This window comes from Aplidium turbinatum, chromosome 5, assembly GCF_918807975.1.
Source record: "Aplidium turbinatum chromosome 5, kaAplTurb1.1, whole genome shotgun sequence".
Classification (NCBI taxonomy): Eukaryota; Metazoa; Chordata; class Ascidiacea; order Aplousobranchia; family Polyclinidae; genus Aplidium; species Aplidium turbinatum.
Window position 1 is genome coordinate 11,823,757 of NC_137476.1, and position 57,440 is coordinate 11,881,196.

The 57,440-nt window shown below is 38.8% G+C and overlaps 2 protein-coding genes and 1 long non-coding RNA gene across 3 annotated transcripts; 2 read left to right on the forward strand and 1 right to left on the reverse strand.

The window, feature by feature from the left end:
- The first annotated feature begins 292 nt into the window (after window positions 1-292).
- Window positions 293-2,185, forward strand: LOC145769974 (uncharacterized). The gene is made up of 4 exons (XR_014289120.1): window positions 293-441; window positions 617-797; window positions 1,158-1,310; window positions 2,052-2,185. It is a non-coding gene; the product is annotated as an uncharacterized LOC145769974 (long non-coding RNA).
- Window positions 2,186-6,453: 4,268 nt separating this feature from the next.
- Window positions 6,454-27,807, forward strand: LOC145770572 (uncharacterized). The gene is made up of 16 exons (XM_082582257.1): window positions 6,454-6,649; window positions 8,903-8,961; window positions 9,122-9,247; window positions 13,420-13,656; window positions 14,195-14,359; window positions 14,445-14,549; window positions 16,746-17,008; window positions 17,602-17,776; window positions 18,639-18,682; window positions 19,989-20,215; window positions 20,819-20,889; window positions 21,280-21,410; window positions 22,210-22,384; window positions 25,934-26,098; window positions 26,537-26,623; window positions 27,101-27,807. Exons 1-16 carry the CDS (start codon window positions 6,535-6,537, stop codon window positions 27,182-27,184), a joined length of 2,229 nt encoding a protein of 742 aa, XP_082438383.1. The 5' UTR covers window positions 6,454-6,534; the 3' UTR covers window positions 27,185-27,807.
- An 11,966-nt stretch (window positions 27,808-39,773) lies between these two features.
- On the reverse strand, window positions 39,774-57,146 carry LOC145770050 (nuclear receptor subfamily 1 group I member 3-like). Its single transcript, XM_082581638.1, has 12 exons — window positions 56,808-57,146; window positions 55,517-55,669; window positions 55,179-55,251; window positions 54,711-54,878; window positions 50,464-50,594; window positions 47,892-48,070; window positions 46,779-46,867; window positions 46,385-46,537; window positions 45,971-46,119; window positions 44,726-44,842; window positions 43,811-43,992; window positions 39,774-43,716 (listed from the first exon to the last, which is right to left on the reverse strand). Exons 1-12 carry the CDS (start codon window positions 57,025-57,027, stop codon window positions 43,651-43,653), a joined length of 1,680 nt encoding a protein of 559 aa, XP_082437764.1. The 5' UTR covers window positions 57,028-57,146; the 3' UTR covers window positions 39,774-43,650.
- Window positions 57,147-57,440: the final 294 nt, after the last annotated feature.

Genomic DNA, 57,440 nt, shown 5'->3' on the forward strand with positions numbered 1-57,440 from the left:
TAACAATTATATTAGGCCTACTACATGTTTGTTATAAAGTACCGTACATAAGTAGCGAATAGCATCCTTGAGAAATTGTTTTCCATAAGTTTACAATATGTATGCTGCCTGCTGGTATAGTGATTCCCAGCTACATGCGCTTTTAGAACGTCCCATGTATAATTCACCAAGTGCATTAACAAAAAATGTTCCTTCATATATACATTGTTGTTTTCTTTTTCAGTTACTGGCTTGGGATGCACCCAAATTCGTACCCTGAACAATTCCTACCCCCAATTCGTACACTGAAAAGATCGAGAGAAAATATTTTAAAAAAGCCGAAGTCATGCCAAACAGAAATGGTTACTTGTGATGCTGTAACACAATATGACGTGTTAGATTTCCGTGCTTGTTCCTCAAAAGGATGCCAAGCTGCCTTGAAGCCAATGAGTGCGGCGAAAGGTAAGAAACTTTGACTCTATAATATGACATATTATGAAATAACAGTAGTGTACATTTTAATAGCTTTGGAAAGAGAAGTGATGCCAAATAATACTGTAAAAGTTGCTTTGCTTGGTTTGGAATATGTTTATTGCAATAACTCAGGCTAATGCCCTGGTATTAACACAATCTGTAGGTGTGACCTGCAACTTGCAAGAAAGAAAATGAATTCCACCAGATTACCTTACTTCGACTCCCAAAAAAGCAAGAATGGCTTTGCAAGACATATCTTTTGAAGATAATGAAATGCACTATCCAAATTTCTCAATAAATGCAATTTCGGAGGTTTCTACCAATGAACGTAGTGAAAAGCTGGGGTGAGTTTGTAAAATTCCAAAACAAAACTTCGTTCCTAAACTTTTCATCAAATTGTCCTATAATTTAACTGATGATCCACTGGGATGCACGGTGTGACAAAACATTTTAAATAAAGTAAACAATATCACACCAAATCAGAAGAATCGGTTCATTTAAATACAGAGCTTTCGCTACACAAGTGTAGCTTCATCAGTATAAACTTATTCAAATAGAAGTTTTTAAACAATGATATATCTGTTATAGATATTTTATGAATGCTTCCTGATGTATGGAAACACACACATACTGTAAACGGAAGTGTTCAATCTTTTCTTTAAAATAGTGTCATTGATAAGAATTTTTGATATGTCATTGAGCAGAACACTGTACTTCAACAATTGGAAGGTGATGGTATTGACCTCATGTTAGCAGGAGATGGAAGGGTAGATTCTCCTGGACATTGTGGGAAGCACAGCACATACACGATCATGGACACAAGATTGAATAAAATAGTGGATTTGCAACTTCTTCAGGTATGGACTTCAACCAGTACATTTTATACTTTAGCTAGCAAATCCAGCTTCTTGTACATGTCTCATTGAAAGCCAGTGTGTCATATAACAAATTTACGTTTATTTTATGTGTGTTTGTACGTTATAGTTTCTCTGCTCGGCGCGCTTTCCATTGATTGTTTTCTCTGCAAGCCCATTTTCATAAGAGCTTTTCTTGCTGTGTTCAGTAAAAGGGACTTTTGTTACTTTAAGTTCTGATCGTGTGAGACTGATTTAATTGGTTCGTTTTATATTGTTGGCTTGTGTTTTGCAGATGTACTTCGTCTCTTACTTCATTTAAACCTAATAAATGGTCGTTTCAGTGTGAACATACCCAGATAACAAATCAGTCCTTTTTACATTGATTCAACGTCTGCAGACGTTGAATCAATGTAAAAAAGCGACTGATTTGCTATTATGTGTACTTTTCTCAAAACTGCTCGTAAACAGGCCAACTTCGCCCAGAAAGCAACAACGTAATGATGATTTATTGATGCTAAGCTATTTCACTGAAAACAATTTCACTGAAACAATACAAGTTGTATTTGGCTGTACAGAGTACCATGTACATGCTTCCCATTGCCAAGTCAAGAAAAAATTTGCGGCCAGGGCCGTCTCCCATCGAATCGGCACATACAACACTCGCGGCCATTTAAAAAGTTGTTTTGAATTTGAAGGAGTTACCGTAACAAGAGTAAATGTAACCAAAAATTGTTTTTACAGACGTTATAGGCACATTGCCTATAGACAGTTTGTTCGCTGGATCTGAGGTTACCTTGGACGTTCAATCCGTGTGCCTCTGCCGTCATGCGTCGTTTCTGCAATTAGGTCGAAATTTTCAAATCAAGATAGCGGCGAATATGTTGGATTTAAATATCCTGATTTGAAATAAAAAGTCAGAATTCAAAGTCTGCTTTGAAAAAAGCTTTTCCGTGTGCACAAAGAGAGTGAATTTTGTACATGTACAGACAGTACAGTAAGCTATACTAGAGGTCTTAAGAATCTTCTTGACCTAGTTCTTTACAAACTAATATGGTACTTGTCGAAAGGTAGTTACTTTCAGTGTTCATTTTATCAACTACTAAGCCGCTTACAATCGACATAAATACATGTAGTTCATTGTATTTGTTGGAAACGACACTACGAACACTTGCTTACAATGCATCTTGCGCAAACATAAGATCGGCTAGTACTCTCATGACGTCACACGTGATTATCGCACGGTTCAGTGAGCACGCGTCGCTCTGAAACTAAGGGCTAACTAAAACGGCCCTACAAAGGAAACGCAATGAAATTAAGGGAAAATTTCAACGACAACTACTTATTATACATGTCTACAGCACTTACAAACAAAAAAATCGAAAAGTATGGTTTGGGGTTTACTGCCCCTTTAAAGTGGCTACCACATTGAGAAGTAGGCTAGCCAACGTTTCCACAAAGCACAAACTTCAAGAAAAAGTAGCTTACTTCTCTGCAAAGCTTTTTCAATTTCCTTTAAAACTGTAAAATTTTCATTAAAGTTTAAAACTTTAAGCTAAACTTTTTAATTAGAAAACTTTATTCTCCGACTTTCTGCTTATACTGTATATCATATTGTAGTTTTTGAAACAACTGATTTGAAAGCGCGCAATTAGTTTTGGTTCACTAGGGTGCAGCGCTGAACGAATGCGCCTCCGGTAACCATTACAGAAGTCTAAAAGTACATGGTGTGGTTTTATATCATGCTCTAAAATCTAGATATAAAAAATGTGCATTGCTCTAAATGGCTTTACAAAGGGATGCAACCTAATTCGTACCATAAACAATTCATACCGTCAGTTCGTACCTTGAAAAGATCGGGAGAAAAAAATAAAAAAAGCTGAAGTCGCTGATCGCAGTTTCCTCAAACATTTTAAAATTTTCCGCCAACAAACAAAAACTCTTAGGATCATTACCAGAAATTTTAAAATGTTTGCAGAAACTCCGATCAACCCTAACCCCTAACTCTTTTAAAATTTTTGCGGAAACTCCGATCAACCCTAACTCTTTTAAAATGTTTGCGGAAACTGCAATCAGCGACTTCGGCAAACTCTTAGGATCATTACCGGAAATTTTAAAATGTTTGCGAAAACTGCGGAAAAACGGAAACTGCGATCAACGACTTCGGCTTTGTTCTATTTTTTCTCTCGATTTTTTGAGTTTGTTTGTTTGCGGAAACACCCTAACCCTTTTAAAATGTTTGTGGAAACTCCGATCAACCGTCCCTCACCCTTTTAAAATGTTTGGGAAACTGCGATCAGCAACTTTGGCAAACTCTAGGATCATTACCGTACCGGAAATTTCAAAATCTTTGCGGAAAAACGGAAACTGCGAACAGCAATGTTCTATTTTTTTCTCGATCTTTTCAGTTGGTTTGTTTGCGGATACCGCTAATCGATACCCTAACCCAGTGGTCTCCAACCTTTTTAAGAAGCGACCCCAAATTACATGAAAATGATTTTCAACATTTACATGCGACCCCATTTTGTTTTTCCCAAAATCGTAAGAAAAATTTGACTTTGCACTGTCTGTAACGACACTCTGGACTGAAAAGGTGCTTTTCAATCCAGAGTGTCGTTACAGTTGTAGTGCAATGTCAAATTTATCTTACAATTTTTCATTTACATATATTGCAAATTGAATCCCTGATGAGGACACACCTACGTGTCGAAAACGTGAGTTATGATGTTATATATTTTGTTTTGTGTTTAATACATTATGTTAAACCCGCTAAACTTTAAGACAGATTACACACTTTGGTTTGCCATTAAATTCAGTGAAACCAAGTTTTAAAAAAGCCTCGTCATATGATATTTTTCTGGTATTTTTTTGCTGCCATTTTTGCATAATATTTAGCTATACTTACTAGCTACAAATTACCATTACTAGCTGCAAAGCAAACCATAAACAGCCGATGAAGTGTTGCACACTACACTTGCAAAAATAACTATTCGCTCGTTCTGGAGTCACCTTGAATAATAAAAAGTTAGTCTAAACTAGCATCGCAAATGCTTTTGCTCTGTCCTACTTGTCGCAACTATTCCGTTTTTTATTATTGCACCACAATGGTTTATTTGTGACACGAGGTAGCAAGATGTACTCCAAAACACAGGCAAAGGTTGCGAACTAGAACAAAAAAGTATCAGTCTTTTTTTCGGTAATGAATTGAAACGGTAACAAATTGAATAGCCTATGGTGAGTTGTGGCGACCCCAGGAAAAGTTAAGGCGACCCCACTTGGGGTCGCGACCCACAGGTTGGAGACCACTGCCCTAACCCTTTTAAAATGTTTACGGAAACTGCAATCAGCGACTTCGGCTTTTTTTAATTTTTTCTCTCGATCTTTTCAAGGTACGAACTGACGGTACGAATTGTTCATGGTACGAATTAGGTTGCACCCTTTACAAAGCGAGTTGTTTAGCACAGCCATATACACTACAGGCAGAAACAACTACAGTGTTACATATCCTACATTTATTTCTTCAATACAAAAGGCTAACCAGAAATGCAATTTGGTGAAATGTGTGAAAGACTTTTGTCATGACCCGACTGGGTATCAACCCCAAATCTACTTACATATTATCGTGCCATTTGATTTTTAATGTCAGCATTGAGCATTTCTGCTATAACCAAACCAGATTTGCTTGCCTTTTACTGAAAATCATATACAACATGAGGTAGTGATGCAAGCCGCGCCGCGTACGCGGCCGCTTTTGACTTTTTCGCCGCGTGCCGCGCCGCGCCGCGTGGAAGGTTGAAATGACAAAGCCGCGCCGCGCCGCTTGCCGCGTAAACTTTCAAGAAATTAATTTTTCGTAAACGTAAACTTTCAAGAAATTAAACTTTCGTAAACGTAAACTTTCAACTTTTCAAGAATCAGCTATGAAACTTCAAATTTAAATTGGAAACACGGATCAGTTATTTTTCCCTTCGGAAACCCTAAGATGGAAAGCTATGCAAATGCAAATTGCAAATGGCTTGCAGTTGACAGGGTTTTAGGGCTTGCTTGTCAGGGAAGCTGTACGAATGTTTTTGGTTAGTAGCCTAGCTGATAAGCTCAGTTACCAGGCTATAGGCCTAGCGCAACTACCGCATTATTTACTATATCAGTTAGCCCAGTGAGTTCAGGCTATAAGTTTTACTCTTGTGTGTGTAGTTCATATAGCCACTGGCATTATAATTGCATTATTGCTTACAAAAAGTGTTCAAAAGTCCTGATACTGGATCCAGGAACATTCTATTTGTCTTAGTTTGTATTATGTCTTAGAACTTAGATGCATTGCTGATAAGAGAATATGATCTGGTTAGCCTGGCCAATTAGTGCACAACTGTATTGGTACTAGGTTACCAGTTATATGCCATGGATGCTTTTTCCTACAATTGACTTTCTAAACAATAACTCGTTAAAATATTTTTTTTTAATTTTGTAATTTGCGGTGTGCGGTGCGGTGCAGTGTCAAAGTTCCAGATAAATTGCGGTGTGCGGTGCGGTGCGCGGATAGATGAGTCAGTTGCGGTGCGGTGTGCGGATAAAAATTTTGGGTTCGCTGCATCTCTAACATGAGGTTTAATATTGAAACAACGTTTTTGTGAAGTATGCAAAGAAAAATGTTTCAGATAAACATAAACAATTAAACATGGTAATTGTGCTGTGTAATTTTCCAGTTATTATTTTGTGTGAGCTAGTTAATTACGGTACTTTCTCAAATGTTTAGATTTGACCATATTTTTGCTGTGATACTGTATGATTCTTTAGTATATATTTGTTTTGTTATAGGCTTGAAAAGGGCTGTTTGACTAGCTGAAGACGTTTGCTTATTATTTTTATAATGTTAACTGTCGTGTTGTTGCTGAGTTACGTCTGTTTATGATATAAACATGACTTTTCTAAAGCAAGCAAAACTAACTGTCAGAAGGATTTTCCTAATTGCAGAAGCTGATTTGTTACATTTTCAGGTCAAACACTTAAGTTTTTTACTTTCTCTGCTATAATGTTGATCATTTCTTTAATAATACCATGTATTTTTCTAGATAATAGAAGATATTTACGTTTTGATTCATTTTCAAAATTTACTATCACAATTCAAATGTACCGGTATTCTGAAGAATTCAAGAAAAAAATTGTTAAAGAATGCCAAGGTAAGGTTTTTAAAGACTTCAGCAAAGAAAAGAACATTTCCTTAGCATCTATGAAAAGGTGGAGGAAGAAATATGGCAAACATAAATCTAAACCACCCACTGACGATAAAGCAGTACAATGCTGCTTGAGTTTGTCATCTTCAGAAGAAGATGATGTAGAAAAACGTAAGTATGATAATGATATGATCATTATACATTATATATACAAGGTTAATATCAAAAAATCAGCTTTTTTAGATGCTGATGTTTATTGTAATTACAAACTATATAAATATTTTACAGGAGATTATTTTTGTGATGTTTATTTTTGATTAATTACTTTGACTAGCCTATACTTATTGATCATGTCATTTTCTGTGCTTAATCATCAGGATTGAGGTCAGAACTCATGAGATAACAGCCAAACTCAGACATTCTCTTATCCTTTAGCACACATCACTTTGTTTTTTGGTTATTGGATGCATACAGTCAGACCTTTTGTAATAAAAGTTTGATATTATGACCTGAGTGTGTAATGTGGACCAAAACAATAAAGGTTCAGATGAACAAAATTATCAGTTTATTTTATTTAAGAAATTTGTACATAAATACAAGCTTGCCAGCTTTTGCAGTGCCCAGTCGATTTCAAACTTCAAATTGAATCAGACTGAAAGTAGAAAAAACATGCTCAACATTTGCAGTGGTAGCTTTCATCCCCAAAACCCCCAAAGCCACCTTTAATATGTCATTGCTGGTTCTGTCAGACTGAGATTTCCACCAGAATGGGATTTCCACCAAAAGTTACCATTTTGAGCACATGTTTAAAAGGCCCAGTTTTAGCACAATAGTTAAGGACTTCTGACAAAAGGTTACAATTAATGTCCCATTGTCCCTAGCAAATTACATTGCTGCATCAAGTCTCATTCAAAGATAGCCTTTGTGTCCAACTGTCCACAATCCACATGCTTAAAAAATTTCACTGATTTTTATTGCTTGATTTAATTCATGATTTAAATCAAACTACCCTGTTATTACATGATTCACATCAGTGTTCACATCACATCCCCGGAAAAGATATTATGCTTGGTTTGGTCAGCGGAGAAAGAGGAAAGGGTTATCCCAAAATGAGATGACTCAATGCAGTGACGAATGACAACAGGCATAGAAGAGCTAAAGAAGGTTGTGAGGAATCAAGAGCTGTGGATGAAGAAGATCTATAGAGTAATCAAGAGCCAAAATCGACTGAATGGATGATGATAATTATATGATTGGTTGATAATGATAATAATTATAATTGATATATATGATTATATTATTACCGTATATGATTGTTTTTCAGTGTTTTGCCTGATAATTGTAGGGCCACCTAGTATGAAACCTTAGGTAGCACATGACTTAGCCAGTTTAGATTTTCTATGATATGATTTTAATGATGTACAGTATATGTATGCTACATGTTTTTTTTCGGTTTTTAAACCGGTGAAATCTGATAATACTTATGAGTTATGACTAATACATGTTTATGGACCATGAAGCCATAATTTCTCCTAATGGAGCTAAATTTTCTTCTATAAAAAGTGGTTTGCAATCAAGTTGTTTACCAAGAAGCTTTCATTACAAAAAATAAAACAAACTGGTGTTTTGAAAATTTGTCATACGCAATTTTAATTTTTGTCTATTTCCTCTTTTTCTGACATTCTCGCAATTTCGTTTTAAATGCATGATGTTGATGAGCTTAACAAGACACTTCATGAAAAAGAAAGGACAAAAACAAATTTGGACAGAAGAAAACTTTATTTGATTTGAAAAGCATTTTAGATTTTTGTTTGTTTCAAACCATTTTAATATGTGTTGGGTATATATTATATAACCAACTTAAATTTAGCATCACAACACTATTTTTATTGTTTTTAAAGCTTAAAAAATTTCTGACTTAATCATTTTCTCACCCAAAAGCATTCACTCAGTGCTTTTTTTTATCACAAACATCTATGTTGTTTTTAACTGTAAGGAACGTTTTTGTTATATGTGATTTATAGGACTAGACTTGGACATAGGTTTGTATTTTATAGTAGCCTACTGTAACAAAAATTAATTAGTATATACCTAATTCAATTATCTTGTTTTATTAAGCAGCAAGCAAGCCAAGCATGTCTTGCTGATAAACATTTAACACAAGTGCAATAAGACAGGAAATTCAACACTAGACCATTAATTCAGAGACAAATTGGTTACCCACTATGCAATTGTTCACTTTGCCTTACTTTATTATCAGCATTAACACAATCAGTTGTTATCTTTGTTTGTGAATCAAAGATCTAATGTTCGTTTCCTTTCCTGATATGTCCGTAAGTCAAATGCCTTACAGTAATTCTTCACCAGCTAATCCCCTGTTCCCTTGTTGCGCGTTTAATCACTAAACACTAGCTGCGTTTTCAGAAGATGACAAAGAATGGTCAAAAGAAAACCTTCATGAGTTGATATCTCGTATGCTTGCTGTAAGTTCTTCTGTTTAGTTGCTGCAAACCATGATCTGTACAGTTGTACACTGCATTTTACTTGTGAAACGATAATTTAGAAATTATTTCAAGTGTTTATTATTCATTTGTTTTAAAGCTGTCAAGAGCTTCTGGTAATTTAAAAAATTATTGTTTTTAGCAAATTGGATCATCAGACCATCTGCAATACAAAAGTGGCTTGAAAAAAATGCCATGGGATGAAGTTGCTTTTCATTATTTTACCGCAAAAGATTGCAAGCACAAGTGGCTCTCATTGTCAAAAAAAGTAACTGCACCTGCAGAATATATACATAGTTTCTGATTATTGGTTATTCTGGTTTTCAATGAGGCCGGTGCTTTGGTTTTGCCACCGCGTAGGCTATATTTCAGGCCTCGAAATTCACGGCGGACATGTCCGCCGTCACAGTATGTGATGTCCGCCGGAAGTACCATCTAGATCGGTCATATTTGTCCGCTGAGAAATAACACAGGAACTAGCGATACAAATCGTCATTGCATAGCACGAACAATTGTTGCGACTTGCGAGAATATAATTTCCGGCGCATCTAGAAAATGTGAATACTGTATCGTATCCCTTAGTTTCCATTCAAGCTGGAAAACTTTCGATTTTTACGTTGCTTCAACGATTGATGACACTGAATCAGCGTAACAAAGGTGAATTCTTCGCCAAGAATCGATGGGAGTAGGCCTACCGGTACTTCTACACTAATCACGCGCAACTTAGTTCTTACGTCACAACGTCTGGCTTTGTTCTCCGAGTAATATTGATAAGGCAAGGGTGGTTACAAAATTTGTTAATCCTTGGTATTACATTAAAAAAGAAAAGGCCCAGGGAAAATTCACTTTCGCTCACATGACACGCAAAAATAAACCTAAAGAAAAAAGCTTATTGAAACTTTCCACAGCAAAAAATAGTAGCGTTAGTGTAGAAGTTTTCTGACTTGTGCCCAGAGCATTGTGACGCAAGAAGCCACACGACCACGTTCGGTGGAAGTTAATCAGTTATGCGGCGTATTAAGCAGCTACACGGCGCTTTGACTCTTCAAGCGCACTTCGTTGGTCTGATGAAAGCCTTTCAGAGGGAATTTACACTGAAATTTTAAAAAGCCTAAACCGAAGCTATAGTTCTGAAACGGTGAAGAATTATCAAGATAAAGGGATTAAGCATGACGATCGACTCTAAAACTGGTGTGTCCGCCGAGATAGCTGCTCAGACCGGACACGTTTGTCCGCCGTCAACAAAAACGAATTTCGAGGCCTGTATTTCGTTTGTGTTGTTTGACTAAGCAATGTATGTGAGAGGGTATACTTCGTTTTCCTTTACTAGCCTATTCAAAGGGCATTAATACTCTTTGGAATTTGTGTAGCAGCGTGTATTTTAAACCGGTACACGACAACTGGGCGAAGCAAAGTGGGCGATGCCACCTTGGGCGAGACCAGGTGGGCGACGAGTCAAGTGGGCGACGGCCAAGGTGGGCGACGAGACAAGTGGGCGACGGCCAAAGTGGGCGACGTGCCAAGTGGACGACGGCCAAAGTGGGCGACGGCAGCGAAAGTTTAGCCGGTCGGAACGGTGGTGACATATATAATTTATGTAGTTGCTTTGTGGCGTCACGGTTTATCGTGAAGCTTAAGAGAATAAAGTCATATTTTCTGTTTTAGATCATAAAATATGACTTTTTATTTTTACTTTAAAATGCAATGATTGAACCCTAGTAACTTCCTAAATGCAGTTCAAACAGCTCCTGTAGACATTGAAATTTGATAATTTGTGGAAGAGAGGGGATGGGAGTTTCACGAAGCATGCTGTAATAGCGCTTGCTGTTTGATGTTAATTTGCATTGTGACATCATCTTGACACATTATTTTGCAACACACAAACTAGTCTCTGATGAGTTTTTTGTTAGTTGTTCGAGTGTGTTATTGTTCAAAATACTCCCTAACCGTTATCGAAAGATGTAACTAAAAGTCTTTAAAGTCATATTTTTAAGTGGTGAAGAAAGTTGTCAAACCGATAACAGTGAAACAACGACGTTGCTACGGGGTCAATTTAAGAAGTTATAAAGTCATATTTTCTGTTTTAGTTCATAAAATATGACTTCTCATTTTAAATTTAAAATACAATGATTGAACCCTAGTAACTTCGTAAATGTAGTTCAAACAGCTCCTGTAGACATTGAACTTTGATAATTTGAGGGAGGCAATGAGAGTTCTCACGCTGAAGCTGAGTTTCACGAAGCATTGGAAGCAACATTTTCATTATTTTTTGTAGCCTAGTAATAGCGCTTGCTGTTTGATGTTAATTTGCATTGTGACATCATCTTGACACATTATTTTGCAACACACAAACCAGTCTCTGAATATTATAAACACTTGCGTTAGGTCACTAGGTCAGCCAGTGCTGAGATCTTAACTACTAAGTAGCTGGTTACGTGCATTAGAAATTTGAATTTTGGCAGTGATTTTCAAACGAAGCCGAAGTTTTTAGTTAGTTGTTCGAGTGTGTTATTGTTCAAAATAGGCCTACATGTAAAAACTTACATAAGATTCATTAACTACGGAGATTAGCATAAATTTGATGCTCTAAAACTAAAGTCATATTTTTCAATTTTTAGGTCATAAAAAATTGCCCTAGTGAATAGTAATGACTTATTAACTTAACAATGACTGTTGACTTAACAAAGCAGACCAACAAACAATTTTTTAAAAGTTGTTTAGATTTTTCATTGCATTATTTTATATTGATTCAACGTCTTTGTTTGCAGTACAACGTTTAAACATAAGATTATGGTCTGGGATTGCAGACATTTGTCTTTGTTTTGATCGCATGCGTCTGTCCCACAATCATTTGATTGGTGACCTATGTATATGTAGGCCACGACATTCTGAAGAAGGTGCTCACAAATTGAAATACTTCGTATAATACATGCAAGGCAAGTCGTAGTTGTCATCAGCTAGACCGCATCAGCAGTTTACGGAACACATTGTGACTGACAGTTCTTACTAGGGCCATTTTTTATGACCTAAAAATTGAAAAATATGACTTTATCTTTAGAGCATCAAATTTATGCTAATCTCCGTAGTTAATGAATCGTATGTAAGTTTTTACATGTAGGCCTATTTTAAACAATAACACACTCGAACAACTAACAAAAAACTTCGGTTTCGCTTGAAAATCACTGCCAAAATTCAAATGTCTAATGCACGTAACCAGCTACTTAGTAGTTAAGATCTCAGCACTGGCTGACCTAGTGACCTAACGCAAGTGTTTATAATATTCAGAGACTGGTTTGTGTGTTGCAAAATAATGTGTCAAGATGATGTCACAATGCAAATTAACATCGTGAAACTCCCATCCCCTCTCTTCCACAAATTATCAAATTTCAATGTCTACAGGAGCTGTTTGAACTGCATTTTAAAGTAAAAATAAAAAGTCATATTTTATGATCTAAAACAGAAAATATGACTTTATTCTCTTAAGCTTCACGATAAACCGTGACGCCACAAAGCAACTACATAAATTATACATGTCACCACCGTTCCGACCGGCTAAACTTTCGCTGCCGTCGCCCACTTTGGCCGTCGTCCACTTGACACGTCGCCCACTTTGGCCGTCGCCCACTTGTCTCGTCGCCCACCTTGGCCGTCGCCCACTTGACTCGTCGCCCACCTGGTCTCGCCCAAGGTGGCATCGCCCACTTTGTCTCGCCCAGTTGTCGTGTACCGTTTTATCTACGTTTCTCTCTTTGCAACTTTCTACCGAATGCTGTTGTGGTGCTATGACGTCAGCCCGGATGACTTGAGTCTCTTCTTAGTCCTTAGTTATTTCTTGTGTGATGTTGAGGTGGCGCTGTTTAGATGTATCTGTTTTAATCAATAACTTATATAGCAATATTAAACGCATGTCACAAGTTACGCAACAAAGTTACATATATTAACAGAAGTGGAATAGATACCAAAAGTTGCTTAAAATAATTTGCATAGTCTGACAGGTTACTGGTGCATTCTAAAGTTTTCTAAGTTCTAAGTTTAACACTTGCTTCCTGCGATTAACCCCATAGCTCGCTATTTCATGAAGATCGCAATGGGGAAGTTACGTATTCTTACGACAGGCAGAAACAGAATGTAGTTTTTCTAAAAAAAATTAACAAAAATGCGTTGGCAAATATAAAAGAGATTACATTATACTACACTAGCACTGAGCGATACCTCTGCACAGCGCATCCTCAACATCACACGCAAGAAATAACTGAGACTCTTGTCATTCGGTTGAAGTTATTGCTCCCTTACATCTTTCGGGTAAGAAGTCATCTGTACCGCGTCATAAAGACCTGTTTCAACTTGGTCACTAAATAATTGTACTTGTAGTTGGTTTTATTATGTAATGTAAGAGACTTTGATTGGTTTTCAAATAAAACTGAAGAATCTGTTACGTAGGTTCGAAGGTTCAGAACTCTGACTGACCTGGTTCTAGACGTGCAATATGATTTGCTTGAACAATGCGAGGAAGAAGCAAGAAAGAACAACGGCCTGCCGAAGCAGCCCCTCCCCCCACCTGTTCAGTATTTTCTTGAAAAGCAACTTGCTTTTTCCGCTTTGCATCCTAACCTGACCAGGCCGCGTGTGTTTACTCAACTGCAAAAAAAGTACGAGGCATTGCCACAAGAAAAAAAGGTTAAATATTTTTTATTGATGACAATGCTGCACAGTTCAGATGTAGATTGCTAACATTTATACTTGTTGTAACGACTTGTAAACTTGTAAAGAGATATATTGTTTATTTCATTATACAGTTCTGTTCAAGTTGCCTGTGTTTTCTTTAAATTCATGATTTTATGATTCCTGGTTGCTTATGTCTATGACGTTGATGTCGTGTGTCTTGTCGAAATGAAAGCAGCTAATCTTATTTTACATTGATCGTAGATTTTAACCATTTACGCTCTTAGCGCTCGGTTTCATTGCTATCTTCAACATCGTTATCTTCACAACAAAACAAAAAAAACATCGTAAAGTTTTGGCATAATTCTTATCTCACGACACCCAGATTTTTACTTTCATTATGATGGTAGGAGCAACTCTAGTGTGGGAACAAAACAGTTAACCCGTGTATTAAAGGCAGCATAGCAGAAGAAAGTAGTTCTACTTTGCTATCAGTACAAGCCTCAGTGCTCATCATCTAAGCCGGAAGTCTGTTTATTCTTGTGACTTTCAGGAGAAATACATCCAAGCATGGAAGAAAGAAACTGAAGAATTTAATGATGCAATGAAAAAAATTGAAGATGAAAACTCACCTTCCATGGAAGCGGAAGCTGTCTCTGCAACTTCTCTGCCTCCTCCTCAAGATCAAACAAAGTCAAACACCTCCTCACAGCCACAGGTCTCTTAGATTTTCAAACAAGTATTTTGGGGTTAAAAGTGAAAAACTTATTTAATTCTAATTTGCAGTTTTTTATATGTCACAGGTTGACCCTGAAGAGCGTCAGAACTCTCTGAAAAAGCGTCGCAACCGTTACACAAAGAGACGGGTTGTTTCTAAAAAACTCCCAAAAGTTCAAGAGCAATCTAAAGTAATTGTTCAATAGTGTTATCGGTCTGTTCAATAGTGTTTAGATGTGTGTTTTTTTTTTAATTTTTTTGCAGACCGGCTTTTGCCTGGTCATTAAGAGTCGGAAAATTATGAGAAGACTATCTTCAATATTAAACTTCCGGTTGTAATTGTGCACGAGCAAACTTGTCATCGTTTAATGTAGGGTTTGTAAAGTGGACATGTTAACTTAAAATGTACGAGGGTTCTTCAATGTATTGTATATATAGAAGTAAAAGCTTTATTTTTTGGTCTAATCTCCATAAACTGCCACACATTTCTGTCGTCTGCTACTATTTGGAGAAATCCAAATTCGAAGACAGCCTTTTTCGGAGATTTCTAAAATCTCACAACCGCATCTGTTTATTCAAAGAAATTAGCTTGTAATGGAGGTTAACCAAATAAAGTCTCTGCAAGAGATGTCTGCCCGTCAGACGCTGCCCCGAAAAGAGACTGCCGTTGGGGACTTTTACGCTTGTCTATTAGCCCCAGGAGTTGCTAGAAATGGACCTAGCTTTTAGCCTGCGTTCACCTCCACACCATGTTGAGGCATCTCTATAGAGATGGGGGAAGAAAATCAGCTCCTTATAGTACATATACACTCCGATTTTGCAGAGGTATTTTTATACCCGCAAGATATCAGCTAATTTACATCTATTTTACTGAAACAATAACATTTTCGTTTGCATGGGAATGGGATAGTAAACACAAAAACCACCTGCCTAAATGATTCCTAAAACTTCTGTAAATAAACAGAAGCCGTCGTTAGATTTACAAAGTCACCGAATCTGTTTTCTCCGAAAAAGGCTGTCTCCGAATTGGGATTTATCTGAAACGGTCCATTCCGATATTTCTGCCATCGTGGTATGAATTCTTTATATATGACCCTTAAGACCGTTCACAGTATTTTTTATTGCCTCATCGTTGGTAAACTTTGTTCCTCTGGTAAACCAGGGTTGAGAAAAACCCGGGTTTTTTTTGTTTTTTTTTAAAAAAAGATGCAAAAAAAGGTAGATTCATGCTTATTTCACCTCAAAACTACTTTTTACGAATGAAGTGCCTTTCACTCACAGTACATGCTTGCATAACTCAATAAAATAATGCACTAGGGTTGTTGTTGCTTGAATGTTGCAACATCCATTAATTTCAAGATCAAGTTGGATGGTGTATCATCCACTGATTTCTATACCAAGTTGATGCTACCGTGGTAGAAATCACATTATTGCATCATTTGCTTTAGATCTGAAGGCAAGGAGCATTTATGCCATCATGTTTAAATATTTTTTATCATTTATATATTATATACAGTAATGGATGAGCAATTGAGCGATTGTGTGGCTAATGGTCATTTAGGCAAATGCTCTGAAACAGCCATGCGTTAGAATCCAGAATCTGTAATTGGTAAATAGCCTCCTAAATTGCATTTCACATCATATATACAGACTACAGTAGAGTAGTACTTTCACCAGTTTAACTATAAGGCCTTCTTGCATAAATGAGTTATAGTGTAGTATACACAGTGGCATTACTTGATTTTTGTGTACTGTACAATATCCACTGCGTTTTCAGTTTATCCTTGGAAATTTACTTCACAATCACATCCTTAAGTCCTAATTTGAAGTTTGTTTTAAGTGCCTTGTAGTGTTTTTGTTCATTTTTTTAATTTTCTGATAAAAACTGGACAAATATGATGCTCTGGGTTTTTTTATGGTTTTTTTTTGGTTTTTTTAAGTGTTTTTTTTTTTTAAAACCCACCCGAGTTTTTTTGGGTCGGGTAAAATACCGACAACCCTGTGGTAAACTCTCTGTCGAGCTCAGACAGGTGGAAATCGGCAGTAGCAAGGTCTAGGGTCAGCCATTTTGTAGAATTGAAAAACCGAAACAATAAGCTGTCTTAACGCAAGCTACATGAATAAGCAGTTACAAGCACAATAAGCTTTCATCTCCAATAAAAAAAGTATGGAAAAATTTATCTTATATTTTGAATGGCCCTCGTATTTGTTAATTAAACATTTTAAATTTAATTCGTTTAGTATTTTTAACACATTCATGTTTTTAGATATATTAAATCTTATACTAATATTGTTCAGTATCCTACTGTAGTTTTAATAGTTGACGCAATCGACAACAGTGTTGCTAGGTATGTGTTATTCATATTAATGTGGACTTATTTCTAAAGGCGCCTTTGGCCAAGAGCACAAAAGAGGTTTTAAAAAAGACAACATTGGCCAAGAGGAAAAAAGAGGTTTTGAAAAAGACGGATTTGGCCAAGAGCACAAAAGAGGTTTTGAAAAAGACGGATTTGGCCAAGAGCAAAAACGAGGTTTTGAAAAAGACGGATTTGGCCAAGAACAAAAACGAGGTTTTGAAAAAGACGGCTTTTGTTGAAACTAATCCGAAATCGAATGGTTACGATGCCGGAAAGTTGAATAAGATTCCAATGTACGTATCTTGTTCAGTGTTCACTTGTCCCACCTCTAATACTAATGTATCCCACTTACTAGTTACTATCAATCCATCACCGACAGAATACATCTCACTGGCAACAAATGCGTGCCACAAACCATTCACAACAATCCTTTATTGCTACATAGTCTTGAGGTAATGACAGGTTATGGTATGCGTTGTTAAAATGGCACTGTATAGTTTTTTGTCCTATCCAGGCTTGTGTCTGCTGGTTGAAGATTTGGATTAAGTGGATGGGAAGGCAAGGAAGCCAACCTGTGTCCACCTTTAAGTGTACCGCCGAAGACACAGCTGTATGCTCTTGAGCGGTGTAGTAACAGCGACCTGTAGATTACCAACACGCGTACCGTACCGGGGCTCTTACCACTTCACCATGCAACCGACAATTGTATAGTTGCCACACAGCCTTGTAATTCCTAATGGCTAAGTGACGCAGCTTTCTATATTTGTTTTGAACTAAACACATAAAGTAAATCTTGCAAGATCATATAAAGCAGCTGCTTTTTGTCGTAGATTGGTATAACATCGTCTTCTAATCTATTTTGTATAATGTTCTTACTAACGTGCAGCAATGGCTACAATTTGTTCTGCATGGAAACAATGTCAACACTTACCGAAATGTCGAACCAGGCCCGCCATGTTGAGTGCGCTCGGTTATGGAAGCTTGCAACCGACCAGCAGAAGCAAAATTATCATCGGCGTTATCTTGCTTTGAAGGAAGAACATGAACGAAATAATAGGAAGGTTTGTTAAGGCATTTCAGTTTTGTGTCAATTGTCACTCAATGTCAGTGTCATCTATAAAACTTTTCTGAGCGCCAACGATCAAACCGATCCAAGCTGACGATGGAGTTCATTTAATTAGCATGTCACCACCATTATGTTGTACCTTCCTCGTATTGAGGGATGGATGCCATGCGCCATTGTTCACGATAATGAGCTTTTCGTACTGCACTTTCATAATTAAATTTTGTCCATTTATAGATGATTATTGTCCAAATTATTCTTGGTTTGCCTTTGTTTTATCGTTTACCTTTCCTTCTAATAATGATTCTAATAAGGAATTTTGTTTTTCAAATGTTTTCTTTTCACTATTTGTAAAAGAATTTTGCTTGATTTACATTTAAGTAATACTTCATCGTTAGTGATCTTTTGTTTCCATGAAGTTTTTAACATTCTCTTGTACATGTCCAGAGCTTAAAGGCGTCGATCCGTTTCTCCATTTTTTGTGACCCTGTTCAAGTTTCGGAATTGTGTAAAAGGATCGATCAGATAAAGCATTTTAATATCCTTTGACGAATTGCTGAATTTAAATTTTCACTTTTCCAAATGCAGTTCTTGCAACTTCTATCCGCCCAACTGGCATGTAGCAACAGATAATAATTAAGTCAACCAATTCAGTATCAGATGTCAACGTCAAATTCTATTTATCGAAATGCATTTCGTTCTTTTTACAACAACCTTGGTGATGACTGATGGATCATGTTGAATTTGCGATGATACAACGTCAAATGCAATCGACAAGACGTAAAAACTTATTTTTTTTTCTTCCAACGATTCAATTTCACTGACACACACAGAGTTTAATTTCACATTTCTTTCTGTAGGTTTCATCTCTAAAACAACGATCTAAAAGCACCGATTCAAACGGGTAAGTGTGTCGATGAGCATTTTATAGCACTGAACATGTCTACCTTGTAAAGCGATGAGATCAACAAAAACATGCGATGGATGGAACGCTGTGCAGAACACACACACATTACTGTATTATCATGGTGTGCTTTGTCTGTCGGAGGAGGATACCTTTTAATAGTAATTATTGCAATAATAATCACTACAAGCACTTTCAATAATAATTACAAGCAAGAATTATTTTTCCACCGTCACTTCAAAACACAAGGTTTTGGACATCAACAATATTATCGCTAACTCTAATGTGATACTTAACTAGTATTGATGTATTTATATTATTTTAATGTTTTTTTAAACTTTTGTTTCTATCCATAGGTTCAAATCATCATGAAATTCTCCGCCGATGTGACGCTTATATAATATGAGCTATAAAAATAATCATGTTATATGTCAATAGAAACTATCAGTTATACAGGGTGGACCAAAAGTAGGCTTACAGTTATAGAAAGTAGGGTTTGGGTCTAAAAGTAAATTTATTGTTTTCATGTGGGTACTTTTAAATTTCAAGAATGCTCGTTATATCTTACACAGAAACTGTTTAATCTCTTAAGTGCTCAAAATGTCCTCCACCAGCATTGTAACATTCTTCACATCTGTCCAAAACACTCTGACACACAGTGCGGCACAAATTGCGATCTTCATCAATGTCGTTGAATGCGTCATCAATGTAATCTTTTAATTCATTTATTGTTTTGGGGTTCTTCTCATACACCTTGTTCTTTACAACACCCCAAAAAAAATCCCTTGGTGTCAGGTCAGGTGAGCGTGGTGGCCATTCAATGCTACCTCTTCTTCCAAGCCAACGCTGTGGAAAGACTTTGTTAAAATAATCTCTTATCCTTAAGGCATAATGTGGAGGACAGGAGGTGCCCCATCTTGCTGAAAGAAGTGTTCATAAAAGTTACGTTTGGAATGGAGTTGTGGCACTACCACCTCACGAAGCATTTCCAAATAATTTTCTCCATTCACTCTTCCATTAAAAAAAAGGTCCTACAACACCTTCGCTAGATAATGCGCCCCAAACTGTAACACCAGGCTGGTTAAGTTGGGTCTTTATGGTTAAATTAGGGTTTTCATCAGCCCAATACACACAGTTGGGCCTGTTCACATGACCAGATAATTTGAAGCAAGCTTCATCTGACCAGATGATTTTGTCCAAACAAGTAACATGAAGTGTACCGCAGGTCAATTTACAGCATACAGTTTAATAACTGTAAGCCTACTTTTGGCCACCCTGTATAATAATCATTTTAACTTTTTCCTAGTTCCAATAAAAGTTTAACCGCATTGTCATTGGAGCCAGCGACGAAGCAAAATAATGATGACGAAAGCAGCGAGGTTGACTCAAGTGATGAGGGCTCGGATGCAAGTGATGGGAGCTCGGATGCAAGTGATGAGAGCTCGGATGCAAGTGATGACGACTCGGATGGAAGTGATGAGGACTCGGATTCAAGTGAATCGAGCAGCTATTCCTCTCATCGAGAAGACAAAGGTTATTTGAAATTATCTGAATTCCTTTACATGTGAAAAGATTACGTATTTCGTCGTATGGAAGACGATATCGAAAATGTAGGTTTGTGAGACGCTAATTGTGCTTAGTGTGAGCTTAGGGTTTATTTTCATTTTATTAAATCTTTTGTTTTTCCGTTTGTTGGCTGTTTAAAGATAAATTCACCTTAACCAAGTATTTTTGAATCTGAATTTGGAATAAAAGTTATTTTCGGCTGTACTAAATTTCCTCATTTGATAGAAGTTTCCCCAGAGCCCCAGTTAACTAGTGAGTCAAGCACTATAGGCTATACAGTACACACTATAAACCAAGTATAATAGTAAACTAAAAGAAAACACATTGGAAATATCATGTACGAATACGATACCATCGATTCCAAGGTTCTGGACTAAGGTTCAACTTGACCACAGTTTTCGTTGTTTCTGCGCAGAAGGTTTTAAGTTATTTTCGATATTTCTAGGCATTTAATGTTTGTTTCATGTCTGTTTAACTTTCTATTTTTCAAAGCACGTTAAATAATGTGATTATAATGTGGAATGAAGTACCTCCATCGCATAAGTCTTATGCTTTATGTTTGGCAATCAGACGAAGGAGATGCCGTTGCGGAGGAGGACAATAATAAGGATGGCAGTGTGAGGGCGGAGGAGGATTTTGAAGTGAGTTGTGTGTCAAAGGTGCAGGATAATCTACTCTAATTTCAGCTAATTTATTTCACCTTTAAAATTGCTTCAAAGTAAAGTTACGATTCTAAAATTGTTTACTTTTTTTCTGTTGCAAACTAGTTATAACATTGCGGTGTAATGTGTTTATAAAACTGATTTTCAAACCTCAAATTTTTCGTGTTATAGCTTTTCACGTCACTACATTACTGTAGAGTAAAATTCTTAGTTTAGTGCAAAAACACAGTCCTGCAAAACAGCAGGGTTCATCTTTTGCATCGCTGGCTCGGCTCTGATAGATAGCTTTTATTGCTGTGAGAAGCTGCCAGCTTATGTTAGCTGAACTGCAAATACGCACAAGACTCAACGACAAACTCTCTGATTCAGTGTCAAGTTGAAAACCCAAAGCACCTTGCAGAAGAGACGGCCAATTCCCCGGAAAGCCACAAGCAAGATGGTCGTGAGGGTGTTTCTGTTGAAAATGACGAGTCATGTAACGAGAGGGTGTTACCCATCGAGTATGTTGCATTTCGTATTGTTAATTTGATGGAGTTTGACATGTCGTGTCAATTTTTTTCGAAAACAATAAATCCAATACTTTTTCTAGTGCTTGCATGCTTTCAATGCAATGTAACAACCACAGCGATTGCTTGCTGCACAGACGACGATGATTATTGTCAGTCATCAGTCATCGCATTTCGTCGTTTGTAATCGAATCAAACGAACCCGTCGTTGGAGTTTAATTATCGACGGGATTGTGCAATTCGCCGTGTACCGATGTTGTTCTGTGTGACTCGTGACATCATTCAACAGAACCTTGATATTGCTTCTAAAATTGCCCTTCTCATGCTATGTTGTGTACCATTTTGTGTCACTCTTATTAATGTCAATCTTTGCTTTAAAAATGACATAAGATGTTTTGAATACTTCTCTGTAGCGTTCTCCTTTTCATGCAAACAATTTCTAAAAACTGATTGAAATGTGTGATATTTTTGTATGCAGTATTTTGGAGTTACTTTCTACCTTATTACGTAAAGCCAATTGCGATAGAGTGCGGGTACTGTGCTGATCAAGAGGCTAAATCTATCAATACAGACGTAGAAGTTGAAAAGCACATGCTTTGAATCTTTCTTTGATACCCCTTGTTTTTCATAGAATACACATTTCATACACAGTTTTGTAAGAAAATACTTGTTGTAAAATAGTTCCTCAGAACCAATATGTAAGACAATTGATGCAGTTTTTGGCAACTTATGCATAGGATTCTCTGGGTGAAAAAATTATTCGCCCTGAACGAGACAATACCTGTGTTTTCAGAAAGGACAAAGTCAATCTCAAAGAAAAAAGCTTGCCTTTGTCCTCACATAAGAAACCGACAGATAACGAAGGGTCACCCATCCATCACGCCGGTGACGCACTCCCTTATCATGACGACACACACTCCCATAATGACGAACACATGGAATACTCTAACGACCGAGAACGAGGCAAAGTGAGTACCTTTGTTAAGCGCTTCTTTTTTTATTTTTATTTATACATGAACCAGTATTTGAAGAGTCCAGTTCCAAAACCGCTTAGGCACCACTTTTACCAAAATTGAGCTTAGAGTGTCATTAGGTAGAGTATTACCATAGGTACCTACTATCCATTCCTTTTTTTCCAAAACCTTCTCTTTCTGCTTCAAATTCGACACTAAAAATTGTGTTTTCTTCCAAAACCGCTTACGCGCCATCACACTTTGTTTCCAAAACCACTTGTATCCGTATTAACCAATCACATTAAGCTATTGTGTCACGTGACATATCGCTGATCGTTGAACCGTTTTTCTCATTATTTCGTATAAGCAGCAGTGTTACCATTTGGCAAATTTCACTGCCAAATGCGAGAACTTTGGCAGAATTTTACGTTATTTGGCAGTAAAATTTTGAGTTGGCAGAATTTTGGCAAATTTTTTCGATGAGTTGGCATTCAAGTTGGCAAAATTTGAAATGTGTTTGGCAGTTTAAAGTTTAAACCATCCACTATCTGGCAACGATGATAAGCAATGTTGGTAGGCTTGTAGCGTACTGTTGCAGTTATTTAGTACTTGTACTTTATTTTGTTATTTTATTTGTTTAGTAGGCTACTTTATTGAGTACTTGAGCTTTAAGCTGTGTTTTTGCTTTGTTTAAAATGGATTCTGGTGATGAATTTGTGGTGGTCAACCTGGAAAACCCCAAAAAAATAAAAATAAATAAGGCTGAGTGGAGAAAGAATAAGGCCAAGCGAAGTCTTCATTCTCGAGAGGGTAAGACTATAGGCTTTTCGTTCTATAACCCCAATAAGTTGCTGTGGGATTTTACTCAATGCGACAAAAATTTGCTTATTTTTGCTTATAATACTTTGCCATAGTTGATTAAATAAGTTTTCGCAAGATAATGTTTGCTTCATAGTTAAACGTAAAGAATCTCCGTAGGAAAATCCAACTGTTTGAATGAAAGTAGGCTACAAGTAAAATTACAAATAGGCTAAAATATGTATTTTTTGTTTGTTTGCAGGAAAGAGTGCTTCTGAAAATTGTCAACGTGAGAGTCATATTAGTTACTGCAAACAGGAAAAACTGCTAGCTGAAGACGTTATGGAACAATTCAACGATTATTACGTTGACTCAGACAAACAACGTCAAGATCAATTTGTCCTAAATTCAATTGTTCTAATGCCCATTAAGCGGAGAAGAGTTTCCAATAATCAATGCAAAAGAATGATTGAGTACAACATACACTACTATGTAAGTAGGCTACAGTGAATGTCAAATTCTTTCATTTTTCAAATACGTTGATTTTGAGCAGAGTCTTTCAAATTTGGTGACACATTTTATTATTTTGCAACAGGTAAAAGATCAAGATGGCAATCACCATGAAGTCTGCAGCAAAACATTTTTGTCCATTTTTTGTATAAGTGCAAGTCGTGTTAAATCCCTTGCTTCTCACAAATGGCAAACCAGAAATCCCAGACCTGAAAGACGAGGGGGAAAGAGGTTGAAGCTTGGCTACGAAGACCTTAAGGAGGAAATAAAATTACACATCAGCCGCTATCGTTGTGTTTCGTCTCACTACGGTAGGGACAAAACGCCTATCAAAAAATATTTGCCTAGTGCTCTGAATGTCAGGAAGATGTACAAGTCGTTTCTGGAAGGATATTTGGGAACACTAGATGTTAAGTATTCCCTTTATTACAAGATATTTGTGACTTGCTTTAATCTTGGGTTTGGAAACCCCAAGACAGATGTTTGCTCAACCTGCGTGAAGATAAAGTCTACATTCAGTGCAACTGCGGATGCGAACCAAAAAAGGGAGTTAGTCACTGAGCTACTGGTGCACAAAATGCGCGCAAATAAATTTTATACCTTGCTTAAGGAGGAACAAGATGACTCGGTGCTAACAGTTTGCTTTGACCTTATGCAAAATCAGCCTCTGCCAAAGTCCTCAATAGGCGAAGCTTATTATTCTCGGCAATTGTGGCAGTTTTTCCTTGGTGTACTTGTTCACCGACCTGGTGAACAAGACAGAGACGATGTATCATTTTATACATGGGGTGAGCATGAACATTGAACAAGGTAGAGGAGCCAACTCTGTGGCTAGTGCAATCACCCACTTTATCGAGGAGCGACTTGCAACAACTCCTAGCAATGGCATTACAACGATTCGCTTGTTAAGTGACTCTTGCGTAGGGCAAAACAAAAATTATTCAGTTTTACTTGCTCTGCACATACTAGCAGCTAAGTACAAACTGAAATTCATTCATTATTTTCCAGTTAGAGGCCATTCCTACATGCCTCCTTAAAGGGCATTTGGAAGAGTGAAAAAAAAATTACGACGTCATGAAACAATTTTGTTGCCTTCTCAGTATTTCACTATTTTCAATGAAGTTGGCCGGGTTCTCCAGTACGGCAAGGACTGGAAAGTTTATGATTTTATAAAGGTCTCGGACAGGGTTGTCAAAAAGCAGCCTGGATTTAGAATCACAGATGCGAAGATACTGGAAGTGGCACCGCCACCATCACAGATGACCGTGAAGAATTTTTATTCTGCCATGGGATGCCAACATTCTATCCTGAAAAGAGGCATCCGCCTGAGTTCGCTGCAAGCTTGAGAACTTCCTCCAACAAACAACGTCAAAGCGCTAAAAAGCGAGATGTTCTCAGCTTTTGCAGGCAATGGGGCAGAATGGGAATACAGTACTCCAGTAATGGATTTTACCAGGCTGTATGTGAAGCAACTCAAAGTGAAGCAAATGAGAGTGACTGTGATGATGCCATTCGAATTTCAAATGAAGAATATGAAGATAGCTGGTAGAAGATCACAAATGTGACAGTTTTATGACGAAAAACTCTTTGTTTTTTTAGTTCGTTTGTTTTGTGGTTAATATCGTTGGTTTGGTGAATAAACGAACTGGTTTCGTTCATTCTGGCATTTTTTTCTTCTCCAGTTTATTTCCAAAACCGCTTATATCCACATTTCTAATTTTATAAAAAGGCGATTCTAAGCCCTCTAATATTCGTTAGATCTGGACAAACGTCATGGCTCAATTCATTACATTTACCAAGCGAAACTGTCATAAACGTTTTTCGTGGTTTTCTCGAAATCACCGAAAGTGGATGTAAGCGGTTTTGGAAACAAGCTCTTCATTTCTTCGATTTATGCCTTGACCAGTTTCAATAATTTGGTACTTGTTTTTGTAAAAGTGGTTGTTTTGGAAAAAAAGCACGCCAGTAAATTTATGAATGTTATCAGAGTAAAATCGAAACTTTAAACCATACGCAGAATCTAGTGATTGGCCAAATTATGCTGATTCAAAATTATGCATGTCATCAACCACTTTGCTGTCGCTTTTCGATTGCTTTCGTCAACCAGTGGCATGGGGCAATATGTGAAACTATATTTGGGTGTTGGAAGTTTCATTTCATAAACTGCAGTCATATTAACGCTGCTCAAGGAGTACGTAAAATCTAGATAGTTGTAACGTCACAAATAGAGACTTGAATAAATTTTGATTTCGACAGAGAAAGCGTGACTCAGCAGAAGAAATACACAATCATCGCTTTCCTGAAAATACCAACCAATCAAAGCGCAGAAAGGTTTCCAACTCAACGCAAAGATCAGAGAAGCCAATCCGAGCATCTCCCGCCAAACCTTCCAACGCTTACAAAGCAAACAAGTCAATAACTGTAAGTGAAGTTATTCAACCCTTCAACTGAGAACATTTCTTTAAGAGCTTCTTCCTGGAAGTTTCACATACTTGTAGCATGTAGACTAGAGGTATTACACCACTCGTTGAGTGAAGTTTTCGCCCGTTGTTTATTCCACCCAACAGGTATCGCTAAATGAAGAACAGTGCTCTATATGCGTTGCTCAAGCGTACACTTCAAAAGTCCGACCAGCGCTGCTTCATCTTGCAATTTTTTTTGTGCACGCATGCCGGCGCTTAACCAACAGGGAGCTATCGTGGCGGACTTGTATAAGTTACACTATGCATTCACAAGACTTGATTTGTTGTCTTCTAAGTTATGGTGTGATTTTTCCCTTGAACCATGAAACATTTGAATGATTGTTTTGATGTTGTCGATCATTTATGCAATGATTCCATTTTTTTTAATGTCTTATAGGAAGACAACAAAGAGGAGAGACGTGAAACAGAAGTATCGGGAAGATGGGAACGTGAAGCGAGAGATCTCACTAGCTCTGAAGATGAGGTAGATAGCCACTGGTACACTAGTTCATGTTGTGCATTACTCCAGTGTGATGTGCTCTCATCCGACGAGAGAGCTGGATAAGAACGTTTAGCAATATGTCGCGACAAAACCTGTGTCTTATGATGGCAAGTTGAAACAACTTATCAGATGGTTTATCAGCAGTTTTGTGACTAACGCTTACGAAAGCATGAGTAGCAAAAAGTAGATAAATAATCTCTACTTCAAACTTAAACTAATTGCACATCTGAAGATTTGATGCGCCGACTGTTGAAATAGCCGATTATGCTAATCGTCTGATTAGTTAATCAAAAACTATTCCACGCGATGTTAATTTGTGGATCAATAATCAGCCATTTTAATCCTCCGATTTTAGTTGCTTAATCGGCGAATGATCTACTGTTGCTGCATCCAACCCGAAACCTGTCATTACCGCATACGCTTGTGAGTTTGTAGTTAATCGTGGATACATTTATTCAGAGCGACAGTGAGGATGGTTTGGACGGATCTTCGGGATCGTTTCCCTCCAGCAGCGACGACTCGACCTGGTCCCCATCCGAATGAACTGTGGTGGATGCGTGGTGAGAATACACTTCCTGGTTCGAGATCGAGAGGACGTCGGATTGACTCCCTCCGAGAGCATGTGACATCTAGGAATACGAAGACTGCCATCCTTGCCTGTCTCTTAATTAATCTACAGCCACCAGAGATTAGCTTGGCTATGAGGATCAAATCTAAGATTGAGAGCAGGACTTGCCATTAAGGTTGAGGATCACTGATCCACCTTTCAGTGTGCAAGTTTGCAACCAGCCTATCTAAGTTTTGAACGATACTTTTCACTTTACCTATCTTGTGGCGATGAATGTGCGTGGTGGTCATTGTGAAGACTGTTGGATGGTGATTATCATCCAGCCTGTGTCTTGAGATTATAAATACTAGACTCAAACATTACAGCCATGATCATCTACTCCTAGAGGCGGTGCTGCAGCACTCCCATGAAAGTTTTCAAAAAAAGTTTCTCAAATATCTTAGCGTTTGGTCACAGCGGTGAACCATAATTTCTTCGTGGGAAAATTGTAACTTAAAGTTCCCGGATCCTTTCGTCTGCATATAATGACCGAAGAAACACACACTTGAACTTCTTTTCAAAAAGTGTATTTCTGTAAAAATTAGCCCACGGCTACCGAAAACGAGGGGGTGCAACGCGTACACCACTGAAAACTGTCACTACAGAACAGATTACTTGGATAAAAGACGGAACTTTTGTCCAGCTAGCAAGCACTAAGCCAACAGTTAAATGTGCGGCCAACTTTCAAACAATCATTTTACGAATGACCAGAATAGATATCAATATCTCAAATTCACGTAGAAAGTAACTGTGACGCAATAAATGAAAGACAATTATGAAGTCATTCCAACAGGTGTTTAAGCTGATGTAATATTTCCTGTTTAAACAGGCCCAAACAGGTCTTATGAACGATGGTGCAATTTTGGCACATGCTTTAGGAATTTCCATGACGTAATATTCAGTAGACTTGAACGGTTTTTATATGACGTTTGATTTGGTGAAAATTGTCGGGAACATAGCGGCCCCTAGTTATGACAGTCTGACATGGCATAACTAAAAAGAAATGACGACAATTGTGAGCCAATGAATAAAACACACGATACACAAATTTTTTGAATCACTCACGTTTAAGTTAATACGCAAATACAAAGGGCATGCAAAGAATGAACAGCAATAAGAATAAACACGACGATACATGAAATTGGTACCATAGGTACACGCTAAATGACGCTATATACAATGGTTGCGCTAATAACCGACTGTTCCGGGCTCAGACAAGGGTCGGCCACCGCAGACAAAACCAGGCTCAAACCCTAACACTTAGGTGTTCTTTACGGGGGCGAGGCACGAAATATCCCTCAACACGTAGTCTACTTTCACTTTCCCCGTACTCTCATCATAGTTGCAGACGTCAACTTTGGCTCTACGAACCACAGGCTTCCCTTTCCTAATTTGTGGAACTACCTTATGCACCCTCCCAAGTTGATACTTCCCACGTTTACCAATGTCTTGGAGAGAACCTACCACTACAAGTTGACCAGGCTCCAAATTCTCGGCCATTTTTAGCCATTTTTTCCGGCCCTGAAGACCTGGCAAGTAAAAATCGATCCATTTATTCCAAAACTGCTGAGAAAGTGACAAATTGAACCGATAATCCCTTCTTAATTGGTCACGATCATGTGGTTGCCCAACAGCACAGTATGGGTCTAAGTATGGGGTCAAAAGTGAGGCAGGGGTGATGACAGTAAAATCCCTAGGGTCGTCACTCAAAGGTACCAAAGGGCGTTCGTTCACGATCCGAACAGCACTGCTTGTGTACGTAAGCAGTTCAATGAAATTGGGCTTACGTATTGAAGAGTCCAAAATGTGAAAAAAGTACTTGGTCATATCGGCCACGAAACCAAATCTGCCAAGCCGAAATCTAGCCAAGACATCTGCCAGAGGGTTTAACAAGTCAGACAAGTCAAGACAAGAAGACATTAAATCATTAACACAAGTTCCTCGAAACTCAGATTGTTTTAAAGCCTTCTTCCTTAAAGCAGCAGCTCTATCTGACGCCAAAACAAAATTGTTAGGTAAATCAATATCTTCCTTCAACGGAACAGGTATCTCAAATCGACCATCTTTCAACTCAATATTCGGTTCGACAAGTTCTCTAGCCAAAATATCATTGCGAGACAAATCACATTTTTCATTTTGCAAAGTCAAATCCTGAATGACTTTATTCAGGTCTGCTATTTCCATATCACGAGACTCAATTTTACGCTGAAAGCCAGAGATGACATCCGACTCTGAAGACGTCTGCACTCTGCACACTTTAGCAACGCTTTCAACTAAGGGTGACTTACCACCACAAGCCAACCAACCGAGAGGAGTGAGTAAAGCATGCGGTTCACTGCGATTTTCACCAACACGTTCTTCTTTTGCCCACATCAAATAAGCGTTGTCGTTTCCAATCAGTACATCTACAGTACTACAATCATTCAAATGAAACATATTCACGTCATGAAAATGACGGAAACTACTTAAATCCTGCTTATGTGGTAAAGTCTTAACATCGTCAGCCCAAGCTGGGTTAACCACCGAAGTTATATCACAAAACAGTTCATTCGTCTCTAACGACTGAATGTTGAGTTTAACAAGTTCAGCACAAGTAAGTTTCTGACCAGCCAGAGTATCCATTTTAAACGACGCTTTATCATACGGTTTAAGACCAAGTTCGCACACCAAGTCACTCGAAACAAAGGTCAACTGCGAACCAGGATCATGCTGACAATACACCAACTTCGATTTGCCAGTCATTGGATTCAAAACACGAGCAGCAGTAACGCGGTTAAAGGCTGCTTTAACATTTCCAATCTTAACATTACGCACAGGAACTCTGGCACCAGCCTCATCTTTACCGACCAAATCCAGAGAATCACGTGACGTCACATAAAAATCATGCAGAAGAAAATAGTGTTTCCTATCGTTGGTAGGTCCACACTTACGACAGTTATTTGCATGATTACAGTCTCTAACCATATGCTGGCGCAAACAATTCAAGCATTTGCCAGCTTTCACAATGACATCTCTCCGATCTTTAGGTGTCAAGCGCAAAAATTCTTTACAATTAGACAAAAAATGATATTCAACTTGACCACGTGACGAACAACAAAAACATGCCGGTATGTCACTACGTCTGGCCACACCGCCGCGCGGTGCGCCAACAGCAGTCGAGTACTGCGAACTCCCTGAAATCACATTATCATGGGGTTTTACCGACGTCTGCCTAACCGGACATGAAGGCAATTTTCCTTTGCCAAACTTTTTAAAATGCTGCGACTCACCAGAATCGCCCATTAGCATAATGCTAAAATCAGTCGACTTGCGCGTTTCCTCCCGTACTACAAAATCAAACAAACTCTGAAAGGTAGGTTCCTCAGTGCTACCATACTCGTCGTCGTCGTCGTCTGAGCTTCTGGGGCCGAGGGTCTATCCTTTTACCACCCCAGATTCACGATGTTCCCGGACTACACTGGAAGGCTGCTAGAGAGCAGCCAGTCTTTAGTTTCATCATCCATGACGCGCAGACCTTCCACTCCGTTAGGTGGCTTGAAGATGGTACAGTCATTGATGATGTGGTCTGCGGTCTGTTCCTCGGCACCACATTCACAGGAGGAGGAAGAAGCCATTCCCCATTGGTGCATGGTTGAGCGGAAAAGGCCGACGCCCGTACGGAGACGGTTGAGGCGCACCCACGCCTGTCTCTGTAGTGTCAGGCCGATTGGGCGTGTGTCGGCGTCGGGGATGAATGAATGGAGTCTGGTGGTGCTTGACCTCCATTCAGAATTCCATTTATGGTCCGCCCAAGTAGCCGCAGAGATGTCTTGTTCATCAGCTTCGTTGATCAGAAGCCGAGCGGCTGGCACGAATGGGTGTCTTGATTTCAGTCGGCGGGGGTGCCCGTTTGGGAAGGCAGAGATCTTGTGGTGGAGAAGATGATTAGGCTCCAGTGCCCGTCGACCGAGGGACAGAGTGGCTTCTTCGCGACGAAGCTCAGCAGGTTGGATGCCAGCGAGAATGGGGAGATTGTCCAATGGTGTGGGACGCAGGCATCCGGTCACTGTGCGCAGGGCGCTGTTTATGGCAGTGTCGATGTTGTGGCGGTGAGCACTGCGGCACCAGACAGGTGCACAGTACTCTGCTGAAGAGTAGACAAGGGCTAAGGCTGCTATTCGCAAAGTGTCAGCCCTCGCCCCCCAGCTAGAGCCTGCCAGGCGCTTCAGTAATGCAGCGCGAGATGTCAGTTTCTTGCGCAGTGACACCAAATGGTGGCGGTATGTGAGCGATCTGTCTAGTGTCACCCCAAGGTACCTTGGCTCGGGACAGAAGGACAGAGGTTTTCCGTTGTTGTGGACATGTAGCTCACGATCAGCTTCCCGATTGTGTAGGTGGAAAGCTGCCGCCACAGTTTTGGTTTCGCTGAGTTTCAGTCGCCAGTTCTGGAGATAAGCTGAGATGGTTTGCATGTCCTGGCTCAAGGTGTCTTCTAGATTTTCCCACGACTTTGTGGAGTGGAGAATTGCCAGATCGTCCGCATAAGCGTATTTTGCGGAGACCGTGGTTGGCAGGTCGTGGGTGTAGATGTTAAAAAGAAGTGGAGCCAGGACCGATCCCTGTGGGACGCCGTTTTTCAAGCGTCTCAGTCTGCTTCGCCGTGGGTTGCCGGTGGTGAGGGTGAAGCTTCGATTCCTGACAAGTTCCATAATCATATGGACCATATGTCGGTCAGGAAGCAGGCGAAGCAGCTTGTAAGTAAGGCCGCGATGCCATACGGTATCGTAAGCAGCTGTGAGATCTAGAAAGACAGCGCCGGCCTTCTTTTTTGCCTCAAAGCAGTCCTCGATGTCTTGGGTCAACAGTGTGACCTGATCTACAGTGGATTTTCCGCGCCGAAACCCAGCTTGCTCTTTTGGAAGGAGCGGGTCGATGATTGGGTTGACGCGGGCATAGATCAGTCTTTCGAGGATCTTGAAAGGAACACAGAGGAGGGATATCGGACGATAACTCCTTGGGTCCTCTGGTGGCTTGTGAGGCTTAGGGATCGCAACTACTAAAGCTCTTCTCCAGATTTTTGGGATTGTGAGGTGGTGCAGGCAGGAAGAGAGGAATCTACGTAACCAGGACTTTAGGGCATGGCCAGCATGGAGCACAAGCTCAGGGCAGATCTTATCGGGCCCTGGAGACTTGTGTGGTTTCACTAGGCGGAGGGCGGTGGCGAATTCCTCTGGAGTGAAGTCTCCAGAGATTGTTTCTTCTGGTGGTGTTTCCACTCGCCATAGGGCAGACACTTCCTTGGCAACAAGGCGGGATGCCTTGCGGTCCTTTGTCTTGTACACCCCGTTCTGCACTAGCTGGGAAGCGATGGCATTAGCAGAAACGGGGCACTGACGAGGGGAGTTTGCTGAGCGCCCAGTGAGGTTGTTGATGATGCTCCATGCTTTGCGGCTTGAGTGTGAGAAGTCGATGGTTTGGACAGCTTCGTTCCACCGCTCAAGCTTCTTTGTGTCCAGCCGCTCAAGTAGTCTGGTGGCGGCGGTGTTTGAAGCAGCACCACTTGTGGCGGCTAGGTATGAGCGGTAGAGAGTTTCACACTCAGAGTCCCAGCATGGTTTATAGCTGGTTCGATGGCCACGTGGTATTGTGGCCTTTGCCGCAGTTATTATGGCATTGCAGAAGTCCTGGTATGCCTCGTCTGCGTTGCATGTTTCAGTCGGTGGTAACTTTGCAGCAGACTCATTGGTCAGGAGGCTGTATTGATTCCAATCGGCTTTTTTGAAGTTCCATCGCTTCACCGGTGAACTCGGGACAGGAGCCACAAGTTTTGGGGCGGTGATGAGGGACGGCCGGTGTTGGGACCGCGGGAACTTCTCAAGCACACGTCTGTCTGGAAGAGAGCTGTCGACACTCGCGAAGGCCAAGTCAGGGTTTGTCCCTGTTCCCCAGCGGCCGGAGTGAAAACTGGCTGGTTCCTTTGGATTGAATAGGAGGGCAAGATGGTTTGTAGAGGCCCAGTCAGCCAGCAATTCTCCGTCGCTGCTTGTGTTGTTGTAGCCCCAGTCGATGTGCTGGCAGTTGAAGTCGCCAGCGTAGAGACTGGGGGAGGGGAACGTTGGAAGGGATGATGGCAACATTCGCGAGGGTGGGGGCTTGTAGATGTTGACGATGTTGTAGTCTGAGATACATATGCACACCCACTCAATCTCGGCATCAGTTGGAGATTGGTCGACAAACGTCCACTTCAGGCTCTCATGCACAAACGTGGCAATGCCGTGCTTCCTGCTTAAGGTAGACCCGGCTAGCGTGTAGTTGGGAATGGCTAGCCTATCTGCAGAAGTGCAGTGGGTCTCCTGGAGGAGGATGACGAGTGCCCGGTTGGTATGGGCAAGCTGCTCCACAACTTTGGTCTTGCTTGTTGTGTAGCCTTCTATGTTGAGCTGCAGAATGGTGGGGCGTCTGAACTTGCTATCAATTGCCCCTTGCAGCTGTGCCGTCCGGGTGGAGGCTCACCATACTGATCACCTAAAAAGTCAAGATAACGCTGCTTAGCGTCAAACGGGAGTCGCTTAGCCAAATCCAAAACAAAACGTCCTTCTAATTTATCACGCTGACCATAAGCTTTCGCGTAAAGCAAACACTGCGACAATTCATCTTTAAACTCTTTCAAATCACTGGAAGAGATAGAAGTCAATTTGCTGCCATAGCGATACTTTCTAATTTCTGGTTCTGCGAAAAGACCTCCACGAACCCCAAAACGTTGGGACAAGCGAGCTAACGACATTTCTATCCTGTCTTCCTCTGACAAGCCAGGAGTGTCAGAAACCAAATTAGCAATCGTTTGTGCAGCTGTTCTAACACAAGCTGCTTGCAACAAAGTCAAACGAGTTCCCTTAAAGGGCGAAGCTGCCATCAAGGCCATAACACGATTTTTAAAGAAGACAAATGGCATATTATTACCATCGTAACCAATCAAGGCCGCCTTATCGAAGAACGTCCTACTATTTTGGTATTCAAAAAAGCAATCCTGCTGTTGAGAACTCGATTTAGCGGGAGAAGACAAGCTATATCCCTTAATGGGCTGAGTGGGCTCAGTCACATGCACAGCCCGATCACGATCCTCACATACGTTAAAATCAGGAGACACGATACGCCTCTCACAACCACCCAAATTACGTGTAGCTGGGCGATCAAAAACTAGCGGCGCTGAAAACTGTGAAGGGGGCAAAGCATTACTGCTAATGGCGGCCCCGTGACCTGTACGCTCTGGGGGAGGAGTTCGGTTGTAATTTGCAGACCTTGGCTCTACAGCCTTCGGAAGATCCTTAGCCGCGGCCCCGAGACCTCCTGAAACAGCTGGAAAACATGTGGATTGTACAGGTCCACTTACGGATTGAACAGGCGTGTGGAAAAGGTTAGGTAAATTAAACTGTGATTGATGTTCACTTCTGGAATGCCTAGAAGAGCCCTTCCTAGAGCTACGCCGGGAGCCCAACTCAGAACGATATTCAGCTAAAACTACCTCTTTGCGTTGTTCGGCCCTCAACTGAGCGTCTTTGAGTGCGAACTCAGCAGCTCTAGCTTCGGCTCTCGCGGCGGCCTCAGCAGCTCTCGCTTCGGCCTCAGCAGCTCTCGCTTCGGCCTCAGCAGCTCTCGCGTCGGCCTCAGCTCTCGCGGCAGCCTCAGCTCGTATGGCCTCAGCTCGTATGGCCTCAGCTCTTGCGGCAGCCTCTGCTCGTGCGGCAGCCTCAGCTCGTATGGCTTCAGCTCTTGCGATGGCCTCAGCAGCTCTTGCTTCGGCCTCAGCTTGGATCTGGAGCTCCTCTCGTCTTAACTGTAGGTTAATTTGTGCAACTATCCGTGACGAGCTCTCAGACATCCTAGTGCTTACATTTGAGGCGCTATCCTCAGGATGTATGTCAGCATCCAACCTATCTGACAACTCACTTTCTTTTTGTTCGAAGTTATTTTTTAACGAGTTAAATTCGGGATCTACCCTATCACGAAGTTCTGCCAAGATTGCAGAGTTAACAATTTTACTCAAAAGAGCATGGAAATGCCGTAATTCCTCTTCTAAAGTAGATAACTTAGATCTAAAAATTAACAGTTCCTGCTTATCACTCAAAGAACCTAGGGCCACAGAAAGTTTCCCAATTTGAGTCAAAATATCCCGTCTAAGATGCCGGGCCTCTCGAACTGACTTAGCCTCATCGTTAATGGGTCCCTCCCCAGAATGGCCTGCCCGACCGCAAAGAACATCATCAGGCTTAAACTCAGTCGAGTCGACGGCGGTCGAGTCCCTGTCGCCACCGAGTGTAGACATATTAAATGTTAGGGCTAAATTTAACAATTAAAAAATTAAGTTACACAAACACACAAATTACAGTAGTTATAAAAAACTTAACTGCAAAGACCGTAAAAAATACAAAAAAGAATTTAAATGCACGATACCGTAGCTGTACGAGTATGTGAAGTCCAAACGTCCACAAAACTTGCTTGGATTCTTCCACTTGAATCTTCAAGCACAGATGGATTGCCTTTAATCTTCTTTCTTGCCAATAAATGTCAAAGTTATTTTTCTTCTGTACCAAACTGAGAAGAATTGTCTTTACTTTTCTTTACTTCTTTAGACTACCAACCAATAAGATCTTCTTTTATTATTTCTTTGCTTCTAAGTGCTTCTTAGCCTACCAACTAACCAACTTCGTCTTTTATTTTTTTATGCTTTAATTTCTTGGCCCACCAGCTAACAAGAACTCGTCTTTTATTTTTTATGCTGCCTGTGCTTCCGTACAAACACTAGCCAGAGAATCGTCTTTTATTTTTTTATGGTCACAGCGGTGAACCATAATTTCTTCGTGGGAAAATTGTAACTTAAAGTTCCCGGATCCTTTCGTCTGCATATAATGACCGAAGAAACACACACTTGAACTTCTTTTCAAAAAGTGTATTTCTGTAAAAATTAGCCCACGGCTACCGAAAACGAGGGGGTGCAACGCGTACACCACTGAAAACTGTCACTACAGAACAGATTACTTGGATAAAAGACGGAACTTTTGTCCAGCTAGCAAGCACTAAGCCAACAGTTAAATGTGCGGCCAACTTTCAAACAATCATTTTACGAATGACCAGAATAGATATCAATATCTCAAATTCACGTAGAAAGTAACTGTGACGCAATAAATGAAAGACAATTATGAAGTCATTCCAACAGGTGTTTAAGCTGATGTAATATTTCCTGTTTAAACAGGCCCAAACAGGTCCAAACAGGTCTTATGAACGATGGTGCAATTTTGGCACATGCTTTAGGAATTTCCATGACGTAATATTCAGTAGACTTGAACGGTTTTTATATGACGTTTGATTTGGTGAAAATTGTCGGGAACAGCGTTTCTTCTGCCCAAGATGTATTTTATGTTCTCAGTTCACAGAATTGCTGACTGTTATAAGTGTAAATTATATTTGGAAACTCTGCGTGCTGTGAAATATTTTGTGCAAGGTTACAACTAAAAAGACACTCGATTGTAACGTCGAGAGCCGCGAGTTTTCTTGAATTGCCAATAGAACGGCGAGTGTTGAGAAAAAAACGCAGTGGCAGTGTGAAAAGTCAATGAGTGTCTGGCGTCGTGGTAACGTCAAAAAAAGCTTACGGCGCAATAGGGACGCCAGTGTGAAACCGCTTAGTAGAACACCGCGTATTATTTAATTAAATGCCTGGTGAACAGCCTCATTCAATTTTCGGAATCCTCCTATACCTTGTGAAATTGCGCATTGTTAAGTGTTACGCAATAAACCAATTAGTAGTTTACATTTTCGCTTATTAGTATTACGGTAGTCTTGCTTAAATAGAAGAACGCAAATAGGGAGGCACTAGAAAAACTGACACTTTTTAGGATAGTTGTACTTTCCATCCCTCAAAAAAACTGCTTGAATTTAATATGTCATGCAATAAGCAACGTATCTACATCCAAAATATAAAGTGACATAGGCCACGGGAGAATTTTTTGTATAGGTAATGAAAAGAAACAAGCTTTTTATCATTTAAAACGTGTTATTCACATCATTATGTTTGTTGATCGTCCCCTTCAAAATATTACACATTTGCAAACGTTTAAATAAACCAAGTTTTACTTTAACTTTTATCACAATTTAGAGCTAAAATATCCTCAGAATACACCAAATCAAATGTAATTGTTTTGAGGGAGACCCTCCACTGTTCTATTCGTCTTGGGCGGACACCCGGGCTTCGCTCGTCCGAAGCACCCCCATTTCTACGACTCAGCAGCCGCCACTGTGTACTCCGACGCTTTCTCGTATTAACTACGTGAAAGATGATAGGCTACAGCCTGTGAGCCGGTTGATTTCGCAAGTTTGAATTGGTCAAAAGCGTTTCTGCATTTTGTCAATTGTAAATGCTGCTTTGAAAATGTTAGTATGAGGTACGGTTTGCTACCAACGCCTGCCTGTTCAGTAGGGTGGATTGAAAAAACGTTTTTATAAAATTTGTATTAGCTTGGGGCTGGAAAACTTGCTAATTACTACTAAAACTAATTGTGCAAAATTAGAATGTAATCTGACGAGAGCTTGATCTGCCACGAGCCACTTGAGAATTTACCATTGGGCTATTCCGTGTCAATTCACACAGTCAAGAAATTCAACCTCTTCAATTTTTCTTAAATTTACACGCCTTTTCACTATCTTATATGATGAACACCTGCAAAATTTGAATGAAATTTATTGAGAAACACGAGAGTTATAAAGCATTTAGTTTGGGGGGTCTGCCAAGGGGGCACATTTTTTTGTTTTTGGCCATGTTTGAGGTCCTATTACTGCTTAAGTAAATTAGGTGAGAATCCAATTTTTTACAGGTGATAGTACTGCTGACAAGTATTGAAAACACAACACCGTTCAGCGTTCACATTGTCACTCTAAAAGGTCAAAGACATCCAAATGTGGCCGTTTCCAGCTCTCGGCTAATATTTTCCAAAATTTTAAAACCTTGCCAAGACCCTATTTTTGATTGGTTTTGGCTAAAATTTAGTGGCAAAGTTGTTTACAGGATTCTCTATGAACTGAGAAAATTTCAGTACAAAATATTAAAGGAGTTGGTAGGTATTTAATGTGAAACATGGGTCGAAATGACAAAAAGCAAAAAAGGTCCTTTTAATATCCCGGTTACCCATGACCCCAGTGAAAATTTACACTGAAATTTCATAGAGAAACCTGTAAACAACATTTCTACTAAATTTCAGCCAAAACCAATCAAAAATGGGGTCTTGGCAAGGTTTTAAAATTTTAACTGAGAGCTAGAAACGGCCACATTTGGATGTCTATGACATTTGACCTTTTAAAGTGACAATGTGAACGATGTTGTTTTTTTAATATTTGGCAAAAGTACTATCACCTGTAAAAAAATTAGGTTCTCACCTAATTTACTTAAGCAGTACTAGGGCCTCAAACATGGCCAAAAATAAAAAAAAATTTGCCCCCTCGGCAGACCCCCCAAACTGGATGATTTATAACTCTCGTGTTTCTCAATAAATTTCACTCAAATTTTGCAGGTGTTCATCATATAAGATAGTGAAAAGATGTGTAAAATTTAAGAGGTTGAATTTCTTGACTGGGTGAATTGACACGGAATGGCCCAATGGTAAATTTTCAAATGGCTGGTGGCAGATCAAGCTCTCGTCAGATTACATTCTAATTTTGCACAATTAGTTTTAGTAGTAATTAGCAAGTTTTCCACCCCCAAGCTAATAAAATTTTTACAAAAACGCATTTTCAATCCACCCTACTGTTCAGGTAGGTTATTGAAAATTTAAGAAACAAATCATTGAAAATCATCATATTTCCTCTAATCTATAGTTGCCTGTCTTGTGACACGGTCTTTTTTTAAACATTTTTCAAGAAGATTGACATTTAAACTTCTGAGAACGACACTGAGTGAAATTTGCAACATTATCCTCAAATATACCAATTTTAATGCCCAAAGTTTAATACCTGTTTCTGAAACCAAGCCCTTGAAAACTCTGGGAGCTTGGGGACCACTGCTTTAACCAGTGAGCGGTGAATAGGATGACTAGCCTGCCATTGCAAATAACAGATGAAATCGAAAAATAAGAGCTCCCTTTATAAGGTAGCCTTTAGCATACTTTGAACTGCAACATCGCTGTTTATGAACGTCAGTGTTGTTGTAGGGCTAATCACGAGAATGTCATTCGGTTAGCCATTCTGTTGTCTACACTTTGCTACTGGAGTACAAAGTTCGTCCCAAATGATGATTTTGTAAAATTCCAGATCTCTGCTGTGAACACATTTTCTTGCTATTGTTTTTTACAATCATCCCACTGAATGTGTTCTATTGTCCTCTTGTTGCAATTCGTACGATTCGGCGTCTGTTTCAACTGGCCTCCTCATGTAACGCGGCTGTTGACTTCAATCTGATGCAGTCAAATCAGTTGAAAAGCTTAATATATTCTTGATGGAAACACAATCCCATGACGGAATCTGAATCAATCAGATAACTGAAATACTGGTGTGAAATTTATGTTGTTGCAATTCTTTTATTCAACCTCTTTAGGCCTCAATTGAGTTTACTGAATACGAGAAACATGAAGTAAAGCTATGTTATTTTGATTAGTATTTAATTTGTAATAAAGTTTTTGGTTTCACAATGGTACAATCATCACATATTTCGTTATGTTGGCTATTTTAGCCTACATCGTGTTGGGTATAGCGCTATCTTTTTGAACAATGCTTTACAATTCCATGTACTGCAGTACCCATGCAGTAACAAATTAGTGCAAAATAGACCAATAAGACATTTCGTTTTATTCTAAAAAAAAAAAGTTTGTATTGTCAGACGAGAGCGATTGGCCGACGTAAGGAAGGAACGTTAATTGTCTTGGCAAGAAGCCAATTTCTTACCTTTTCTGCCACAGAAACACTTATTGTGACAAAAAGTTAAGCTTCAAGACTCCTCCGTGATCTCACCCCAAGATGAAAGCATCTGGTGACGTCATACGTGTTGTTTCAAGACCGACTTTAAGCTAAAGACGGTCTTAGTTGTTCTCATTCCAAACATTGTTAATATAAATCTGATTTCCGAAGCGTTTCGGGCGATTGATGCAAGCCATCTGTGGCAATGCAATATATTCTTCATGAAGCTTCCCCGGCGAGTTTTCTACTCGTTTTTCTGTTATGCTGCGTTTGATTTTCAAATACTTTTCGACAATAATATTTTAAACCGTTCACCAAGTGTGGCCTATTGCGTTAAATTCACATAAATTAACGACAAACGTATGATATCTCCAAAAAATAGCAGTATAACATTTGGAGACGGATCAGCAATGACGTGCAATTTTCTACAGAAACACTGGTTAGCAATTGATCAGTGATTGTCATTCACTGAATCATCAAAAACGTCAAAAAAAATGCTAAGAAACGACACAAAAATATATTCAAGTCACAAGTACAATTTAAAACTATTTGCAAGCAAACAACGTAACTTCATGGTAAAAAAATGAAATTGTTTTAACGTGGAAAATAAACTTCAACGAATTGTAGGGAATAGCTAATTGAAATACGTTTCATGTCGCTGCCACTGCGACGGCTTTCCATCCTAAGACTGCAGTGATGGGAGTCAGTGGGTTTGTAACCCAGACAGCCACTTTATCTAGTCAGATCCGTACCCGATAAAGTGGCGGTTTGGGAATGAGAGTACCACCACAGGGGTGAAGTGTAGTTTAGTTAGCGAAGCTGCTCTGTTACATTGTATCAACGTCACTGAAACGATAAAAAACGCCATATTTAAACTTGTTGACATGAGTCACACGTATCGGCATTCCCGTTTGAGCAAACCTATTTGCTTTCGAGGTTACCCCAACCAATGAAGGGGATCAAAAGAACGGATGAGCGACACTAAAGTTCATACCAGGGGGCAACAAGGCCACTGCTCTGAAACGGAACTACAGTTTTTTATGCACAAACGAAGTTTCCACTTTTTACACGTAACCTGTCAGAGCCTGGCTCTCATAGGTCTGGGTGTGTTGCTTTGTTTGCGACAAACTTTTATTAAACTCTTCGAGGCTAATACGGATTCTGGTACTATGCAAGTTCAAGAGAACGATATAAAAAAAACAATTCTCGCTCTTACGCAGCAAACGATCACATTGAATTTAAGAGTTTATAAAGTAAACTTGCAGTTGGCGAATTAAACATCACAACTCTGTCGAACACTCTTCAACAAAAATTTAAATATAGCTTTTTTGCAGTTAGATTTGAGTTAATATGTGAAAATATCAAACTCCTATGTTAATGTAACGTTGTCTGGTGGAAGAACAAATATAAAAGTTAAAAAAGAATTCACGACAAAGGTAGTTTTCTTAACAAATGCTCTGTTGACGCTTATGCAAGGCAGGAACACTCCAACAATTGACTCTCGATATTGCTTTATTGTTACTAAACGTTGATTAGATGAGAATAAAACATTTATTTCTGACCTTTGTTCAAATATTTTCGATCCTCACAGCCATATTTACAAAACCTTGAGTCATGGCCGGAAACCGTCCGGATAACTCATTTTGCGAATCAGCTATTTTAACGTCGAATAATCGTCTAATCGCGTTGGACCGACAAATGATCTGACTCTTAAAGAATTGAATGCCAAGCTGAACTTGTAAACACCGATTCACGTTATGAGAAGTACAAACTAACGTTGTAACAAGGTAAAATTTGAAACAAAGTTGGACGAACAGAAGAAACAGCAAAAACGTGGTAATATTGCTGAAAATTAAAAGTGAATTTAATTGGAGTCGAAACCACTGCTAAAAATTCAAACTCCGAAGATAGCTCTTTGCAGAGCCTCTAGTTTAAAACACCGTTATGGTTGACAATTATGATGGGACGTGGTGTGTTATTGTCGGTGAATCAAAGTTGCCACGCAAATATAATGTTCCTAGCCAATCTTTTTTCCATTGATTCAACGTTTCTTAAGGAAGTGAACCAATGTATAAGAATGTGGATTGTTGTTCGACAAGAAAAGTTTAAAAACCAGACTTCAACTCTGGAACAAAACAATTAGATGTAGACTTGGAAAGCATGGACAACTGAACGCATTGAATCAACGTGATCGTCACGGAATTGTTTTATGTTATTTCAACGTCAAGGTTCGTTGAAATAAAAACACAAATAAACACAGAATTTCCTGAGAATTAAAACGACCTGCATTTGATTGGGGATCCTACTGAATTGCCACCGTTACTTTGTGAGAATAAAACGATTGTTGGAAAACTTGATCAGAATCGAACCAAAGCAAAATGATACAAAAACAAAGAATGTGATCTCATTTCATCTGCAAATGAAAGTAACTTGCTGCTATCCTTAAAATCACGAAAAAAACAAAAAACTACTTTCGGCCCTCCCTGATCAAAGATCTACGTTTGAGGCATAGCGACTTATATACACAAGCCTTGCCAAAGTGTGGACCTATAATGACTGGAGACTGATGTAATTTTGATTTCATAATCCAGGCTAAAGGTAGGCCTGCCATTATTCTTTTTGAAATATTGGTTATGAGAACTAAAATTGTTCAAACGTGATTGCTGGATCTCAGTCAGTGCAAAACTCTTGATTTCACGTTAAAAAACATCTTTCCTTTATAACAGCGTTGCCAGATGTTTGTTGGATTTCCAGGAGAAGTACCAAAATCTACTTCAATACTTGCATGGTAACAGTAGTAAAATCACATAACGTATATACAAAGACTATATTTATCAATTCATACTCTACAATATGATGATGTTCGCCCTTCGTTTCCGAAGATGGCCACTCTAGAATATAAATTTATACCAACAGTTCTGACTTCTGACTGCTTTCAAGCGTACCAGATCAGCCTCCAGTTAAATTTGAAGCTTGCACTTTGGCATGGACTGTGCATATAGGTCTCCATGGATGAGGTAGTTTCTTCACAACACTACGGAAAGGCATTTCATCAACAGCGGGTGTTTCTAACGGCTCGGGTAAAACTGTTGCACAATTCAAAATGCATGATTTTAACGGGTTCACATACTCGCGATATCGACATATCATATGAAACAGCACGGTACGATGCTCCCACAATTCAAAGTGTTAAAAATGTCAATTGTCTAAGTTTCAATTTTCATAAATCCTTCAAACTGCTTTCTGAAAATTCCAAGGACTTAGGTTTTTTAAGACAATCAGTTTTACAATCAACCACCGAGTGTCAGGTTATGTTTTGTGATAATTGTCCAACTGCAACTGCCTTGGCGCAGAACTTTCAAGTGCACTTCTGGATCGGAAGCATTTCGAGTTGGATTTTCCAACCTTGCGGGAATCTGGCTTGTTATTTCCGGCTAGCAGATGTTTGCGTATCCGATGACAACATCGAAAATGTCGGCTTGCTTCAGCATTCGTCTTCGTCTGGTTGTATTTCCATAACTAGGGGTTTGATATCGTCACCATATGTTTTCTGAGCAAAAATTTTACAAAATAAATACAATTTCGAGTTTTTTTAACGTTTAAAGAAGTTGCCATAGGCTAATTAAAACAAACATTGCATTTACCTGGACTTCAGCAAACGCATGAGTGCAAAGGACATTCAAAGTTCTTAATCTAGGTAAAAAGGCCATGATGTTTGCAAATCGATTCCTGCTTCTATATGTAGTTTCTGTGTAGGCTTGCAGTGCGCAGGCAATGGCCAATTGTTGGGTCTCAATGCAGGAGTGCTCATGCACGTCCGAACGATCTGTAAGATAACGCAAAAATTGTGATTAAGAATCTTGATCACATCAGCTCTTGAAAGTTTAAATATTCCAGCAAAACTAATGAAATTTGAAGTACAACCAAAACGCGTGTTGTTCAAGCAGTGAAAGTAAAATCTGCGGAGCGTATCAGAGATGAAAAAGTGTGCTCTTAACCTCTCGAAATATATGTTCCTTCAAAAACAGTCAGTTGCCCGACTACCTCCACACACAGAGCAACACGCGACGTCGTTTGTGGTGAAAGTTAAGGCAATAGAGCAACTTGAAAATGACAAATCTGACGATGTGATTCTTCAATCATCGTGGTCGTTTGTTACACAAACATATTATAAAACTACGACAGTTTGCACATAAATGCCGCCCAGCCAGCAAAGCCCAGTCACTTTTTACCTTAAATCAACGTTTGTAGTCATTGAATTAATGTAAGAAAGGGCTGATTTGCTGGCTAGAGGCAAGAAGGCAGTCGAATGGTGGAAAAAGAAATCTCTATGGTCACTGTGGAAATTAACAGGTGGAAGGTTTTGCTTTTGAGCTTTGACTTTTAGAGTAAAACTTCCACTTTCTTCAATAAGATGAGCCATTCTATTCTTTCAGTGCAGTACATTTAATAAAAACACATTTTCTATTTCAAGCAAACACAACGTACTTTTAGATGATAGTGTTTGCTCCCAAGCTACAGGACAATACATTAAAAACTTAATGAAAAACAGATTTTACCGGCAGAAAACAGAGCAATAGCTGAAAGCGAGGACATTTCTGTGTCGTCCAGCTTCAAAAGGGCAAGATCATCGTGGAACTTGAGATAGTAATCTGCATAGGTTTCCGACATTCCACCTGTCGTGAAGAAAATCAACATGCAAATTGTGCGATTTCGTGGCTCAAACGAGCGACAACGACAAATTGCGAAAATCGTTTGTTATTAATAGCAAGGACCGGTCATAAAACACTTTTGCCATCTGAGCGTACATAACAAACGGTTTAGTCAAGCCAAAAGTATTTCCAATGAGAAAGCCAGTAGCATGTGGATATGAAGGCAGCATTAAATGCAAATGAAGTGAGAGATGCGCTGATCAGATAAGACAAGGATTATGCTGTAGACGAGAAGCTCTAACGCGACGCATGCAAAAATTTGTTCTTTTCACATTGATTCAACCTCTTCAGACGGTGAAAAGGAGTGATTTTGTTCACTGGGTTGCTCTTGAAATTACCTTTAAATAAGTATCAAAAACGACAATTTATGCTAGCTGAAGAGATTGCTTTATATCACTTTATCATATCACATATAACAAAGCAATACGATTGGCTAGGAGCAGCGAAAAACAAAGTGCGTCACCAAGTCAGCTGTTCTATTGAAAATTGACGCTGACAATTTGAAGTCAGACGCATCAATTGTAGTAATCTACTTTTGAAAGCATCTTTTACATACAGAGACATATAAAATAGAATTGCTTGCCAAGAAAGGAAAAGACACATTATGACCACTATAAACATTTTGTTTCTTACAACATGGAAATTGCATCGAGAAAAACGTAATTTTGAATCAACTAAAGAATCTTTCTGTATGATTTAACATTGTTTGAAATAAAGAGGCAAGGGATTTGCAAATGCTTGACATCACCAGTCACAAATTAATTTGGGTTGGCTAAACATTAAATAAGACGCATTATAAACAATATTCATGTGCTGGTGTTATTGTAATTGGTTCAAACGTTTCTTTCGTTTATTTTACTTCTCTCTGGCAACAATGATAGAAGTTAAAACACTGCAATTTGAAAGATTTTAAATTGCTAGTTTCTCTGAAAAATGGGCAATTAACAAAAAATAGTCTCTTGCTATTAAATTTTATGGTAAATTTTAGTGGCCGAGGGAAAAAACAAATGTCTGGATTAACAATTTGCCATTAAAAATCTGCTGTTGAACAAAGTCTGGTGAGCGTATTATGTAATTTTAAAAAGCACTGACCTTGCAAAAAGGATTCTCTTGTGTACAGAATATCAGCACCCAACGTCAAGGCTTTTCTTTGTATGTCGTAAGTGTAATTGGCCTTCAAAAAGAGGATTTCGGTGCAGCCAGCTTTGAGGAGAGATATCTGGTCCTTGAGATCAACATCCCTGCGAAACAAGTCAGAACAAAACCATGAAAGTAGGAATAAACTGATTGGAAAGCTCAATCAGGCTGGTGATGAAAGCACAGTCAAAAATGTAAGCATTTGCAAAACCATGGAGTTTACTTTTGGCATTTTAAAGCAATTTAGACCATTAATTTCAAGGGAATAAAAACAACTGTTAGACTATCGCTGGTCAAGTAAATTTTTGTCGGAGTCGGTTTATTGCCATCTTACATGCAGAATAACTCACATGCAGCAGAATAACTCACATGAAGGTTGGAATTTTCTTACAAAATTTGATCACTTCTTTTATACTAAACTCCATGATGTCGGTGAAGTGCAGAACATGAGCCGCATTGATGATGTTAGTGGTCATGTTGCTCGGTGTGCGAGCGGCAATTTCCTGGGACATCTGCTTGATCCTGGCAAGCAACAAAGTGCTGTGTAAGCGGATGGGAAAAAGATGACATGGAAAATTTAATTGCAAATATAGTTGAAAAGCCGCAAGATCAATTAACTGTGACGTCATTAATGCTAGCTGTATTGGTTGTGAGCACAAGAAACGCTGGTTAGGCAAAAACTCGATTCTTTTGATACAGGAGTGGTCCACACGGGCTTGGGCCAAATTCAATAAAAGTCAATGAAAAAACAAACAATGCTCACAATTCTATGAAGTGGCTGGTTGAGCTGTTGCTAGATGCAGGGGAGTTTGGAGGGGACTGTGAGTTTAGGGTCGAAACTGCTTCTTTACCCTAAAAAGAAATAACCATGTTAATATGCAAATATTTTTGGAAGGGATGAAATCGCTTTAAATTGAACAAAACATATATAATATGTAAGCATAAAGGCGTAAACGAAACATGCAAACTTTTTTTCTTATTTGCCAAACTTGAAAACTATTCAACTGCGGTATCGTCAAGGAAAGAACAGCCGAGCAGATTGCTGATGTAATCCTGTTAGAAGAGAAATGACAAGAAGCATCAGGCACGTCACAAGTTCTGACGTAACAGCGCTTGCCAAGGGCGCCTATGGGTCAATGAAAGATGTAAAAAGCTAGTTGTTGATTTGAAGCTGATTGCCACAAATAATGGGGAAAAACTAAGCAAAACGTATTTGTGGCTGTGTCTTAATGATCACCCTCCTTATAGATGTGTGGGTAACTTATTATGTTAACCGAAATTGCTGCATTTGTACTCAATTACGAACAACAATGCCAATGCAAGGAGTGAATTCCAGGCAGCGTTTGAAAACAGGACTTAATTTCCATCTCAGCTAGCAACAAAGAAGTTTTAAGACGTTGACGTGAGGTTAAAATAATGCAATTCTTACGAGCCAACATGCAAATCAAACGCGCCAAACATGAAACTGAGAGGTAATTGTAAACAACAAACACTTTTCGGTCGCATGATTTGCATCAACATCACAACAATATCATATCAACGTCATAACAATGTGTCAATGCTGAAAACAAATCTATCACCTCATTACTGATAAGGTCGGGTATTCTTAATGGTTAAAGACATCTCTGTTATTAATCATTCTGCGCCATATGTGTCCTTACAAACAAACATCTAAGAGATAAATCGTCTCTAGTTTCTTTGACATCCTACAGAATGGAAATGAAAACCAACGCATTCATGACGGGATTTTTGAATCACAGGCTTCAGAAAAAACAACTTCCGGTCGCAAAGCCTTATCTCTCTTAACAAAGCAGCTTGGTAACATGTTTAAAAAGCACACAAACTTATTTTCAACCAGTATTTCCTTTACACTCACCCGGACGTCCTTTAGATCAGGGGGGTTGTTGCTCTCTTTAAAAGCAGCTCGTATGACGTTTAAAAGCTTCATCTGTTCCTCATTGGGGTCGGTTGGGGTCCATTGTTGGGCCGCCCTCTTGATTCTGTTGGTTAAAACTAAGGTTTTCTTTTGTTGAATTTGATCTTGCGACATGATGCCTGCGTAAAAATGTGAAATAAATATTAATTTGTGTCTTTTTACGTCATTTTAATTAATTCAAGCTTGAATAAGGGATACAACTCGCTAAGGCGTAAAAAAAAGTGGGGGGGAAACCAACCTTCCAACAAACTAAATGTAAAAGTTGCTCCCACGACGAAGGAATTAATGACAAAAATACAGCACTAAATCAGTTTTATGGTGGCCAGTGCCCCCTTTTGCCGAGCTTGCCCCTGGCACAAACTTCTAGTTCTAGGTATACCATTATTTGTGATGTGTGGTCAGGAGAACGTGTTGACGTTTGACATTTTTATTATTGTGAGGCACAGTTCCAAGAAATTGCGTCCTTTATTTCAGAACTGTTGCCAGAATAGGAAGTCGCAAATTTGTTTGGGGTCTAAGTTTGCGAAAATACAAACTTGAATTGAAAGGAAATACAAACTTGAAATAACTGCAAAACTCCTTATTAAACCACATTTTGTGAGCAAATGAAGTTGCTGTCAACAGAAAAACTAAAAATAGTTGGGTAGTTTTTTTCTGCAAATATAACGTTCTAAAAATACAGATTTTATTTCCGTTTAACTTTTGACGGATTGATGCACAAACGGACGAGGGTCAACAAAACCAATCCATACGCACCCAGACAAATTTAGGGCTCGTTGAAACAAATGCTAATTGAAAAGAAGGTTTGTTACGAGTGACTAAGCTAAAAATAACCCTGCTCCCACATCATTGGTCCATTCAGTGATAAATTTTAAGTCACTGTCTCGAAGAGAAACAAAGTGATTCGAAGAATCAAAACTAGAAATCTACCCCGGACTAACATTGCTTGCCAAATGCTAAAGTATCTGCCAGACATAATTTGTCTTGGCAACAATTCAAAAAGCTGCATTGGCATTACATGCAACTACTACAGGTTACGTAATAACCAACGACTAAAAGTCTGGGAGATATACCAACTTAATTTTTAAAGGTTGTTTTGATAAAAAAGGAACAAGCTTCCAGGTATCAGACATTTGGTTTGCAAAGAATTCGCAGTTTTAAACTACAGTAATAAGAACTGATTGCAATTGAAAAGGGATTAAGAACATATGAACTCCAGCACCGAATCTTGAGATTAGCGGTGGCACCTATCCCTCAGTGGCCTCCAATCTCGGGGGTGGGATGCAAAAACAAGTTAAGATATCAAACGCTCGTGTGGTTTTACACCAACATCTAACTGCACGAGATTAAATTCTATAAACAGAGCATAAATTATTTATTAAAGAGAGTTTTCCAGATTAATATGCATTATTTTTCGAAGCGCCATAACACAGTTACAAAACAAAAATACAATGATTGCACTCGTCGTTTTGAACCGCAGCTTCGAATTAGAAATCGACTGTGTAGGGGAATAGATTTAGCATTCCAACATGTTGGATCACTGCAAAATATTTGTGCAACCGGCCACTTTCGACTGCTTGTCCATTAGCTGAAGTAATTTCACTTTCTGTCACACAAACCGTCATCATTCAATCAATAAGCCATTCAAAATGAGTGTATTGATGGAACTCGCTATGGCTGTGAATTGCAAGAAGCCAGGGAAAGATAAAAAAATATCTTACGAATAAAAAATCAAAATAAAACACTGCAGAAGAAAATCGAACCCTAACCCTAACCCAACCAGGAGCGAGACATCAACTTGGTTATCAGGTTCAAACAATGAAAGTCAAACGTTACATCGAAATTTACGTCGATTTCGATTTCATTTTCAGTGTTGTTAAAATCGTTAATTTGTCAAACGGCGTTTTAATGTTGAAACTATCCTTTGAGGAAAACAAGCTCGTTTCTTTCAGTGGAAAATTTGCCAGTGGCTCATAGACCACAGAACAAACTCGACAATCTCAGTTATTTTTATGCAAACAAATTTCATATTAACTGGCGTCATTTTAACGTAATTTGGATGAATTCGACCCTAGTTTATACTTTTTTGGTAATTCTGGTCTGATTCCGGAAAACCAATTAAATGGCAGCCCCCTTGTCTGGCAAGATAACTTTTACTGTAGACTACAACCAATCTCTAATATGGCTGCTCTCTTGCAGTTTCTCAGTATACTCATCGACACCCTGGGATGGTGAAAAAATAGAACTTCGGGTCGGAAAGATTGAACGATAAAAGATTCTTCGCAGGATATTCCTCGCTGGCAACCAAACCAAAAAATTCAAAAAAAGCTAAATATGTGCTACAGATGAAAAGTTACGTGGTCGGTTGATCAAACATGTTTTTATTCTGCATTTTGATCAAATTTTTAAGTTACGTTAAATTCTTAAAAACTAATGAGTTTCTGAGGGTTGGAAGTAACAAAAAGTATCAAACTGTTACTCGAATACGTTGAAAAGACGCAAAGCTACTTACATTCTCGTTTCATGCCGATTTCAATGCATTTCCTAAGACGACATGCTTGGCACTGCCTCCTGTTGCTTTTTGTGATGCTGCATTGGTTACGGTAAGAACAGGTGAATGATTTCCCGTTTTTGACGCTTCTCCTACAAACAAAAATGAGTTGTAATAACCTATGGCAAGACCACAAGCAACGTTTTCTATCGTGGCATCAAAGTCCATCTAAGACATTATAGCAACACGTTCTAGTCATGCATCAGTGTATCGGCACACATTGCATGTAGTGGTTGATGCTTTTTGTCCCAGGCAAGCTAATAGTGAGAAATAAAAACGAAATAGCGTTTCACTTTAATTCACCATCCATCTAAAAGATTATGTCAGAAGCAACGTTCAGAATAAAATGAAGTTTCATTTCAGTAAAAACAACTTTTCCAAGTGGACCGAACTTCAATCTTTGTTGTGCGCGTAGCCCTTCATTGTTGAGAGGCTGTTGACTCAAACAACTCTCACAACCTATTCCGTGTTACCTGTTTGAAAGCTCCATAGCTAGTATCTAATACTTTATGAAGCAGACTTTGCTTGCAGTTCACAATGTTATTTTGTCACGTGTTGTAGTTTTTAATACCAAATAACTGCCTGTGCAGTAGAGCAAAATTCTTTCATACTCTCAATAGCAGGGGTTCTTAAACTGGGGTCCGTGGACCCCCAAGGGGTTCACGGACTAGTTTTAGGGGGTCCATGAAGGCCCAATGAAAATCTTAGTTTATAATTCCAAAAATTGAATAAATTTTTCAAAAGAAAAGAGATTATGTTCAAACAACGCTGATGATTTTCCTCAGGTCATCGTTACTCATTGCTTTTTACATCGCCATGCATTAGCATCGAAAACTCTTCCAACAAATTTGAAAGATATTTTGTCTGGTAGTGTGAAAATCGTTAGTTTTATCAGAGCTTGTGCCTTGAACCATCGAATAGGCTATTCAAGAAGTTATGTCAAGAAATGGGAGCGGAACATGAAATTCTCCTCTATCATACAGAAGTTTGCTGGCTGTCAAGGGGACAAGTTTTGAAGCGCTTATTTGAACTTCAAATGGAAATTTCTTTTTTTCTAAGAGGCAAAAATATTGAACTCTCAAACCAGTTTAACAGTGAAGAGTTTATTCAAGGGTTCTTTACTGCGCGCAGACATGTGCAGACGTTTGGAAGCATTGCAAAACTCTTTCTGAGGTTGCTGCTTAGCCACAGAGGATATTAAAAATACAGATGGATACGTTACTCTTTCTTCGTTGAACTGGAATCTACCGGTGATGAGGACCTTGCAAAAGATGAGTTCATTGAACTAAGGGCAATGGAATCATTAAGAATGTCCTTCAATTCGAAAAGTATTGGCGTTTTTTGGAGTTCGTTGACGCAAGCATATTCTCTTTTGGTAAAGAGAGACATGGCTGCTTTAATCCCTTTTGCGACTACATATTTATGTGAGTCAGGATTTTCATCCTTGGTAACTATCAAAACAAAGAGTCGAAACCGGTTGGATGCAAAGGATGACATGCGTGTTGCCCTAATGAAATTAAATTCAAGATATTGAAAAACAATCTGCATTCGCTATTTCAAAACAAAACTTAAATTTTGTTATCAATTCATTTTGATGCGTTATGTCCAATTCATCCTGATCAAACAAGTTTCTCGCACTAGGCCACAAAGGGGGTTCACGCAAACCAAAATTTGTTTTAAGGGGTCCGCGTTAAAAAAAGTTTAAGAACCCCTGCAATAGCTCAATAGTATGCTTCTTCTGCATCTACGTGATTGGAAAAAAAGAAAGAAAAACAGCAAAACCTGTACACAACCTCTTTGGTAAAGATATAATTCCAGACATAGTTGAATGTAAAAAAATCTCAATTTTTGTCACGCAACTCACTGGCTGTCATGAAAGACATTTTCGAACAGTTACAAAAAGCAACTATTTGCACCAGCAGACAAATGAAAAACGAGGTTAATATTTGCTTCGTAAGCAAGAGTCATGCTAACATGGAATCTGTGCCAGCCTAAGCATTTCGTTGACATTACAGGTGTCTGCGTATAAGAGATTAACATAAGGTTTAGAATATCAAAAAAAACAATGACATTTGGTTGGGACTGCATCCTAATTGATAATAATCGTGTGGCATCTATGCTACCTTCAAAGAAACATGTAAACATTTCAACGTGAAAAGAGTAGAGTAGCTTCGTTTTAGAGTAAAAAGTAGCTTCGTTTTTTTCGCTTCGTTTTTTTCGACGAAAATCAAATATAACATCTAACAAAACTTAACTGAACAACACCTACTCATTACATCGTGCAAACATCTGTGGCGTACGGAAGCCAATGCAACGGGAACGTCAAATTACTTAAGTTACTTAAGAAAGTCAAATTACTTACAAGAGTTGTAAGAATTCGCTTGCACTGCAGGATGATGATTTCATTGTTTAAATACGTTTTTATTCTGATACGCGGAACTTCAAAGAGCTTGGTCTACACTAAAATGACTTTCCTCTTTTTGACGCAGTTTTTACCAGATTCAATAGCCATGTCCAGAATTATAGGCTGGTGAACTTGTGCTAGTCAGGTTAGCCTCCTCCAATGGGTGGCAATTTTTGGTTTATGACTTGGGTCCAATTTCGACAATAATTTGTGGAAATCTACCTGTCCTCTACCCAGTGTGGAGCAAACGCAACAAGTTAAGAAATAAAGACACATTTTGAAATAGAGTATTGCTTAATTTTTACAATCACTAGCGGTTTTGATAAAACAAAAATACTTTTCAAGCAGATTTCCAGAAATGCACTCACTAGCACATAGGGTTGTCACATGACCTAAAACTCGGACAAAATAATATATTGTATAAAAATGTCTGAATTTCAGACTAATACTGTCCGAAATCTTCTAGAATCACCTGGCAACCCTGCTAGCCCAGATGTTTACATTTTTTTAAATACTATATTCGTGAGTCTTGTGTGCCCTTTGTAATTTCTCGCTGTTTCTATAATGTTAGTGAAATGCAACAAAAGGCCGACCTTTGAAAATCATGATTACGCTTTCACAGTAGATGCAACACAAGAAATGGGATTAATTTGCAATATGCGCCAGTCTAATATGTTGGCACAACACACACTTGGAGTAAAGACATACAAACAGTTCGTGCCAAGAAAATCTAGGTCAGCGGTAAAGTCGGCGTTACCACTAAGTCATAGTTAACCTTCATTTACGTCTATTTTTTGTAGCCAGATGAAGACTTGATGACAAAGTAGAATCATCAAGAAACCAATACACGTTCCAGTAGGTTTAATGAACTACCGCTTGGTTAGCAAAACACATTCCTGACTTTAGTTTTCCGAGAAAGGTGTGGTGTTGTACAAACACTGAGATGGAATCAGTCAAAGGCCGCCATTTTATCGAGGTTGAACAAAAAGTGAGCCTGAATATGAATTACGTGCACACCCAGACAGCAAATCAACCGTTTTTTACATTGTAATGTAAAAAAAAGGTTGACTTGCTGCTGCCTGGGCAAAAAGGTTGAATATTATTTCAAAACCAGGTGTTGGTTATGTAAACCAAATTGTAGTTTATTTTGACCCTGTTCTTTAGACGACTTGTTTTTACGATATTTGTGTTTTTTGAAATTTTTAACATTTTCATTAAAAAAAAAAAACTGAGCAATTTTTGTAACCTTGTGAAGTATAGCAAAAATATCTTCTTTGTATGCCACGCTTGTTCCAGGCTTAGGCGCTCAATCCGCTCATGCATAGTTCTTTTCATTTATCCCGGTATTTGATTGTATTAAAACTATACTGCTGAACTAAGCTGTAGGAAAGTTATTACCGCATATGGTGGCACTGAATTTATGAAAAATTTGCAAATCTAGACATGCAAAAGAAAGAATTCTGAAGCAATTCTTCCAAGTAAATGCAACACTGCTTTATTCTGTAGTTTAAAAGAAGTTGGCATTAAAGTAAATATCCGAATACTTGCTGAATCGGGTTGGCTAAGTGATTTGGCATTATTCTCCAGATTATTTTCTAGGAATTCAAATATTTTTACAACCTAAAGGTGCCTCTAACTAAAAATGGCAAGAATATTGTAGAACATTGACATAGGCAATTGCAACATCGCAGCCAGCAAATCACTTCTTTTTAACCTTAATAAAACACGTTGAATCAATGTAAAAAAGACCGATTTGGTTGCCGAGTTGGGCATGCAACATAAGCTGAGAATTTTTTCGTCGTACCTAAAAAATCCTTTGCATCCCTCGCAGGTGAGAGCGTTGAAATGGTAACCGGTCGCTTTGTCGTTGCAGACCCCACACACCTTCCACGAATCGTCGTCGTCATCGTCGAATAGCTGCTGACGGCTTTGATTGGAAAGATTGCCGCGAGCTTTGTCTTGGGGTGATAATCTAACCAACAATTGGCTAAACTGTCACTTTTATGAATCATAACGTTGAAACAATGGAACGGCTAAGTGTTTTTGCGGAAGTTTATCGCAAAACAGTTGAGGATACAAACGAGATTCTACAAAAATATGAAATTAATCAAATCGAGAAAAAGTGAAATGTCACGTTATTGCAACAAGTCTGCATTAATCAGTGTTATTCTACTTATCCATCGCATAATATCAAGCAATTTAGACAGACACTCAGCATTTATCACTAATGAAAATGTGAAAAATATAGGAAGTAATCAAGTAATTTTTTTACTGTTTTGGAGCGCTTTTCTGTGGCAAACTCGGAGATGTCCCATTGCGTTCGTTGGAACCAGGGCTTTGCAGTTCTAAAAATAAAATATTAAGGTGTGATCAACAATCGACAGTGTACCTGCAGCTGCACACTTGATTGGGTAAGTGCATTCGTTATGCAGTTCATCAAAAATAACAAACCATGTCTAAAAAAGGAAAAAAAACATTCACATTGATAGAAAATTTATTTTTCCGCATCATCAAATGTATCTTTTGCTGAGTGTATTTCACCCTACACCAGTGCAGCTTCGGTTGAACTCCCATACAGCCCAAAAGTAAACCCGAGAGATCGGAGCTCACCTTTGCGTTGGGCAGATAATTTATAGAAGTCTTCAAGGGCCCGTTGGTTGATTGCAAATCCTCCGCGAGCGGCAGGATGTTGTAAAGAAAATGCGAAGTTTTCATTAATTAATCTTCTTTTCATGCTGCTCAAATCATTGAAAGAGTTCTTGTCTGCAAGGATCAGTTTATTAGATAAACCTTTTAAAAATAAAAGAAAATTTAATCTACATTTTGTTCGAACGGAAGCGATAAAAGGAAATCCGGATCCGCATGAATGATTCATTACAAATGGTGGCAAGTGACGTGGCTTCCGGGTTTTAACTCAATTCGTGAATTTTTATATCTAGCATGATCAGCTGATTCTATGCCACGCACAGCATGGCCACGTACATCTGTATTTCGAAGGATATTGAACAGTGGTACAGAGAAATAATCATTCTGGACATCCTATCAACAGTGTGCTTCTGAAGGAAGTCTGGAAGTAGTGCTGACTGGTGTCATGAATAATAATTACTGATTCTCTCTGATCAGGCCTCAAAAAAGGGGGGGAGTACGACTATATTGTTAGTAGCGTAATCAATTGCACATGCAAATGGTTAAACCAAAGCTAGTTGCCGATGCGGATTTCCATCAAACGTTCTGAAGATAGATTAATTAAATTATAACAGTAGTCCATATGGCAACTTTTCTACAGAACAAGTGGGTCGTCGAAGGTTAATCTTACACTGCTAAAGCTCGACGACCCTGAAACATCAACCATCAACCTAGGATGTGGGGTATTGGGTTGCCAAAACGCGGCTAAGCAAGGTTGACAAGTTAGTGGGTGGAAGTTTGGATCATTGGCTTGAAGCAGATCATACAACATAAATTAATCACTTATGGTTTACCGTCTAAATGCCACATCCTGTGCGCCAAGAAAAAAAAATAAACAACAATGATGAATAAAGGCAAGAAAAAAAATGATGTCTTCAAACATCTGTTGACTCGGTTCATGATAGAATAAGAATATACAGCAGTGGATGCAGCTGTCTTACATGAACCACAAGTAATAAACAAACTGATTAACAGCTTCACAAGATGCAATGAGTTAATTCTTGGGTCGGTAAAGCATCGTAAGTTCAAGAATTTCAATGCATTGATAGAAACCTTCGTTCGAAGCAGAAGGTAAGCGGATATGCGTGCGAGAACCAGACATCTTGTACATTTTAATGCTGTAACTTTGTGGCAAGCTTTTCATGCCACAAAAATGACACTCTACGACTACGTGATAGATATCAAAAATTAAGCTTAAAAAAATCAACTACAGTACCTTCTTCGTTGGAAGACAGTCGGTCGTGATTACTACGCACTATTTCCATTGGCTCGTCTTCGCTTTCTGCGGACGAAGCAAAACAAAAAGCCATTTCTGGCGAAGAGGTGTCCTTAACAGTTCTTGATTGACGTTCGTTACTGTTGGTATCAAAGTTACTTTGCGGGTACAAATGGTAGTAAGGTTTTTCCGCGTTTATGACAGTGCCTGCAGTCATCATCACTATTCAATACAATCCACTGTATAGCTCTAATCAGAGTTCCATTGAATGACATCAAGTTTCGACATAAATCTCGATGAGACATCAAATTTATTACCTACATAATAAACCTATGTTCAACGCACTGCAAAAAGTTGAATTAAAGTTTAGAAACGTACATTCGTACTAAATAAATCAGCTAAGCACATTCAATTTTAAAGGTAAAACATGGGTCAAATAATGAATTTTGCCAGTTGGAGATTTACCGAATTCATAGCTCGTATACAATGCAGCGAATTAACTACCTTACATAGTTTTGTCCTTTCTGGAAACTTTATACAGGGCGTAAGAACATTCATGAAATAATAAATTTGTTGTATTATGTATTAATTTCAGTAGGAAAGGCATGCTGTTGTTTACTTGCTTTTACATGA

Excerpts from the sequence above, each read along its gene's own strand:
- LOC145770572 (XM_082582257.1), top strand. The coding sequence starts at position 6,535 with ATGAAAAGGTGGAGGAAGAAATATGGCAAACATAAATCTAAACCACCC. Across the intron at positions 6,650-8,902 it reads AGAAGATGATGTAGAAAAAC|AAGATGACAAAGAATGGTCA; the intron begins GTAAGTATGATA and ends CTGCGTTTTCAG. Across the intron at positions 17,009-17,601 it reads AAGTTGAATAAGATTCCAAT|CAATGGCTACAATTTGTTCT; the intron begins GTACGTATCTTG and ends ACTAACGTGCAG.
- LOC145770050 (XM_082581638.1), bottom strand. The coding sequence starts at position 57,027 with ATGATGACTGCAGGCACTGTCATAAACGCGGAAAAACCTTACTACCAT. Across the intron at positions 54,879-55,178 it reads CAGAAAAGCGCTCCAAAACA|ATTATCACCCCAAGACAAAG; the intron begins GTAAAAAAATTA and ends ATTGTTGGTTAG. Across the intron at positions 50,595-54,710 it reads GGATGCAAAGGATTTTTTAG|GAGAAGCGTCAAAAACGGGA; the intron begins GTACGACGAAAA and ends TTTTGTTTGTAG.